Source organism: Fistularia commersonii, chromosome 24, assembly GCF_037954325.1.
Source record: "Fistularia commersonii isolate RoL2024-O1a breed Wild chromosome 24, RoL_Fcom_v1.0, whole genome shotgun sequence".
NCBI classification, from domain to species: Eukaryota; Metazoa; Chordata; class Actinopteri; order Syngnathiformes; family Fistulariidae; genus Fistularia; species Fistularia commersonii.
The window spans coordinates 5,941,307-5,993,169 of record NC_141307.1 but is presented as its reverse complement, the minus strand read 5'-3'; the positions used below and the strand labels follow the sequence as shown (position 1 = coordinate 5,993,169).

Sequence of the window (51,863 nt, the reverse complement as noted above, 5' to 3'; positions counted from 1 at the left end):
AAATCAAGTTTTTGTTGCCTGAATATTTTCAAAAATGTCAGGTTTCCACATCTCAGCAAGTAAAATGTCTGTCTGAATCCAGTGACCCTGAATAAGTTCTCTGCCACTGCCATTTTAAACAAAGCCTCTGTTGCTGCATCAGCCTTCTTCAATAACACTGTTGTTTCTATCACTATATCTGGTCTTTTTCACTGTTTCATTGCAAAATCAAAATATCTCCTCTAACCCTTTGAAGTTTATCCAAACTATACAATGTTTTTTTTTTAATTGAGTGATGAAACGTTTGTTGGGCAGAACTGCGATTAGCTTATTTTGGCCCCTCTTTAAAATGAATTGCCAACCCCCATTGTAGAAGATGCACATCAGCCATATATATTAAATAAAATATAGTTTCAAAAGCTCCTTCACAACCCGTACGTACTGTATCTTCTTGCTTTCACATCAGCTGCTCCCTTGAGGGGTCGCCACAGTGAATCATTATCCCATCTACTCTCCCTTACACCAACTAACTTTATAACCTTTTTCACTACATCCAGACCTCCCCTTGGCAGTTCCAACCTCAGTATCCCTCTACCAGTATATTCACTGTCCCTCCTGCAAACCATCTCATGTAACATGTATAGGATACATACAGTGTGGACATGTCCTGCAAAATAATGCACCCACCTCCTGGGATTTTGGTTTATAGCAATGTCTTTTATTCTAATTTCCAATAAACAGAGAATATATCAGTCCCTTATTTGTACAAAAATACCTGAACAGGATACAATGTAGATCCAGGAGCTGTACAGACGCAAAGCAAAGCACAATGGGGTTAACAAAAAAAAAAGGTTACCGTTCATTTGCTTAAAAAAAAAAAAAAAACTCTCCCTGACATATTTAACTTCAGCTTATGATGACTTCAACCCAAATAACAAGACCGACACTGCGCGTACGCAGCGTTGACCCGATGTTAGTTTAGTTCCACTAGGTGTACGTTTCACAGTCCCCGGCTAACTGTAAATTAACGCTGAGAATGCGGACGGATGGCAACTAAAAAAAGAGAAAAGAATAAAATAATTATCATTGAGTTATTGTTGATAAACAAAAGGCACCTGCTGCAAGTATGGACACATATCTTAAAAAAAAAAAAGTTATGCACCTTAAAAATCAGAGTAAATGGTCATAATGAAAAGCACAACCCTCTTGAGCTACACTGTATAATTGCACTACTTGTAGTGTGTTTAAAGTGTCAAAGCGGCTAAGAATATCCCCAAGCATCGTCGCGTGTGTAACAAAAATTAAATCACCCAACATTTACTGGATTGTTTACTTGAAAACAAAACCGTCGGGACAGACAGACAGATATCAAATAAAACAACTGGGAAGGTGTGGTTTGATAAAGAGTCACCATTGGGACGCCGGCAGAGATGAAGACTCCGACAGCTCGTCAGCTTATACACACAACTGATGTTAAGAAACGTGACGCACGCCAAAAATCCAGTTTGATCTCTTAAAAAAAAGCTTAATTTAATACTGTATATGCTGTGGTATATTCTTGTTTTTTTCATATACATATATATATATATATATATACATATATATATATATATATATATATATGTATAAGGTCATTTTGTGGCAAACAAAAGAAAATACACAAAAATGTCAATATACACACAATCAAATAATGAAAAAAGGACAAAATAAATCATTCTTCATTTTACATGGAGTTATGAGCAAAAGCATAACGCCCCATACATAGTGATCTGTGACCTAGGTACAGTGTTAGATCTACGTCTTCTCCATAGCTTCACATACTTAGAAAACAAATGATATTGTATACTGGTATAATCATTGACTTGGACTTTTTTTTGTATAGAATTGCACTGCAGCACAGTGATTAAAAATGCTGGGAGGAGGAGGGGACGCCAAAACGCCCCCCGCTGGGCCACAGCGATCCCTCGGTGACTGACACTGGGAAACCTCCTGCCAACCCTCCTCCTGTCCACTAATATCGTGAATCCAAGGCATCACTTGACTTTCCCAGCTTTCCTCTGACTGTCTCTAAAAGGCAAGTACGATAACCAGCAGTTAGCGATCCTGAAGAGTGAATATAACAGTCTGGCCATTCACACGCACACACACACACACTCACACACACACACTTATTCACCTCAGGGTCATAGCTTACAGGCTGGACACAGGTGGGATAGGGGGTCAAGGGGGGTCAAGCATTATCCAATCCCTGGAGAGTTTGCCCTGGCTGACTTGAACAGGTGTGATAGTTGGAGCGCGGAGCTGGTAAGTCACGTGATCGGTGGACTGCTGGCGGCAGTAGCAAGCGTGCCAATGACGGTGCTTAGAGAGTCAGCCTGGCAGGTAGTCGAATGGCCCCGTGCTAACCTTGTTAACCGCAAATTTGGCCAAGGATGGATGGGAGAGTTGAAAGCGAGGACAAGGCTAATTTTACTGCTGAACTGAGCTGGTGAATTATGCATGTAGAGCTTTATTCTCTGGTCACCCAAGCAAGAAGAGCAGGAAAGGACTGAACATTTCACCCTATGATATCCTTCCTCCTGTGACTAATTTAGAAAAAAAAAAAAAAAAAAAACACAACAAAAAACAAACAACTCAACGAAAGGTCTTTACACATTTAAGGCGAAAAAAAATGAATGAGCGGGAAAAGTGTGAGGGAAATCTTCGGCAAATATTATACAACGCAGATATTCAACTTGATCGGACGAAAGGGCAAGAACTATGCCTGTGTTCCAAAAAAAATAAGCGTGACAGTTGAGCTTAACAGTATCCGGACATTGAAAACAGTCGTTGTGTGTTTTCCTCCGACCTGTGAATGGCCAAATGCATTCTAGTCCCAGGTAAAATATTCGAGAAACAGGGTCGGGGGTGTGACTGTGATCAAAAATGAGGAGAATGTGAGGTTTCGCATTTATACTTAACCGATCCATTTCTATCCTGTGATCCACTAGCCTGCAGAACAAGGGAAAAATAAAATAAAATTGTATTTTTGTAATTGGAGCACAAGGATTTAGTTTACAATAAAACTGCCAAAAAAGAAAAACAAGCAAAACAAAGACCAAAATTTTCTCACTGTATATTCCTCTCTGCTCTTTCCACGTACAATTGTCCCCCACCAGCCTCTGAATCCAACCGAGTGTATCGTTACGCCCCTTTAACGTTAAGCAACTACAAATTATTTCTAAGTAAAAAAAGAATCAGTTCATCATTTTTTTTTTAGAAGCGCGAGTGTGTGCTGCGACAGTTTTCCTGACTTTACATATGAGGGGCGCGGACGGCGCATTTTTCAAATCCGATAAGTGACTCGTTCCAGGCAGACCTGTTTACGTTTAGTTACTCATTTCCTGCCTTTACCATTATTTCCAACAATTCCCAAAAAAGATGCTTACGTTCAACGACCATAAGAGCTACAGAAATGGCGCCAGCTTGCCAAACAACAGATTTTGGCATTCCAATTCGCTGATCAGTTTTCCACTGGCCGTAAAAGGCCATAAAAGAACATGACCCTAACGTGACCCTGATTTTGTTGTAAATCTGTTGGCATGGAAGCGTTTCCTCAGAGTATGGAAAATGGTGAGTCGAGAAAACGCCCTGATGTTTGAGAGCCAGAGGGCAGCGCCAGACGTATGCCAATTATCACCTTTTTCCAATAATTTATCACCATTTCATTATTTTGTGACACTTAAGCTGAGGTGAACATAACCTGGTAATGTTTTCTCTCTGACATGACAACTTCCATTATCACAATCATTCTTGACACGTTCATTCCCCTTGCAATTGAAAGATGGGGGTAGGCGATATGCTGCACGTTGTCAAACTGCATTTTTGTTTACAAGTGGACAGTTTATTCATCAAGTTTGATTTTGGATCCTTTTCATGCAGGTGACTAAGACTACAATTTTGGGTGGTGTCAAAAAGAGGAGTTAGCCTGAATAATGTTTTCTGTTATGACACAGTCACTTCATGTTGTTCATGCCTCGTACAATTTGGTTCTCCTGCACATAGTGAGCTACATTAATAGCTATTTAGACAGATGTCATCTGGCAATAAAGAGGACGTGCACCACAACCGCTTTCTTGCCACGAGTTAAAAAAAAAAGTTGCAAAAAAAAAAAGGGGTTAACTATTTGTTATTTTTGTTGCTATATAGCAGTTCTAACCATTTTCAGATATTCTTAAACATTTCCAATGGAGTTTTGAGGCGAATGTTCAGCATAAATCAAAAAATGACTCCAGGAGCAACGTGGACATTAAAACAAGTGTTCTAAACGTATCTAACACGTGTTCCCCCAAGTTCAAAAGCTACTCCAAAATAGTTTTTGCAGGGTATGATCGTGCGAAGGGACCACAGAGGATTCTCTTGTTGGCCTCTGGCTGGCGGCAACCAAAATCTTTAAAACAACTTTCATCGCTGTCTGTGTCTGAATGTAAAGTTAGCGCCTGGCTAGCTTGGCCTGCACGCTTCATGCAGCTAACAAACGACTCTTTGTTTTCTCTGTTGGGCCAGCTCGCAGGAGTCCTATTGGCGTCTGTCTGGATCATTTGAACAAGATAAGGTGTTAAAAGTGCTGTTGGGTGAATTTGTTATCTGCTGGGGAAAATAAAATTGACATGTTTTGTCTTTTCTTTTCTTTTAAAACAGGTGAACATGATGTGCTGGGCAGCTAGCTGTTAGCTGTAGCATGAAATTTACCTTACAGGAATGGAAGTTTCATCGATCTTGTCGTCTGACTCTTGGCAAGAAAGTTAAAAAACAAAACAAAACAAGGGTTTGACTCTTCCTTAAACATAAACTTGAACCATCTTGATGTCATTTCATCCTCTAAACCTGTAATATGTCACTGTATGTGCATTTTAATATCGCTTTGAGTTCATACACAAGGCTCGCAAGTTTCACTTAAGGCAGGTGCAGCTCATTTGACTGTGTCCGAGCACAGTCAACTGAGCTCACAGTTCAAGTCATACGTTCATTTAGAAATTTATAAAAGAAAAAAAAAACACCATGGTAGTCTCTTCTGGAGTGAGGGGACAGTGGTCAATAAATCCACCCGGAGCCGGATCCAATCGCGGCTGCTCCGATTCCACGTGTATCAAATAATTTAAATGTGCAAGCAGTGAGCTCAGAACAGACCTGGGACAAGAAAATGACATTCAAAAGCAACGCACCGACTGTGAGACCAGCAGATTTAACCCTTTCCATTAAAAGAAAAAAAAAAAAAAAAGAATAATTGAAATGGTTTAAGCTTGAGGGGGAACACACATTTATGGAGTCTATTTTAAAGTCCTCCCCCTCTTCCTCATAATCTCGAGGCATTCAGCCTCTTCCAGAGCACATTCGTTTTTTACGGTAGTGTGACCATGTTGGTATGAGACACACAGAGGTCCAAGATGTTCCCAAAGCTTTCTAAGAGGCACTGCATTATCAGCCATGACTCTCTTTGCTCCCACGCTACCGTAATCCAATCAGAGCAGGTGGAAATTCACATGCATGCCTCTCAGAAGGTGCGGGGAGCTGGAGGAGGAAGAGGAGGATGACGAACGGAAAGCGGGCAGCTCCATTTAGCTCGACAGAACAGCTGTCGTCTGTCGCCCCCGCGAGTGCAAAACTAATTCTGCATTGAATTAACAGTAATAAAACAGCATTAAAATGACATCAAGTAATCAATTCTACAAGACAGGCTTGTTACGGCCTTCCTGATAAACATTCCTCTGTCCTTTCAGCAAACCCTCGTGACTGCTCTGCTCATCATGCCTTCAGCTCCTTTGCTTTTCTCACCCGACTTTTTCCTCTGAGCTCGTTCGGAGGAGAGATGGTGACCAGGATTGCACCAGAGCTTCGTGGGACGGGACACGGCGGAGAGGCCGCGTCGAGTCCATTTGGTTCGGGGGCGAGGGGCCGTGGGACAGGACGCGGCGAGCGTTGTCGTGGTGTCAGCTTATCCAGACTGGACTGCACAGGTTGAGAAAACTCCCGGATCGAGCTCGATACGACCCAGAGAGGTTCCCGTCCATCCCTGATGATCGATGAGGAAGTCGAGAGGGTGGCGCTCCCTGCCTCCGTGCGACAGTCTCGTGGCAAGAGGGCGAGGGTGTTGTGGGCACCACAGCTTATCAGGCCTGGAGGATGGGAGGAACGGGGGTGGGGGGTTTGAGTGGGTTAAAAGACTTGGTGGGTGGGATCCATCCACTGGACCTGCAGCACTCCCGCCGTCTGCATCATCGTGATGCGCTCTCTCCTCTACAATGACCAGAGTCACAATGGCAAAGACAAACAACCCCGTCTCCATGAGAACAATGCAGGAGTTTAAACGACCACTAGGTCCAAATCTGCAACTTATGAACAAGCCACACAGTTCCTATTCAAACATCCAAAAAGCAATAAGGCGGAGAAAAGCGCAACACGTCGAAGACCTTTTCCGCTCCGACGGCAGCTCCGGCTGAGTTGTTCACTTCCCCCGAAACTCGACTCCACTTATCTCAATCTCCAAAAACTCATTACGTTGGTGAGGGAGGGGCGGATATGACGGAGTGGGATCTCAGGCTGAGAGGTGTGCAAAAGGGGGCAGGGGGTGGAGGAGTGTCACAAGGCCACGGCGGTGCAGGGGTGTTTGAGCTTGCAGGGCAGCACTCCTCTGTTGAGCTGGTAGAACTCCACCAGGTGAATCAGGTCGGTGAACTTGGTGGCGCCGTCGTCGAGGCTGAAGAACACCTGGCCGTCCTCTTCACACTTCACGGCACAGTGAGGAAGGACAGTTAGCATCACCCGACTACTGCGACCGTCGCCGGCTGGACAAAACAAACGGCGAAACCTTTTATTTTCAAAATAAGACACCCTCGGTTCGCCCCGCCGTACGGCTCTCGGGCCAGTAACATTTAGCGTGTTCGCTCTGGTCAGACAACGCAGGCATTCCAAGCAATGAGACTCAAATGCTGCAGGTAAGAAAGTTAGATTGCTGTAATTTCTAGAAAACTAGCAGGGTGATCTTGCTTTTATTTAATTTCATTCTGCTTCACGTCCTCTGGAGTGTTAAGCGACTGACCGGTAGGATTTGGAAGTGCTTGATCTTCTGGTGGTGGCACAAGGTGAGCACGAATGCCTTGGGATTACTCTGACTGTCCCGTAACAGGAATAACCTGACGGCCAAAGCACAAGACAGAGAAGGGAATGAAATGAATGAACAGTTTTTTTCCTCATTTATCTTTTGAGATGCGTCAACATTATTCAATTGTGTGCTCTCTGAGAATCTTATCTTAATCCCCACGGTGGAGGCCAGTGTGAGACCGACAGGCCAAAAAGCTGGCTGTCCCCTTTTAGACACTGACTTTTAAGAGTTATTCTAAACAAAACTATCCTGAATCAAAATTCCTCGAATCAGCCGCGAAGGCTTCAAGATGTAGCTCTTCCTACCCGTCCACTTGGCCTTGCTGAATGATCATTTTGTGGGCTTCCTCTCGCATGATGCGGCCGTGAAACCACACCTGGGTCCTGTGGATAACTGGAAAATAAAAGAAGAAAAAAAAAAACAAAACAAAGCGAGTGAGTGCGTCAAACAAGGAGATAAACATTGAGGTTCACATGTCCTTGCGGTGGTGGTGGTGGTGGTGGTGGGGGTACCTGTGCTCAGAGAGGATGGATGCAGGGGGGAGGGGCTGCCCAGGACATTCATACGCTGGCTCCGCTTCTATGACCAAGAAACAGGGAGGATATGAGCAGAACATCCAGGCATTAGAATCCTCATGTGGACAAAAAGGTCACCTTTTACCGAGACACAAAGATGCCTCTTCATACAAAAAATCCACAACTGCGATCATTCAAGTGACGAATTAAGGTGGATACGAGTTGTAATCTATGACAGATGTTCGCAGACCTTTGGTAAATCAATTTTTTGACTGGTATAAGGGAGTGTTTCCCACATGTACTCCAATTCAGAAGTCATATTCAAACTTCACTTGAATAGAATTGGAATGGCACCTGTAGCAGCTCAAGGTTTACACACGCTCAGTACATATCATACATTTTTGTCAAACTTATTTATTGCGTATTTGTAAAGTGTGTATCCACATGGTATGTGACGCAGCTTTCTGACTTTTGTCTTCTCATAAACCGACTTGATTTTTACCATTCTTTTTCATCATTTTTCCAGTCTTTGCTACTATTTCCTCTGGGAAACGGCAGTCCTCGCTGTCGGCTATTTTATATGTCGTCTCAGGGCTTGTTAGGCTTGGAAACGTGTGCTGTAGAACGCTAGTGTCTGCATTCATCGCATCCAATGAAACCGAGTTGCACCACCTCCTCCTCCTCCTCCTCCTCCTCACCCTCCAGGTCTGTCCCTCCTCCAGGGCGGCGCTCTGGGCCTCGACTGGGTTGTCAATGACGCGGCCGGTCTGGCCGGAGAAGTCCATGGCGACCAGGGAATTCTCAGACACACTCCGCTGTGAGGAGATGTGGAAGGGTGGGAGAGGCGGAGGGTGATGGAAGGGCAAGGGGGGAGCGGGAGGCGAGGGTGGGGGCACAAGGAGTGGGATGGAAGGGTTGGGGGGGGGGGGGGGGGACAAGGGTCAGAGGTCTAACAAGCCAGACGCACTCACTGGGGCATGACAAATCCTGTCTGCACAGAGACCCACTTCACTCACCCCACAAATGCCTTTTAAAGAAAAGCACAGGCTTGAACACCCCGTGCCGTCAAACGCCCCCCCCCCCCCCCCCCCCCCAGTTCAAATTATTCAGTTTTAAATGAATTCTACTAAACTTTCCTTGGAATAAAACAAACAGGAACGGCATTCCTACGATGAAACCGTCTTTGCTGAACTAAAACAAACGCAACACTCACATGATCAACGACTACAGTGAAAGACTTTTAAGTGACATTTAAGTTTCATGGCACGACATTAAAACCGTCCGGGATGAAAATGACATTATGCTGTTAAACAATCATACTGTGCTCTTTAAGAAGCACATTCTTTTTGACTTTTATTTCTTCTATTTCACTTCCATACACATGAATCTGTAGCCCTCTTATTTTCATCCTTATCTGTATTTCCTAATTATTATTTTTACCGAGATCCCCTTTCTTATCATTCTGAATGAACCCCCTTTTAATCTCATTCAGGGATCTTGTGTTTTTTTTTCAGAATTTTTTAAATTTTTCTCAATGTGACTGAAATACGAGTGCATAGGAAATAACCTGTTCTTACTTTCTGATTCAGTAAAAAGACCAATATACTAACATTTTGCGACTGCTGCAATTTTGACATAATACAAATGTGCTGATGTAAATATATTTTTCCATTACGTTGGAAAGATAATGTCATAGACTTTATTCCAATATGAATTTTTAGCATCGTCATCCAATGCGAGTAACAAATACGTAGGTTTATGTTTTCCTATCGACTGTCAAATGCATTTTGCGACTCTTCTTTTTGCCTCTGTTTATAATATGACAACAAAACAGACGGACATATATATTGTAACAGAAACTCCTGATAAACATCTGGAGCGGCCATTCGAGTTAAATACCTTCATTTAAAACGACCCCCGGAAGTAAAAACGCGATCCGCTCGTGCGTTTCCTCACCAGAAGAGGGAGGCACAAGGTGGCCACAGAGGCAACTGGTTTCCAATTCGCCATCAGCTAATTAATGGATCAATCTGGATTGTTCTTGGCTGAGTGGGGGCATTAGAGTGTGGCTGTAAGGGGATGATGTCAGGGAGCAGAGACTCACCACAGGCGCCGAGAAATGTGAGAGGTTAGACTTCGTCTGCTGCGGGATGTTGTAGTTTTTATACAGTACGATCCCGTACTGCAAAGACGACAGAGAGGAAAAACATCAGCGTGTAAGAGCTGAAATGATGCGAAAACATAAAGAAGCTTCCGCGGGGAGGGGTTTTTAAGTAACTGCGCTGCGGTGAGAGTTAGATGGAGCAAAAGTAAAGCGTTTACCTTGAGTAATCTGAAGGCTGTCATCCAGCAAGTCCTGCTCTGCTCGTCTTCCGCACAAAGCATCTTCAGCTCCTTACAGTCACTCCTGACTTTACTGGGCTGCAAACAAAACAAACATAAACAAGGAAGGTTAAAATGTGCACGATTCTGGAATATATCTCAATGGCACAATGTCAGTGCGAGATAAAGAGCAACAGTTCACCCAAAATCTTAAATAACTTTATCTTCTCTAGTCTGTCTAACACACAGGAACAGTGACCTGAACCGTAAAGAAGATCCAGGCTTAAGTTCACAAAGTTGTGGAGCCGATGTTTGCCTCGCAGACATTCTGTCTCCCTCTTGTGTGGGCAGTCATGATAAGCACTTTAAGCATAATATTATTAGTAGGAAATTCATTCTTCAGCAGGAAAGAAAAAAAACAGCACAGCAAAGTGAAAAAAAGAAACTGACAAAGGACCCGGTGTTCATAGCGATCCCGCGCCAAACTCACCATGCAGGCTTTCTGTTCACCTCGTTAGATCACTTGATCACATGAGAGCCCATCCTGCCTGGCCTCCAGTGATTTTTGTTCCCGGGTCAACTGTTGCTCGGCCGATCGCTTTCGTTTTATTTAGGCGCGACGACATGTAAAATCGACAACCGCGGTGCCTCCCACAGAGGCAAGTGCGCAGGGATGTCATAACCGGAGGATTCATTCCCCCCCCGACATACGATCGTACAAAGGGCTTGTCAAGGGAAAAGATTTTTTCCCCTCTCCTCTTGACAAGCGTTGTCTTCGGTGGAGACGGACAGCTGACGCATCCAATGCAGAGCATGCATTGTTTTGAAAATCCCTGCGCGTCTTCGGGTATCCCGAGCACGCCAGGCTGCATCACGTTGGTGTGAAACAGCTCGTAGATTTTTCTGCTAATATTAGCAGACCTCGCCTGCGATAAACAAAAGAAGAGCTTTGCATTTTACGACTCGGTAATTCTGCAAAGCAGACGGTAGCGTAACTAATACCGGTTTGTTATTATTACATCCCATCGACCTCTTTATACCGCTGTTAGATACGGGGATTCGCTCCAAAGTGCTGTCAGTTTTTTCCTCATTAAGCACAAAACACGAGGTCTGCAAAACCCATTCACTCACCACCCATACCTCCCGCCAAGGTGCTTGTATTTTTTCCCACATCTGTCTACTGGCTGTCGGCGGACTTGAACAAAAACTCCTGCGCCGGTTTTCATGAAGGAGGAGGAGGAGGAGGAGGCTGTTTGACATGTCTTAAAACCCATTTTTGTACATTAGCTCTTTTGGGTCAGTGCTCTCCAGTTAAAGTTGAACCATACTCTGATACTGTGCTTCTACTTTACGTGTTTTACACCGAATGAAATACGTTTTTAAACTTGTTGTTTTCCAGTATAAGAAGTGCTGAGTTCTTGCCAGATGAAAATCTAACAATGGCTGAAGCTGATTTAATTAACATTCTACAAATACCTCACTTTGTCACACTATTCAGTTTAGACATTTTTAGCACAAAGTCATCCCCCCTCTGAGGAACGGCAAATATTTTTCTCAAAGACTGCGAGCTTGTCATCTTTCTCAGTCAGCAGTCAACCTTTGGCAAGGTTAATGGATGAGATTTAGTTACACCCTCAAGCATTTGTTGTGCGCAAACAACCTACTGCAGCACAGACTTTGTCCTTTTTCCTCCCATGAGATGTCAGACGGCTTCTTAGATGCAACGCCTAAATTAATTCATGTAGCCATAGCAACAATCCAGCCACCACCCGTCAAGTAAAATCCCTAACCCAATTCTGCACTGTCACCCCCGCTGACAGCATCTGACATGCCGCTCTTCTAAGCGTGTGTGTGTGTGTGTGTGTGTGTGTGTGTGTGTGTGTGTGTGTGTGTGAGTACAAGAGAGAGGCGAGGTGGAGGGGCAGGGGGCAGATTCCCTGTACCATCCTGGCTTATCCCACTGGGCTTATCCCAGATCAGCAGGTGACCCACCACAGATAACTCCTGGAGTGGGACATACAGTGCTGAGTTTGGTCGAACCCCCCGCTGGGCGGTTTTAACCCTTGTGTCCTCTGACACACACACACACACACACTGTGAGGGGAAGCAGGCGCATCTGCTACAAAGCGGTTTTACAGAAGATTGCACCCACTCGTCATATGATACAGTTTGCGGTTTCATCTCACCGACAACGGGAGCAGAGTCACTTCACACTGAAATGAGGAAACGCGTTTCATCCTCATCAGATCCTCACCTCCAGATTAAGTGTCTGGTGATGTGTGAGTTTATAATGTGCATGTTACCTTGATGAAGAACTGGTAGTCTGTGGGGGCGTTGTGAAGTTTTCTGCCGGTGATGATTGTGAAGATATTACTGTCCTCCAGATCTGACAGCAGCTGCAGGTGTCGGGGCTCCTGCACAGAGGGGGTAAAGGTCAGCCGCAAGAGGAAAGTGTGACAGTGACTGGGACACTCGTGAGATATGAGACACAAGGCTTGAAGTTTGACTTACTCACACATTACAAACAGCATAGATCTCGAGATCTGACCTGCCTTGCAACAAATTCTTCCACAGTTGGAATTCTCATAGACATCTTTCAATAATTTTTTTTTTTCCCCATGTGAGACCTCCTGCAGCCTTCTATGGCTTTTGAATTGGTTAATTTTTCAACGTCTTGATGCATGTTGTCAGATTTCTTCACTGTGACATACAGGACTGTGTCAGAAAATTAGAATATTGTGATAAAGTTCTTTATTTTCTGTAATGCAATTAAAAAAACAAAAATTACTTGTTCATGATATTCTAATATTTTGAGATAGGATTTTTGAGTTTTCGCAAGATGTAAGCCATGATCAGCAATATTAAAATAATAAAAGGCTTGCAATATTTCAGTTGATTTGTAATGAATCCAGAAGGTATGACATTTTTGTTTTTTTTAAATTGCATCACAGAAGATAAAGAACTTTATATATTGGTTGGGTTTTACCAACACTACTGCTCGGTCAGGTTTGGGAAACATCATGCTAATTTTTTGGGAAATCATGGTGTGCCACAGCACAACCTGTCTGCAATCTAAGCCGAAGGGAAAAGATTCTTTAAAGAAAATCTTTTACGTAGTTGTCTCCAAAAAAATAAAACATTAGAAGTTAGAACAGAAAGAATCTATGCATGCCTTAACAAACTAATTCACAGTCATTGTGTGGCATGTTTCCCTTCTGATTATGAAAAATGCATTTACCATAATTTCTAATAATAGTAATAATAATATGAATAATAATCATAATAATAGCCTGATGTTTTCAATCAAACCATCTGTGTGACACATCGCCAAATAAGCTGAAGTGGATCTGGCAGTTTGGACTCATATTTTTTACAAAATGTCCTTCTTGAAAATAGCCCAGTTCCACTCCCCAAACTCTGACTAATGCACTGACTAATCACCTTGGATGTTCCTTTAGTGGAGCAGTAGAGCCCGGAGCGTCGCAGGAACATGTAGAGCTTCTTCCAGGACTTGCGTCCGGGCTCCTTCATGTACAGATATCCCTGGATTTCTGGACAGCTGCTCGAGTTCAGAAAGTTCTGCAAAACACACGCGCACACAGAATGAGACTGCCGAGAACAGCGCGTAACATAAATATGGTCTGCGATTTCATCTGGGAACTACAGTGTTCCTAGATGTTGTAAAATCCATTTAAAAATCAGGGCTAAGACTCTCGGGAGGTTTGGTTTTCAGTATTCCTAAAAGTCTGGCAGCGACTCGGCAGTGTGAATGTAATTAGCAGATTGCAAGAGCAGCATGAGTGCGCGTGTGTGCGTGTGTGTATTTTTGACGACCAGATGTCCTGAAATCATCCGCAATGAGAGATTTTTTTTTCTCATTTCACAAGGTCCTTTGCAGGTTAGCAGTAGGTTCCTGATTAAATGAGGATCTAATGACGGGTCGGACGTTTTAAAGATGCGCCCCTTCGCTGAGACATCCACCCCCTCACCTGTAAGAGCTGCGACTGAGGGATTGAGCCATCAGTCTCCTGACACCAAGCCACCATCTGCTCTGGAAAAAAGTTCTGGATGGAAAAACACACAGGGACATCGACAATGAGCTATAGAGATAGAGAGAGAGGGGAATTGGAAACCACTTAGTGTATAGACAAGCTGAAAGTGGGGTAGTGTTTCTCGATGAAGAATGCCTCTCTCTTGTGTGTGTGTGTGTGTGTGTGTGTGTGATGAGCACAAGGACTCGGAGACAAGGGGTTGAGGTGAGAGAGGCAGATACAGAGCAGGAGAGAGAGAGAGAGAGAGAGAGAGAGGGAGAGGGAGAGGGTACTCCAGGCTGGGAGTAGATGCAGTATGATCTCACCCGCTGATGTAATCCCCTTTAGCCAGCAGCGCTACTCTTAGCGTGATTGACAGGCTGCGGCCAGCACTCTGGTGTTTTAGTGCGCTCATTACCACAGAGCTGAGGTCACCTGCTGGCTCTGACACACACCTAAATCAGCACGGCAATAATGTCACTGTAAACCTGGCACGTAACAGCCAAGCCCCATGCTGACTCCCACATCAGCAAAAGATGCCACGCAAACCGGCTCCGGTCGACTTATCGTCGGCGCCGGTTTGTTGGGGTGTTTGCGTTTGACATATTTTGGGCCAAAGCGCAGAGCGATTCACAGTCGGCGCCCTCGGCGGAGAGACGGGGTAAAAATACGTGACACAGGGAGCGTGAGAAAATGAAGCGACAACAAAAGACGCCGTTGTGTATCAAGTCAGGCTGACTTTTATGTAAGTATGAACAGGCCTATCATGCCATCAGCATGATACTAATTCTATCCTGACCCCTAACCGCTCAAACGAGTACAATCCAGAGCTGCTCCGCGGGAAATCATGTCGGTTTGGAAGTAACATTGTAACATTCAGCGATTTTTAAGTGAGTTACCTGATGGAGTGCTACTGAAAACCATCCGTTCTTTGGTCCTGCTTATCCTGCTAGCTGGGCTCAAAAGTGTGTCGAACCGATCGCCGTTGATATTTGGCACGAGAATTAGCATGCCGAATCCCCGGCTCGGTCAAAACAGTGAGTGACGGGGCTGACATGTACAGTAGAGACATACACACTCCGAGCGGCAGCGAGAACCTGCAAACTATTCTCTAACAAGTAGGTATTTATTTTTACTGGAATCCATTTTTGACTCCTAGATCCTCGCAGCCGACCGGACAATAAGCGGGCCGACAAGATGACATTTCATCAGACTGAGCTTTTTCAGATTTCGTCCCGCAAGATCCAACGGAGCAGCCAAATGACCGCATTCACTGGTGCATCGACTCCCAATTTGAAACCTTGAATTTAGGATTTTTTTAGGACGGCAAGTGCAAATTTGACTGATCGTAAAGTTCAGACAGATATTTTCAGTCCATCCGGCATCTCACACATGTAAATGACCTCTATATTGGATTTGGTGGATGCAACTTGTCTACACTAAGTTAGTGACACCCAGAAAAGATTTGATTTTCATCATTTATTTGACAACCAAGAACCAAATTTACAACGATGCATTTGAATTGAAATATCTTTTTTCTCTGTCATTCATGTTCGACTCAGCCGAAAAGGAGGCTTTACATCAAAGATCATAGAAAATTATAAACGGATGTTAGTTTTATTCAAATAAATATTTGATACATGCACCAGCCCAGAGAACCCGAGGATATTGGGGTCAAAAGTCATGGCTAAATTTCACTCATGTTTTAATGAGAAGTATATTGGGATTTCACTCATAAAAATTGAAATTCTAATATTCCTATTTTAGAGAATCATCTGGGTTCTCTGTTCTTCTTTGTATATTTTTTCCATCTCTTTCTGGTGCAATTCGAGCCAAGGAGAAGCAGAACAGCCATCTTTCTTGAATCTGTGCCGAATCTCCATCGAATCCATGTGATTTGTGAGTTTATTCTCTCTACTTTGGCACGCTTAGTCATAATAAATATCCAGAGAAGTCATTTGCATAATTCAGAATGGGCTAACAGCTATCCCACGGTGTTTCTTCGGAATCAAATGAAGTGGGAAATGAAAATCATCACACTTTTCTCTCCGTTTGTCACAATTCACCGACAGATACGACAATGACTGAAAATTGCATCTCTGACGTCTCGCTGTCCCAAGACACACGGGTTCTGCGCACGGACCAAATAATAACAGAGATATTAGCGACTTAGCTTGCGATGGGCTGACAGGCCCGCTTCCCTCCACAAGCAGTCTCACAGTCTAAAGTCAAAGTTCGAGGAACAGGCATTTCCTCGTGGATTTCTATACAATTATATTAATTTTTGCACCTCCTTGAGGTGCCCCCTTCTGGTCATTGGGAGAAAGGTATAGGTTTCATTGTTGAAATCTCTGGGCCATATCAACATCTTTCACAGTCCATGGAAGAGCGGCTGGCATTTCGGTCTTGAGACGCTGAATGCTTGAAATTGTTTCCGTATAAAAAAAAAATATCTGCATGCAAATGTTCTGAATGTCGGCATGAAATCAGAAGCTCCAGTCAAGAAATGTCAGACTGGAAAATCCTCCTAGCCCCAGTTGTGCGAGTGTGTGTGTGTGTGTGTGTGTATATATGTGTGTGTGTGTGTTGGGAGGGCACTGTGTGCTAAAGCAAGCAGTCATAGAAATGTCATCTCAGGGATGCAAGCGACTCACCAGGGGGTTCCTGAAGAATTCATATTTGGCATAGTTCTTCCTGAAGAGGAATTTACTGTCGTTGCTCATGGAGGCTTGAACCTGAACCACCAGCTCATGGTCCTCCAGGCATCTCTCTGTATGGACACACACACACACACACACACACACACACACACACGCGCGCACACGCGCGCACACACGCGCACACACACACACACACACACACACACACAGGGTTGTCTTTGTGTTATCCTCAGGGCATTTGAGGCTGTGGCAAACACAGATTCAGATGATAAAATCTGAATGATTCAGATTTACATAATGATTGAATTGTGGACAAAAGAACAGTGAAAGGACAATCAGCATGTCAATGCTTTACTTGTTGTTGTTTTTGTTTTGCACTTTTTATCCCCCAGCTGAAGAATCTTTGCCTGTTTGTCCCTTCTTTGTGGATCTTTATTGAAAATTAAAAAACAAATTCTTTGTCATCACAGGACCTTGGTCTCCAAATTAAAGAGGAGTGTCCCCTGGCAACATGAAACAATACAATTTGGACACACTGCCATGAGAATTCCAGCTTCAAATCCATTTGTTACAGTAAATGTGTCTGCATTTAGACTGAAACTGGCCTGCCCTGAAAAACACTGAGTCTATTCACAGAATCAGTTTAGCACCATTTTGGAACAACCTTCATAATCTGAAGCGCAACGCGCTGCATAAAAATGTAGCTGACAGGTTTTAAATGCGAAAGGCCCAGGAATGTGTATCTGTACCAAAATGAAAATACCGGATAGATAAGAAGGGGAAAATCAATACCTTAAAATAAGCACGTTTTTCTTTCCTGTCGTAATATAGATTTGAATTTGAATCAGAAATCCAGATATTAAAATTAGTCACATAGAGATGGGAAAACTCTTAATTTCTGTGTTGAAGTGTCTTCCATTTTATTTTGTCGAGGGCAAAATACACCAACAATTATTTGCACGCGATACGACCGTAACAAACAAGTCATGAAAGCAAAAATTATGCACGCCACGTCTGCTTTTACTTCCAGGCACACAACGCTATAGAGCTCATTTCCCAACCTATTTTTCTGCTATTGTACCCCGACCATGATACGGTTTAACTATTGCGCTTTGCAGAAAGGCATTTATCATTTATTAGGTGGATACAAAGAGCCACTTGTACCTACCTGCAATTAGAAGCGACTATCTGCCTACTGTTCTAACCACTGGTGATTAATGTTAGTCACAGTAATAACTATCACGCCCCTTGTCAGATCATAGATAAATGAGAGCCGGAAACGCAGTGAGCACAACACGGTTCGCAAGCGACTGCCTTGTCACAGCAAATAATGCCGATGACCTACTCGATAATCCTTTCTTTGTATCGGCCGATGTTAGTCGGGGTATCGTTATCGCCAATTTGAGATGCGAGGGAGAGCTGAAATGAGGAGCCGCGGGGAGGAGAGGTGCCGCCAGGCAGGGACGGAGCAAAGGTGGGAAAGAGAAGTTGTCTGAGCTGGTGTGGGGGTGGGGGGGCATTGCAGGAAGATGATGTCATATATTTAGGCTGATTGCTGAGAGCAGAGGAGCCATAAGCAAAGTACAAGCCACAGACAAACACACAACCACACATTAAGGGCTCACACAGGCCTAACTTGCTCACTGTGCATCACATGGTCTCATTTGTGCGCGCGCGCGCGTGAGTGTGTTTGTTGGTGTCTGCGTCTGAGTGCGCGTCTTTTTCTTAAAGTTATAGTGTAACGATTGCACATTTGGACGGATTGGAAAACTGATAATGACAGGATGTTACGCGCTATGAATACGCACGCACGCATAAACACACAATATGATAGCGCCAAGGATTTAGTGCTAATTCTCGTGTCCAGATGAACTACCGCACTCGGGAATTATCGAGACAAAACACACAAAGTCATGGACACATGCAAGAGAAGTAATCTGGCGGTGATTCAGGGGTAGAAATGTCTGCGCTTTGAGAGTCTGTGCACGCGTGCATGTGAATGTGCCCGCACACATTTGTGTGTATGCTGGCTGTAAGGAGGGGAATTTCCTGTAGAGGGTTAAGTAAAGATGGGATTGGCTGGGAGGGCGAGGGGCTCGTCCAACCGAGACCTGGGATTGGTCGATCGCGACTCTGGTATGACGCTTTAGTCCAGGCCTCTCTTCCCTCCCCCTCCTCCCTTTGCTCTCTCTTTCCCTCTCTGTCTTTCTTTTCCTCTCCTTCCACTCTCTTTCTCTCTGTTTTTTCCCTCCCTCCCTCTCCTCACCTCACATTCCATCTCTCCAGTGCACTTTTTTTTTTTTTTTTTTTTTTTTTTTCCAGAAACGCAGATCAAGCAGCAAAGCACAAAGCGATCCTTTGACTCTAAAAATACAACTCTAGGAGTAGGAAAGCCTCATCAAGGACAAAGACAACCCCGGGAAATAAATGCATAAAAAAATAAATAAATTCTTCAAAGAGACACAGAGCAACATTATGGAAGCAAAGCATCTTGTGCTGTTCTTTTCTTTCCCCCTCTCTCTCTCTCTCTCTCTCTCTCTCTCTCTCTCTCTCTTTAACCCTGAGCATAGCACTGAGAGGAAGCAGGCATGTGTGCGGAACATGGAAAATTCTTAATCCCAGGACCACTTCTACCTCTCCGGGTTGTATAGAAGCCATACAAGCACTCATGCCATGCTCAAGTGAACATACACACTGAGGGTACACACATGAGAGTATCCCCACCCTTACAGAAACTCACAAAAGCAGCACAGACACTGAAGGCTGACACACACCTGCCTGTAGGACACATATTAAAAAAAAGGCAACTACGTAGACTAGTCTTTTCAGCTTCGGAATGGTATTCATGCGGCGTTCCGGGGCTGATGTCAACGTTTATGTTAAATTCTGCGCCGTGTGAATCTCGAAAAAAAAAAAAAACACAGCCACATGCGAACGATAGAAAATCGAAAAAAAAAAAAAAAGGAAAAGAGAGAGCACGAACGTGAGCGCGAGAAAGCTCAGATTTGAATTCTGGCTGCATATTTGCGTAGAAACACATCCTTACCGAGGCCGAGGACGGGGTGGTGCTCCACCAGTGTCCAGGCATTGTCATCCAGGCAGTGGCTCTTGTAGACCAGGAGCTGACATACGTCTCTTGCCGTCATGTCTGCCGGGATCTCCACCACCTTACCGGCCCCATCCTCACTCCACACCTTCACTATCTGGAAGCAAACACGGATAACGATGGGAAGGTCTACTCCAGAGCAATCCTGTCGACATCCTGCGTCGCATCCTGAACTGCGACTCAAATCCAGAAAAAAAAGGGAGGTTACATTTACCTCCATCACCTGGAGTTTTGTCAAGTCCGGCCTTAAGTCCCGCTCACATTAGTATGTGAGCTCAAAAAAAAAAAAAAAAATGGAAGAAGTCCAGGCAAGGTCGGCCAGCCCCTGCACTCTGGGTTCAGCCCTTTTGTCCACAGCTCAACCAAGCTCTTCTCGCTCACACACACACACACACACACACACACACACACACACGCACACACACACGCACACACACAGCTACAAGCGTAAACCTGCTCGCTCACTCAACAGCATGGCACGGCTGCGGTCATGTGGACCAAAAAAAGTCAAAAAACACATCCTCACACTAAAGAGACATTTGTCTATATTTCATTTAGTCTTTGAATATGTCACCAGTGGGAAGAGCTCGCGGTCACAGTTCTGATGCCAAAGTACTTCCCATTGTCGCGCCATTTTGAACCATTTCAGCGAGGCAAGCGCCCAAAATGACATTGAAAATGGACGTAATTTTGCCTCCAAGTGAATGATGCTGCAGATAACCACGGACCGGCTGCCTCACACCACCGTATGTGCAGAATTACACGAGCAAAGTAAAGAGGGCTCCAAACTACAAAACCACAGGTACTACATTCAAGTGAGTGAACATTGGAGTTTACACAAAAAAAAAAAAACGTAAAACACTCACATTATCTGCCATTTACCCGAGTGGACATATGTGTTTTTATGTTTGTGCGCATGTTGTCACACACCTACATACTTCTGTCCGCAACAGAGATTCTGCTGCTCTGCCTTTTTACATAAATCCAGCGAGAACAACTGTTGAAAATGACATGAAACAGGACACAAAGCTGGGGATGACTGAGGGCTGGGTCGGGAGAGGCACGGAAAATTAAGTCAAACAATGGCACCCTGATTTGGAAAGATACAAAACACATGAAAAAGAATCGGCAACGGTGGCCCAGGAATGACACAAAATGCCGGGAGCGCCGCGACGGCGATGCTGAAGGAGCCTCTGCGAGCAACCAGAGCCAAACGCCATCCTGTCCTCCCACACACCCCCCATAAAAATAAGTGATTTTGTGACGTGTGCGTTTTGTTCCAGAAAACTTTTTTTTTTGAGCTGCAAAAAAAAAAAAAAAAGAAGAGAGAAAAAAAATCCTCCTCACTGCAAACTGGCACACACACACGATGCACACGCACTCACACACAGACACACACACCCGCACAGAAAGCTTGCCACAGACACCCAAAAAAGAAAAGAACACATGCAAGTCTCTTACCTCCACAGCCTGAAAGAGGCAACAGTCTGGAGAGCAGGATGGCATTTTCACACTGAGACGCTCTCCAGTGACACAGAGAGAGAGAGAGAGAGAGGGAGGGAGAGAGAAAGAGAGAGAGAGAGGGAGGGGGAGGAGAGGGAGGAAAGGAAGTCAGGAAGCAAGAGAGAGAGAGAGAGAGAGAGAGAGAGAGAGCGAGGGAGGGGCAGACTGGCAAGGAGAACACACAAGCGAGGTAAGAGGGGGAGGAAGTGACAGAGGAAGGACAAGAAAAGACAGACAAAGTGGAGGACAGACGGCTTCTTCTCGTGCTGGGCAGCATAAAGGCTGGGCTGCGAGAAGCTGTATGAGCCGCTGCTCCCCCCACACCCCGCTCTTCCCCCCGCCTCCCTCTGGATTAACCCAGTATGGGATTTTTAAACGGTGAGCTGCTACCTGTCACGTACTCCACACTCTTATCTTCAAGGCTGCGTTCAATCCCTTCATCCCCACCTCCAACCCCCAACCCAGAAAAAAAAAAAAGAAAGATCACGTCAGCCCCTTTTACTGATGTATCAAAAGTAACCAACTCTTTCTTCGCCAAACACCCCGCACCCCAAACCCAAGTGCACGTACACACACACACACACACACACACACACACACACACAGAACAAGCTCTATGTACTAAACTACTAAGCCAATCACTGAACACACGCATCCCTTTTTTTCCTCCTGCATCCACTAACAATTCCTCTTTGCGCTGGTTTCAATTTCTATCCCCTCCCTCCCTCCTTCTCTCCTTCCCTCCCTCGCCTGCTTGCTCGCTTTCCCTCTCTTATCCTCCTCTTCCTCCTCCTCAGCTGTATGCGAAATACTATGCGAAAGTGTTGGGACCAGGGCAACATGTGTAATGTACACCGATGGCTTGGAGGTCGCAAAGAAGGCAAACGAAAGTTTTTTTTTAAACGGGGAGGGAGTGAGAAAGAGAGAGAGGAACAAAACCAGAGAAGGAGAGAGAGAGCAAGAGAGAGAGAGAAGGGAGGGAATAAAACAGCAGGGGTGATTCGATCCGAAGCCGCATGGATCAAGTGTCGTTTTGGGCTTCGCTGAGGGGGTCAAGGGAGGGGTAGAGACGGTGGGTTAGAGGAGGGGGAGGTGGTTGCTCAGCAAATCTGGAGAGAGGTAGACAGTGAGAGAGGGAGGTAGAGAGAGAAAAAATGAAAGGAGAAAGAGGAGGAGGGGGCAGAGAAAGAGAAAAGGAGAGCTATGGAGGAATGTCAGTAATGCAATACTGAGTCATAATCAGGCTCATGTGTAGGGTGCAGGCCAACACAGCTGGCCTCTAATACAGCGTGCATGAGAACTATGAGCCCCAAACACACACACATACACACACACACACACACACACACACACACACACACACACACACACACACACACACACAAGATCTTTCTTTCCCCCTCTCATTGGCTCAAAAAAAGGAAGGCAAAATGTAAACTGAAGACAACCAGCTCCAGCAGTTTTCAAACTCTTACACTCAACTTTTCCTCGGGTCTCACACAGCAGGTTTGCAGCCATCTGGACGGCACTACATTTACCTGATTGGGTATATGTGTGTGTGTATGCGTGCGTGCACGCCAGCGTACGTGTGTGCTGCTGAAATAACGCAAGTTCATGTGTGTCGTGAAAGAAAGAATGCGTACAGGAAATTCACTTCATGCGTCGTAAGGACTCTTTCACTTGACTAAACCGAACGTTTCTTTCTTATGTTATTTTCCCATTTAAACCAGAAGGTCCTCGAATAATTCCCTATCTTTTTCATCGTTTTATCTGCACAAGATGAAATTGAACTCACCTTGGTTTATTCATACACTCCTTCTGTCCCCCTCCCCCACTGTCCTTTCCTTCTACAGCAGTGAAGGGTGAGGGGTGGAATTGTGCAGGGTTATTGGTCTCCAATGCTGCTTATAGCAACAACTGCCAACACACACACACACACATACACACACACAGTCATGTAAAGAGGGCTTGGAGTCACCGCATATTGGATTGAAGGGTCACGGACAGACACCTGCATACATATAAACAAAGACACACATAAGCACAGTATGTACAGGGTCAGAGGTCACACAGAATAATCTGCACCAGGGTCAGACCCACTTGACCAAGAGGTTTACGGGCCCCTAAACCTATCAGGCTGTCCGCAACCTCACAGATACACTCAGACACATACACACATTTATGTAGGCAAAATATACACACAATCTAACACAGCTCCATCTGATCTGGTTGTTTTAAGCCAGTGTATATCTCATCCACACTGCAGATTGTAAAAGCAATCTTCATTCCTTCTGGTGGGAAAGGGGGCAGGGGGCTTTATGTCAAGATCATTTCAATAAGAAGTAGCGAGTAAATATAATCTAACAGAGCCTCATGGGTTTTTTATTAAGTCTCAAGTTTAAGTACATGCTGTGACTTCAATGGCTTGGTTAGCCGCTGAAAAACCCAACTTTAAGGTAACACTTATTTAAATGCTGTATCGTGCTGGCATCATTTCTCTGCTGTCACTTTAGATCCCATGGGTCTAAAACCACAGTTGGTTGATATAATAAAAGATTAGTTCATGATCAAAGAATGTACAAATGCATGATGAAGGATTCATTAATATTGAGAATTGTTTGAGCAAAGACACCAATACGGTGTTAAATTGGGACTAGCATAATGATGATGCAAAAATCTTGATGTTGTTGTTAATCCTGTTGAGGGATTAACCCCAATAATCAATTTGCGTTTTGCACACCGATCACCGCATGTTGCTCCGGTACAACGGAATAAACCAGTGGGTTTCCCCCCCCCCCAAAAAAAAAATAAAAATTAACTTTACACCCCTTGTTATCTATCGAAATAGCTAAAGCGCTTGTTTCTCAGTTCTCTAATCACACCCTCGGTAATAGCGGGCTTGTTACATAGCTGCTAAATGAACCACTGTGTTCATTAATTCTGTTCATCTGCTTTATGGTGCTGGACAGGTGGCTCGCAGCTGTTATCACAACTTTTGCTAAAAATAGTTGCCTGTGCAGTTGGAATTGATCAGGGCGAGAGTGAGTCCCAGCACGAATCAACCGCGAGGCCGATGGGCTCTCAAAGACCCCCCCCTACTGCGGCCTTGTAACGACTATTCTCAATGAACACAAGCGAAAACACCCCAAAACAAAACACGTACTCAGCAAAATGAAGTTTCGTTTCCATTCGGTTCCTGGGACATCGGTTGCTGACTTGTAGCAGATCCTTTGCAAGTTTTTACAGCTTTACGATCTTTCTTTCTTTTTTTAACAATACCATGCTTTCTTATAATAATTTGGCTTGTATGTACAAAGATCCTCTTTTTCAAACGACATTTCAGGATTTCAATGGATTTACTTTTTTGATCCTCAAAGTATTTTAAGCTTGGTTTTAATTCATTTACTTGTTCATTTTATTTTTGAAATGTCTCTCTTCTTTCAGGTCATTTTTTACTCATTCACAGATACATTTCTTGCAGGTTTTTTCAAACAGTTATTAAATGTTATGCATAGAACAAGCACATGGAGACTATAACCCCAACCCCCTTTTTCCTCACAATGTGCCTTGGGAGGTTATTCATGTGTTGATTGATAGGTAGGTGATGTCATGGATTGTTTGTGTGATACTGCATTAATTAACCATTTGTATACTTAATTATTTATCGTAATTTCAAGTTCTTCCAAGTAAGCTGGGAAGGCTTTTTCAAATCAGATTTTTTGCAGATTTTAAGGGGATCGCTTACTGTGCTTACTTCGAGTTAGTTCGTTTCCCCTTTTGGTCCTTCGTGTTTTATATATGATCTTATTTGGAATATTGAAGTGATCCGCAGAGAACCAAAGAGATTTGACTATGCATAGAATTTAAGGGAAAGATCCAACACGAGCTGCTCCTACAGTGGCCTCACGCGCACTTTCCCGTTACCTAGAATGACATGAAACAGTGCTTTGAAGCAGAAGGCCGTAAAACCCGAATATACCTCGGGGTGCGGTAAAACACGCTACAGCTGAGGGGAACTGCGGAGCGTTCCGTGCCATCAATGCGGTAATATCGACCATTTTGAATTTAATATCATCGCAATCCCGGGTGCATTAGTACAATCTGTAAATACTTTTCGGGGGGTGGGTAAATCCCTCAATCGGCCCACAAACAGCTGTTAGTTATCACCTTGAAATGATAACTTGTCAGGCGGAGGCTACCAGAGCAGACCAACACACCCATCCTTAATATCAGCATTTGAATGCCGGTTGGCGGCGACTTCCCCTCCCTCGTCTGCGACGGCATCCGTCCCCTTTCATGTCCGTGAGTGGTCGGGCTTCAAGCCAGACAGAGCTGATTAGCTCTGCAGACAGGCCAAACTCAATTTCACCTCACTAGAGAGCCACCACAAAGCCTCACTGAGTGGCTCACCTCCCCGCCTCCCCGTGACCCAACACTGACACGACACTGTCTCTCACACATACGCTCACATACATGTGCACATGATCAAACCAGCTGATGCAAACGTCCCTTCATCAGCAGCCACTCTAATGTGGTTAAGTTCAATACGAAAGCACGGAAGAGTGAAATTTCGACCTGCCCGGTTGCGTTAAAATGACAAATAAAGAAAAAAAGTTGGTCTTTTTCTTCGTGATTCATCTTTCATGCGAAGATTCCGCCGACGGATTAAAGTTCATTTATTAGTCTCAACAGGAAACATAGAGATTCTCATCCTCAATTCTAAACAGATGAAGCCCACAAGATTAAAGGGCTTACAGTTCTATCTAATGTCAAGTCAAGCACGGATCAAGAATGCATGAAGCCCCGAGGCTCATAGACATGGACACCCCTCCCCCCCGCAGGCGCAAATCTTCCTTTTTGCATCCCCTCACTTTTTTTTCGCAGTATTCGTATCGCGGCCAATTCACTCGTTTCAGAATGACGGAAAAGTAAACCGAAAAACTGCAAACGGTTTCACGAGAATGTGCGAGCGACTTGTAAACTATCAAAATATGTGGGAAGATACCACAACAGGATACTGGGGAAAAAAAAAGACAAAAAACAAATATGAAAACCTGAAAAACAACCATAACATTGGTTAGAAGTAACTGTCTGCAAAAAAAAAAAAAAAAAGCCCAAGCCAAACAACATTATGGTGAGCAGTAAAAAAGAATGAAACAGGACAAACGCATCAACAAAAAGTTTTAGAAAATGAGAAACATTTCATTTTAGATTAGATTTGATTAAATTATTTCAAATGAAATTACATATTTAAAGGTCAGACCAGTGATGCAGTAAAAAGAAAGAAAGATGCAAATAAAGCTGAAACCGAGCCAGGCTTCATTCTGCTAAGAACACCCTTGTTTCATTTGTGCAGATTGAATAAGGCCAGAGTTGGAGAAGGTCTGAGGATCTCTGACACACGGAGTCTGCTGTGCTCTTCTGCCGCGCTGCACAAGTGCCGTTTCGATTGAAACGCAGCATCTCGGCTTTGACACGTGCGACATACTGAACGCAGTTTTTGAGGGAGGTTGTGGTTAAAAAGTTTGACAGTCTGACCTTAAATAATCCCTCCAAGAACAATAATGTTCCCGGAGAAATTACAAAAGTTACATCATCGCATGGCTGAAAGAACAAAACCGTTTACTCCTCCCAGAAAATTCAATCTCTCACAAAATACACACAAAAGCCCAATAAATCATAGATTCCTGGACTTTGTTAAATCCCATCCAGGTAAGTGATTAAATTTTAATTTACAGTAAAGCACCTTGATCCGCATTAGAAACTACAGTGACGTCGTAACCGGCTAACAATAGAGTTTATATATCCATGTCATTATGAGCTTACTCTGTTCAACAAGCTTTCTCTGCCATCATCGCATGCACACACAAACACACAAAGACACGCACATTAATGCACCTGATCTGATTGCAGTGGGTCAGCAGACCATTGCGTGCAGAGGTACATCAGCTGACCAGAGACAAAAGCGGGGGCAGGAGTCCTGGATGGAGAGAGAGTGTGTGACTCACAGATTTAATTAGTTGTCATGACATTGCTGCATTATTTATAGCCGTGGTGTTGTTTTTTTCTCACAAGGGATCACAGAATATACACACTTGTTTTGAAGAAATGTCAGTTCTGATATATAGCGGTGTGTCATGTGAGCGTCACACTGTAAATACTTTTGTTTGGATTCTGCTACATTGTCATTTACGGAGTACTCCGAGTACTCTTCTTCCAGCGGCCGGCCTCGGGCGGACTCTCTCGGCCAAATTTATTATGTTTTGCAGACCGAGAAATCCCGTGTTCACGAGAACCGCTGTATGACATTTACTTTACTGGTCGCATGGACATAAAATAACGCATCCTCTCTGTGAAAGATGATTTAGTATAAAGACAGTTTTGCATCATGAGTTAGCCAACATCAACTGATACACTTAAAAATTAGCAAGTCTTTTTTCTTATTTTGGTGGGGGGATTGACAAATGATGATGGATATTACAAATGAAATCAGCAGAATAACAGACAAATTTGCAAGAAATAATCAACCCATAAAGGTTTTTAAATTTGTAATTTGGTCTCCAAAAAACTGGACAAATTCGACAGACTGCGTTAAAACTTAAACGATGAACGTAGCAAAACAGAAATGGTAAAAACAAGAGCCGAAATGAGAGCAAAACCCGACCCTTAAACATGACCCTTAAAAGACAACATTGCACAAAATCGCACGCGTTTATCAAGAAAGAACAAAAAGTAGCATCTCTCAACAGCGGTCCATTATCTGACAAACAGAAATAACAGATTGAGATAGATTAGATGCCGCAAGACACAACAACAAACCCTAACTTTATCCACACGTCATAGCAATTCTAAACACGATGAGGAGTTTGGCTGGAAAAAGCGACCGGGGACGCGCAGAAGAAGGGGAGTGCTTACATTTTCATGGTATGAACAGAACTCGCAGCAGAACACTGTTGTTATAAAACCTACGAACAAACACAACCGGAGAGAGTTACTTCAAAACATTCAGGATGATCTGAGCAAAACATGTTAATGTTCCAAAAATAAAATACCCAACGAGCAAGCGATGTGAAGAGACCATTAAAACGGCATAATTTTTCCAAACCGATGTGAAACAATTGAAGGCTGTCGAACGTATTTATCTATTGACATTTTCAGCCAGAGTGGCAGCTCAGCTCTCCGCTAATCCTGGCATGCTAACGGTGACAACAGCAACACCGTCACTGTTGCACATATTGCTATTTGTATCTGTTTGGTGGGTTAGCATGCTAACGCTTCGGAACCCAGTCTAAACACAAGTACAGTGGAAGCTAGCTTACCTGTGTTTTTAATGGTCTAACTTTACTTTTCAAAAACATTTCAGCAAAAATTCCAAGTTAGATAGCTAACTTAGTCTAGAACACGGGTGGGCAAACTTTTTGTCACGTGGATTGACTTTTAAAATTTGACAGACGGGCCGGGTCAGCACAAGATATGATACATATTAAAAAAACGCATTTGATAACAGTACATATCAGACTGTCTGACATTTGCTTTGAAAATAAAACCAGCTTGGTTTTGAAGGCTCTGACGTTTGCTTGCATTTCATGCACAGACCGATTTTTCCCTTGTAGCTTCACGTCCGGGTCCTTCATGTATGTCAGTATGTCCACAGTAAAGGCGAAATCACAAAGCCAATCTATGTCATTCAGCTCAGGAAAATTCTCAAGTGTTCCCAAGTAGCTCCAAAAATGAAATAATCTCCTGTTTGAGTTCCCACAATCATTGCTCCAATCATTCAGTCATTCACATCAAGTATGAATTCTGTGCCAATCTTTGGCGGGCCGGATTAAAAAGACCAACGGGCTAGATGTGGCCCGCGGGCCGTAGTTTGCCCACCCCTGGCCTAGAATAACACAAATGAAAAAAAACAAAACAAAAACACCTGTATTTTTCCCCATAAACACCACCAGCAGAACCAACCAGAACATGCGAAATGACTAAAAATTGAAAAAAAGGAGGAATTAAAGTCATGAAGCGTCTTTATGCCAAGAGGAAAACGTATATGTATTTTTCATGAAATGCAAAGGTATGGCTTTTTTTTCCTCAATGGGAAAAAGAAAACATTATAGAAAGAGTATTAATCATGAATGCCACCTCACCTCAGGGCAGAGAAGTTTGAAAAAACAAGGCTGCCTTACGTCTGCAGCCATGAAAGTGCAACTGACTTTTTCCAGGCAAGAACTGGAAATACGTCGCTTTAGGAAAAGCAGTAAATATGACACGAATGACGGCTGAATTCCATTTGGTTGCCTTGGTTGTCGGTCTCTGGTTTTGCTCATGCTGACTTCTTGTCACACTGTCATGGATTACTGGGACACTCAAGCATAAGAGATTGTTAATATTATTACTTTTCCTACTATGTCAAATGTCAGCGGTGAAATAATAATCTTCTTTTCGCTTGTTCTTTTTCCAACTGCCCCCCCTACGCCCACCCCCACACACATACAGCATGACCTTGTATCCTGCCATTTCGGTTTTCGCCAACCGACCCAACGGCTGACATCACCTTCCCCCGAGTCACAAAGCCGGGCCTGAATCATCAGGCTGCAGAGCGCAAAGCCCGATACTTCTTTGTCCATAATCTGGAAATGAGCACCCAATATTTCAATCAAAAAAAAAAAATCTGAAAAACAAACTGACTCTTGTAGATGCCTCTGTTTTTTTTTTTTTCCCCTTCAAAATGTTCTCTCACCTCCCGCCACAGAGAGGTCAGGGTCAGCGGCAGAGCAGCATCCTTGATGCTCATCAAACTGCCTTCCTGGCCACAAATTAAAGAAAGAATTGCATTACGGCCGCCACACCGATGCCAAAACAAACCCACTCGGCCAGTGATGACAGACAGAACCTGACTAAATCCTTGTGAAAACCGCCACAACTTGCGTGGGAAACGGAACACGGGGTATGAGATTCTGCTCTAGTGAATTAGCTGTGACTTCTGCAGCTACCACACTTATTTGAAGGGTTAGATAAACTTTGCAGGCAGTTATTCCTCCGGACCTATTTATAAAATCTAATAGAGCTACAGCGTCATGTTAGGCGTTCATGTAGCTTGTTCATAATACCCGGAGGACAAATCCATTTATGTTATCGATGGCAACGCCGGCCATGTCACGCACATACTAAGTTTTTCTAATAATATAAGTACATGATATAAGCTGTGTATCCCACTAAGAAAGACTCAAGCTTAGTGGGGAATGTTCAGATTCCAACTCAACAGCTGGAGGGAGAGACTGTGAGAGAGATCCTCTGATAAAATCATGCCAATGCAAATACTATGTCTGCAGACCAACGCACAGCACGTCTGAGAGTCTGCATTGTTGTGCGAGCCAGCCAGCGTCGCACCCCCACCCCAACCCACCCCCACAATGCACATCCATGCATACGTACATACTGCACATGTATGTGCCTCACTGCAGAGAGCCTTACACAACATAGCGTGCCACCGGGAGCGCCGGCGTCTGGAGCTGAAAGCTACAACGTGGCCAGGGCGACACTGGTCTTGTCGAACCTAAGTGATTTGATCAGTTAAGGCCTTATTCAATCATGTTGGACGAGCCACGGCTGATTTCAAGCATTAACGCGGATTAAAAAGCACGGCGGTTCCACACGCATTAATCAAAGGAGGCTGGTAAATTTACGCAGGGAATTTATCAGGCCGAAGCATTTCCTCATCTATTTCTCGGTTGATTTATTTATTTATTTTTTTAACAGCTGTTGATAAAGCACTCTGCAACATCACAGGTGATTTTTACTTCCTCGAGCTGAAGCGTCATCCGGGCTGGTCATCTGGAGACGGGATGAAATTGCTCTCCTTGCAAAATGCTGCTCACAAACGCCAGATGTTCTATCTAAAACTGGGGGTGTGCCACAAGGCGTCATGAAAGTCTCACAACATGCTAACCGAAAATAAAATTAATGAGAATTTATTTCATTCATTATTCTTTTTTGGCCATCCCCCTTGTGACTACTGACACTTATGGATCTTTAACAGTCATGTCAGTCACTGAGAAATATACTGTTTCCTTACGGCTTCTGCTCACAGTTATATAAACTCACCACTGTAGTCCTACTTCATACAGACTATGAGTACACATACACACACATACAAAAGTCCCTTTGTGCAAACACTGCAGATACTATCCAACTCCAGAACTTATGAGACGAAGCCTTGAAAATACAAAAATATGTTTTTTCTTATCAAATATGCATGACCTCATGTTAAGTGAATAACGATACCTGTGTTTGGGTGTGTGTGCAAGTTCATCTCTGTGTGTTTTAAGGCAGGAAAAACTGGGCATCTAATGTAATTCTTATTGTTCAGAGTTGGCATCCTGAAAACGTCTTTAAGAAAGACGGAACATTCCTGGAACAGGACGCTCTGCCGCGGGAAGGAAGGGCACGGCTACGACACATAAGCAGACACACATATAGCAACGCACGCATTGTGACGCCAAGAGCGAACATGGAAGCGTGTGAACGGGAAACGGGCGCCTGTCTTGTCAGAGTCGCCAGATTGATTCACAAGGTTCAGCGATATCCAACTCACAGACATTCCCAGCTCCGGAAGTCTGCATTCTGTCTACAGCATCCTGGAGAACCTGCTCACCTCTCCTCGCAGCAAAACAAGTCCACCACTTTCTACGAGAGCATGTATGTGTGTGTGTGTGTGTGTGTGTGTGTGTGTGTGTGTGTGTGTGTGTGTGTGTGTGTACGTGAGTGTTTGACAGAGAAAGATTGATAATGACACTTCTGCAATCAAACACACACACACACATACAAGGTCAGATAACCCTGGGATAACCTATTGTGCAATAAAAGGAAGGCAACCCCAGTCAACATGCAGTTCAGAACTGAGCACAACAGGCCAGTCAGCTGATTTGAAAACACACGTCGACACAGACACACACGGCCGCTCTTGTGACTGTGGTGAAATGAAGGACAACAAACACATTCAAACTTTTTAAGGGGATCATGTCAATGTGACAAATTCATGTCATATCGGACATTCGCTCAAAAACAATATTGAAATAATTATGCAACCGTGCCGCAACCCGAAGTGTTATTTCTGGTTAAATAACTAACCAACGAGGTTTATGAAAGATGACTGAAGGTCGTTCCGAACGGTTTACACGCACTTACATGGTTGTCTCCGGTCTGGATGGGGCTGAGGACGGGAGAGCCCGCCGGGCTGCAGAGCTCAGGGAAAGGGTTGGGGATGGCCGGCAGCGAGGCAGGCCGCAACTGATGCTCTTCCTGCAGACACCTGCAGAGGGAGACAAACGTACTCGTGACCTCGTCGAGTCGATGCATACATACACATGGGAATCGTATGGCAATGAAAAGGACTGGCACACACTATAAATTAAGACTAAAAGGTTAATTACACAGTCTGGGATAAAACAGGCAACACAAGGCTTCAGGGAGTTCACTAAAACCCACTGAATCTAAATAAAGTACGGCTCCATCGATGTACCCTACAGTTCGGCGTCACATCTGAAAGGACATTTTATACTTAATGTTACCAAGTTAGGCCTTAACATCTAGATAAATCTGTGCAATCGTGTACATCTCCTGTTCGACACAGGAGCAGCAGTTCCGTATGTGCATGACTAATATAATGATGATCCGGGGAAACCTGAGTTCGATATTGTATGTTTTTTTTCAACATTTCTCTCTCAGTCTGTATCCTGTAAACTAAACTCCAGTTTTCTTTTCCTTTAATATAGGCCGATGAACCGTAGAGTCAAGGACCTACCAGTTCGGTCACAGCTTGTCAATGTTTGTTTATGTATTTCAGGGTGCATGCTGTCATATTGTGTCACGCTGCACTGTTTCCCCACTGCGCAACTTCATGTCCTACACTGGCGTGTTTGAAATAAAACTTACAGTTGGGAAGAGGAGCTGCCAGCTGGAAGCGGATCGGTTGCAAGAATTGGATATAAAGCTTTTGATACACACAAATCAAGAGAAAGCACACACGGACCGAAGACAAACAGTGAAAGAGGCTCTCCCTCAGGCGCTGCTGTCAATTTCCTTTCTGCAAGCGCACTGTTTCGCTTTATGTCGAGCATAAAACATTGATATGAATGGGGGGGCTACTGTGCGCGCCTACCTGACAGCCTGGATGTGCATAGGCTGAGATTGCCGCAGCTTGTCCCTGGAGGGGATGGACGGGGGCAGGGATGGTGTGTGACGCCGTTGGGCCTGACCGTGTCCCGAGTACGGCGCGTGCATGTGGTGGTGCGGAGCGTGCAGGTGGCCGTTGTTCAGGAGGAGCTCCGTGTCTGCCTGTGTGGAATACACACTCTCCATAGAGGAGTTCATTTCGTTGACCAGCTGTTCCAGGTCCACATCATCATCTGCGGAGGCAAGGGGGGGGCAGGAGTGGGAAGGGGTTTGAGAAATCGAAGAGAGAAAGTCGGTGAAAGACGGGCGAGTCTCGGGACAGCGGGCGCCCCGCTCGGTTAAAAGCGGGGAATTGAATCGCGGGCCATCGGATCGGTTCTGCTGCATCCATGTTTACTGATCAACTGTGAAAATAACAAGTGCGACTTCATAAAGGTTGAGCTGCCTGACGTATTAACACGCATATCATCATTTCAAATTCTGAACAAAACATGTTCAAATTGCACAGGAAACTGTGCAATTGAACTGACAGCTTCCTGTAATATGAGCAGCGCCGCTTTTTGACAATCTGGCAATACAGTTTGGCCCCATTTATCCATTTAAGCCGTTATTTACTATGATTATCGATCCAAATATTGCCGGGGAACATTGCGGCCCTGAACCAACTGACTCGAGACACTCAGCTTTGTTTTGAGGTTTCACTCCTTTTGCTGCTGGATTTCACCGCGGCATTTAGACTGATATTTTATTTTCTTTGGTGTAACTGTGATGTCTGTCATTCAGCTGGAACCGGCAGTAACCCGCAGACTAACCAGTGTGAGAAGGGTCTCCGGAGCGAATGTTGCAAAAGAGTCTGTAAGGGAATCATCGGTGTTTGTCTTGGTGGCGTGAACCTGAAGGACCGCCAAGACCGGGAGGCCTCACGTATGCAAGCATTACGGGCAGATGCGGTGAAACGTTAGCGCTGGTTTCTGCCTTATTCTCGCCAAAATGTGCATCTAACAACATCGCATGATTTGCAAAAGCAGGCGACTTGACGCGGGCGCACTGATTTACTTTTCCCGAATGATAGTAATGGGACAGGGGGTCGACGAGTAAAAAATACAGGAGACGCTCAACAACACAAATGATGTCCCTGAAAATTGATACTGCAATCATTCGGATTCAACAAAAGGTGCGGGAATGTAGGTGACGAAAGGTTGGGGGACTGCTTGCGAGTCAAAAAGAATGGTGAAATGCACGGTGAAAGTTGGCTGAAGGGTTTAAAACTTTCAACATCATGAAAATGTACAAAGTGCACTTCCTGCAGCCTGGAGGAGTCATCCCAGTCACTGATGTTTTGCAAAAAACATTTTTTCCCACCATATTAAGTGGAAAAAGTGGATACATTGCAGTCTAATGAGAGGAAGTACAATATCTCCAACACAGCCATTTTAGGGTCAAGTGCAAAGTAAGAGCGAGACAAGACCCTTAAATTTCCTCAAAGGGCGAATACGTCTGCAGAAGCGTGTCCAAGAACTTTAGCACTCTGTCTCACCCCAACACCACACACAGAATTCCTGACATTCCTTCAAGGAAAAATTACAGCAATCCAGGAAGGTTCACCAGCCCGTTCATGGCACACGGTGACCAACGACCGGGGTAATATGGAGCGCGGAAACACGTGCGCGCAAAAAGAGCCGAGGACGCGATGTTCGCCAAGCAGCGCTGATGAGCATGTGCACGTAATTATACAGGACAATCAAAACTGTACTGCACGTCCACTCACATGCCCGCAGTGGATATATGCACCGAGCCTACAGAGCGGAAAAGAAGCCGCTGGGAGTTAGCTTGTCTGATCTCGGCTAGAATCACAAAGAAATATGCATTACGCACAGAAAAGTCTGGGAAACAGGATCATGTGATGTCTGTCCGGTGCGGGGCCGGCGGACGGGAAGGGTCAGAGAAGTACGAGGCCGTACGAGGGCCGGAAGAGACCGGTATGGCATAAAGATCAAAATGAATGTTATCTTTTCCGTCCACCGTCTAACCCGGCTCGAAACGCTGGATGACATCTCACTGAACCTGTGCAGCAGCGTGTGTTTTGAACGAGCGATATATCAAGATCACGTCCGTGTCGCAGGATGACATACGTTCATTTCAAAACTACTTCAAGCCACAGTCGGAGCGAAGGTGGCAATTCCAAAACCATACGTACTTATTTGGGAGGTGCCATTGTGACGTTTGTTGTGATATTATCACAATGCCAGCATGTGAAGACTTTGCCAACGTTGGTTAAAAAAATTACTTTGTTGTTATAACGCTATGCAGGATATCCAAATGCACAAGGCTCCACGTACTTTTCTATTTGTTTTAAAAGGGTTTGATGAAAACGGGATAGCTTGGGGTGTGAAAACATGCCCATTATTCTAATTAGCTGCCGTGGTAAATGTTGTGACAGGCCCGATTAACAGGGTAAGCGCACACTGCATCGTTCTTTCTCCACACCATCTATTTTGCTTGATCGGTGGGTGTAGAGGCTATCCCAGTTGGAACTGGAGGGAGAAATAATTATGAGATAATATTACCAGGACGCCTGAATTAATTTCGCATAATACCGTTTGGCTCAGTACTCGGTCCGGACAAAAAGGTTTTGCCACTCCTCTTGTTCCTACGGTTTTCCCGTTGAACAATCACGAGCCGAAGTGTATGAAAAGAAGCATCGGTCGTACTCTTGACACGCGTATGACTTAAAACACTGAAAAGTACTGTGAGCCATCTTGCGCAAGATGTTCGTGAAGTTGGATATTATATGTTCTAGTTTCATCGATTCTTTTTTTTTGTGTAAAGAAGATATTGATGGTAATCTCATCCCCATAAAGGATTAAAAAAAAAAAAAAATCCACGTTTTGAGTGGCGTATGTAAAGATTCAGGTCATAGCTATTCATGAGAAGTTGAGTCAAGGGTGACTGGACACGGATTGGAATTCTCGGCAATGTTTCACCACGAAGTCGGTGCGCAGGCAAAGACATTTAACCTTCTCGGGTCGTTACCATGGCGAGGATGTCACCTGGTTCATTAGTGCGCCTGTAACTGCCCAAAAAGCTGTAGTTAAGAGTTTATGGAGTCATCCCGGGCCAACTCTGAATGTTAAAGTTGCTGGGAAGGGATAAAATGACTCAGTTTGTCCGGTTTTTAACTGAGGGACGTTAGTTTGGGAGCCTTTCTTCTTCTTCTTCCTCTTCTTCTTCTTCTTCTTCTTCTTCTTCTTCTTCTTCTTCTTCTTCTTCTTCTTCTTCTTCTTCTTCTTCTTCTTCAAAAAAGCATTTTTTTTCTCTGTGCAAAGGAAGTCCTGGCATTTTTCATTGCAAACCTTTGAGCGGTTACAATATACAACGGGCATTTCATCGAGGCAACTGATATCTCAATTTGGAGGAATTGGTCTTCTTTCTTACAGCTCTCCTGTGTTGCTTTTGATAAAGCAGCTGCTTTTTACATAAAATTGAGCCCGGTTCAGCTTTAAGAGGATAATGATATATCATCGGCGTTCCTCTCCCTCCTCCCATTACTGGCTTGGCTCGCATACTGCACTGCTGGCTTTAGACGGGCAAGGACGTATAGCATGAAAATGCCTCGTCCCTCTCCTCCACCCGAGACATTCATGGATTCATTCCTGTAAGATCCAAGCATACGCTGACTCTGGATCTGTTTTCTGCAACACAGCCTGCAATAAGGAACTTTCAGTGACAGCGGGACAAAAGGAAAAGCTGGGGTTTGCTCTAAAAATCAGAAATGTGAAGAAATACTGAAGAGTCGTTGTCACACACTTTCAAAGCAAAGATATGAAAACCAATGATTTTTACTGTATTCGGTGACTTTCCAACACCAAGACAGCCATCTAACTAGATGGACTGAGCAGAAGCACGCGGAAACGTAAAGATTTATGAGACTAGACACCAGCAAAGGCGACTCCAATGCAGAGTCCAAATTCGATAACGTCCACGGGTGTCAAATCCAAACCAGGAAAAAAAACACACGGATAAGAGCGGGATTGTACGAGATAACAAAAATCAAGTTTTGTGACTAAACTTTCCAGTCATGCGGCGTATTGAGTAATTTCATAATCAGTGATATACCTTTAGGTTAGCTTTTCCAGAGACAGTTGGAAAAAATGTCAATTGTTTCAGTTATATATTGTGTCCTTTTCATCATGTCATTTTTCTTTTAAAGTTAAAAAAAAAGGTTTTATTCATCCTGTTACCTTTTTCTACAATAGCATACGCACCGCTATGTTTGTCATCGCTCTCAAACATACTGCATACTACATTTTCTTGGACACATCTTCCTAAATACTGATACTTTGTTTTTTTGTGGCCCTTTATCGTAAGGTTTTGTACTTTAGAAGTTGACACCTAAACAGTATTAACTGAATCAACTGATTCAGTTGAGCGACATTTCGTTTGTTAGATTTTTGGAACGGAATCATAACAGCGGTGGACGTTGTCTCAGCAAACTAAAGACAACTAAACTAGAAAAAAGACAAAGCATTAGTTCAATCCACTGGCCTGGAACGTCAAAGAAAGTACATAAAACCAAAGCATCAGAGCATCAAACCACAGGAACTACATCATTAACTCCACTAATGACAGAGAAGGAAGTGGGACAAAGTCTGATAGAAGTCACAGGTGAGTTAACAAGAAATCCTGCCAGACAATCCAAATAGCGGGAAACCCAGTAAAGACAGAAAGGTTATAAAACACACACAGAAGGGCAGCATCTGAAGTGAATGAGGGCAAAAGTTACAAAAACCCTTTAACCCTTAAACACTAGACATGCAAAGTTGTCAAGACGTTCTATGGATTAAAAACAAAGCATGAATCATGACGGCCTTTCGCTCCGCCAGTGGGACAGTAATTGCATGTCATCACGTGCTCAAGGAGAAAAGCCCTGGTGTACATGAGGGTCAGTAAACTGAGCCAGGCGTGGTCTAAATATACAGTGACTCTGTCAGTCTATATGATAGATGTTTTTCAGACGGGAGAAGTCAGACTGAAACAGTAGCTGAGTGACTTTGAGTAAGCCTCTTTGGTTACAACTGGAGTCATTAATCTTTTTATTTTATTTTTTTTTCACAGAAACTCATTGAATCTGTAGCGGCCCTTGGATGGGGAAAGTAGACTCCTATGAAGATCAGCTATGCCATTATCATAATGTAGACATTTTATTTGGGGGGTGGAGGGGGGGGGATCTGCAGATCTCATGATACTATTATGGTAACAATAATTATTATAGTGATTGAGAAAAGCAGTTCTACATGGAGACCTGCCATAGTGGTTCCCACAAATGGGGAGGCCAGTCGAGAGTCGAATATCTTTTTTAACAGGGTAACAGCCTCCGGGTCATGGCTCGTAGCAGGCCGTGCACTATCCAGTACGGAGGCGGCCGATTGGCTGCCCGTCGATGGTGTCCGTCAGATTTCTGAAATTAAGAGCCGGTACAGAACCGGTCATACAGAAACCTCTCTGCCCATCTCAGGTTTATGTATATCAAGACCGGTGCTGGTTCTGAGCTGAATGATTTGTTCAATTAACATTTTGCACAGCGAGGAGATGAATCCCGATTGGCTGAAACCGCTTGGGCCTGCAGCACGACATCATGCTTCTGATATTACACATTAGCTTCTTAAATGAGCAAACCTCATCAACTTGGCAACTTTGATTATTGCTTATATTAGGATGCTAGTGCACAAACTGCTCATAAAACGATATTTCCTCAACTGAAAAAAAAGAGGTCTCTCCAATCACCGGCACAAAACATTGACAGCGAAATGCAAATATCGGCACACCTTGCCCTTTACCTTGCTCCCCACCCCTACACCACAATCTATGGCCTAATTACTGCAAGCTCCCCTCTGACCGACACTTTCTGCCCTACAGGCCTACATAAACACCCCATCTAGTCGCTCCATTCACATGGAGCCATGTTTACAATTACTCTCACACGAGCACGCCCACCACACATAAGCCGAGCTGACAATCCAGTCAACCGCCGGCCCAGGGGAGGAAAAAACCAGGTCTGGGGGAGAAAGTAGAACCTCCTCGGGTTGGATGCTTTCCAAACGGATTCCCGAGAACGTCCTCGATGGCTGAAAGGATTTCTGGGAATACATAAGGAGCAGGTTTTAACTTCTGTCTGTGTTCGGGAGGTGAGGGTAAAAACTGCTACTAAGTGTTTAAAGAGACGTGGGCTGGTGGTGTGTGTGTGTGTGTGTGTGTGGGGGGGGGGGACTTGAGCTCCATCTGGACAGCAGAGCCTGCAGTGATGTCCTGGATGGAGATGAAGATAGACAAGGGAGGGGAGGATTTCTAGGAAGAAAACTGAGTGCGCCAGCGAGTAAGTTTGGCGGTGGACAGATCCCATAAAGTATAGAGAAGAAATGGAAAAAGGGGAAGTGTGAAATTTAAAAAAAAAAAGAGGCTTCATCCATCGTCGACAGCATAAATAACAGTTAGCAGTGGATAATTATCAGTCATATTTTAGATCTAAATTCTTGAATAGAGAGGTGAGAAGGGTTACCATGGTGATGTGGCAAGTTTGGATGTGCTGAGCGCTGAAAGCCTGGAACGATCAGCTCCTCGGGCCTGCGAGAGGAAGTGCGGTCCATGCCTTCCTGCCAAAAAAAGCGGGGGAAAAATAAAAAAAAAAAAAAGAAAGATGTTTTTGATTAGACCATGTCATAAAAAGCCATGCAGCGGGGTTTACGATATCAGATAGTTAAGCGAAGCAAAACATCATGTGGTTTTTTTCCACGGAGTTCAAAAGAGCAGACAAAAGATGGGTTCACGTCTCTGCTCTCGAGGAACGTCGAGTCTCGCGCTGCAGACCAGACAAGACACTTTGACCCCATAGCTGCATGACTCTGCGTGACCTCCTGACTTTTCTCTCGCCGTCCATCTGTCCGTCTGTCATAGCTGACCCCCCCCCCCCCCCACACACACACACACACATAAAGATTCACACTAGCGCTCAGGCAGTTAAACAGTAAAAACAGATCAATCATTTTCAGAGCAAAAACATACCAGCTCACTTATACAATCTCTTACGTGTGGAGATAGACACACACACGGCCAAGTTCCTCATACATTTTATAATTCGAAAGAACCTTGAGGCAAGAAAGCTGCAGAGGCGAAGGGAGGGAAAAGGGCCAAACAAAAATTTTGATCTTCCCTTTTCCAGGAAAATAAAGAACGCGGAAGCATGGCTTCCAGGAACTGCTCTTCGCCAGAGGTCCTGGTGTGTGTGTGTGTGTGTGTGTGTACATGCATGTACAGACAAATACACGAGCGTGCACGCACACACACACACACACACACACGTTTGCTGCACCCTTGTGTGCTTCGAAAACATCCATAAATGCCCAGAGTAAAATTTATAGCTCTGAGAAGCAGCAGCCAAGAGCTTTCCAAGGAAGGCGGCTTGGCTGCAAGGCCTATGGGATGACACACAAAGTCTGCAGACTTCAGCTGATATATGGCGAGGAGATACAGCCACCAGGCCACTAATCGCCATCTAATTAACACAATATCCAGCTCAACAAGTGAAAGAGACGTGCAGGCCGTCATGTACAAAACCGTGATGACCGCTTTCGGGAAGACACGGAAAAAAAAAAAAAAAAAATCAACATTAAGCTATGTCGAATCTACTGGTGCATCCGTCAAGGTTACGGAGGTTTATTTCGGGAGCTCGCGGCTCTCGCTAAACAAGGAGCTGTACAAAGAGCTTTAAAATAGAAGTCAAGACACGCTCAAAGAACGCGGAAATGGCGTAATAAAATGCAAAGCATTATGATGGGATCGAATCACAAGTAATGGAAATACGCAGAGTGTACACACATACTTGCCATGACAATTAAAAAACAGCAATAGACAAAGAGCAGAGCTCTTGGCGACAACAACCAAAAGCACTCTGTGCCAAAAGTAGTCAGAGAATATTCATCATTTATCGAGTTGTTGCTTTTAATTCCCAGCACGGTTTCACCACCACCTGACATTCGGGACTAGGTTATTGAAAAATGTTGCTTACCTTCGAGTTCTTTATGACAGCGTGTGCAGCGTTTAAGCACTTATGAAGTTCTCATTTTCAAAATAACAAGGTCTTTTATAAAAATAGCTTGCTAGCTTCGCAAAAGCTATACTGCTTAAAAAGACCTACACGTCACTTGCGTGCTAACTGTTACCTTGATTCCTCTCTTTGTTGCTAGGCTAGCTCTTTTATTGTAAAAAACAAAAAAAATACACAGCGAGGAGTTGTGTCTGGTCTTTAACCTGATGCTAAAGGGTGAAATGAAGACGTCAAGATACCTGATTTTTGTTGTGAATGAACTTTTCTGAGAATAAGTGTGCCATTGTGTAAACCTTGATGAGGTGGAAGCAGGACAAGGCCCTTGTTCATGTAGCGGCCGTCAGTAGCAGCAGTGTTAATGCACAGCTACAAGTAAAACCGGGGCAAAGCCTTTGCTAAGCGCTCTGCTGAATTGGACCACTGAGCACTTTACGTTGCTCATAAAAGCTTCATTGTGAACTTCACATAATGCACTTCCTCTGCCGTCTGACGAGAAAGAATACGCACATGCGACCCCGACCAACGGAGAAAGTGAAATTTCAAAAAGTCACTAAGATAGGCGAACTGTTGGTCTCTGACTAAAAGCATTCTCCAGATGCAGATTGTTTTGCACAATATCCCGGTAGTTATAAACAACATTCTTGCTATTACTAGTCTCCAGGGTGTAGTACAGTACAGGAGGGGAGGCTTGTAGTTTTATGGCTCATGAGTCACTGCTCCACTGGATTTCTTCATCATCCTCAACTTGTTTTCATGCAGTTCATTAAGGTCACAGAACACTGTCAGAACTGTTTGCATGTGGGAGCAAGAGAAGTGGTAAGAAACCATCAATCCAATGAACCCCGTCTGTCAGTAAATGCCGGTCAATGTAAATCTTTGTTCCCACAAAGTGGTGGATCTGGAAAGAATTGGCCACAAGAATAGCCATATGTTTCCAAAGAGAGAAGGACTTCTCTAACAGTTCGAGCCGGACGTCAACATTACGAATAACTGTAACGTTCAAGCCACTGCCGTTCGCAACTTCACACGGTTCTGTTTAAACCAAACACCTCCGGATGAAGGTCAGGTAACATGAAACTGCCTCCAAATTTTCTGGACGGTAAGACGCTCCCGTGTCAACGGAGAGGATCGGCAAAAGAGCTTCCCACATCCGCCTCCCTTTGCCCGATCGTTCTCCCTCGAAGTCGTGGGTTCGTGCAGGTGTGAACGCAACGCTCCAGCTCTGGAACACACCGAAAACCAAGTAACCTCGACCTCGCGCGAGAAGGGTTACTGGGTCTGCGGCCAATAAACTCAGTTCAGTTTATGCAGGGATGCTGCTGCCATATCCGCCATCTCAACGGACACGGCAGATCCTAAACCAGCTGCGGGTTCCAGACAGCGGGATCTATTCCTCTGCAGCTGATCGATTTTTTTCCCCTTTTCCAAAAAAAACAACAACATTGCAGCTCCTGGTGCACACAACTGAGAACATTAACAGAGCTGTTTAAAAGAGATCCAAGAGTGTTTAAAATGCGCACTCCTTTGCATTCATATTTAACAACGTGGGTCTTTTTTTCATGATTATTGTTAGGGAGTCAATCGCCAATAATATCAGATTTTTGTGTCATTAAGAAATCAGTTTACGACAACAACAACAAAAAAAAAAGCTAAAAATGCACAATGCTAAAAGCGTCACAGATGAGCCTGGATTCTGCAGGTTAGCAGAGTAAAAGGGACGAATACAAGAGAGTTCAGACCCTGCTGATGGTCCAGTTTTTTTGGACAGAAAGAAAAACAAAGCACACATAAAATGCTGTTCAAAATGTAACCTGGCCGGACGGTGTTTTCTGCTCTACGTGCTGCGAGGGACCATCTTAGCGTCCCGAGCATTTTGCTGCAAACCAAAATGAACTGAGGGCTGACCTGAAACGGCGACAAACTGTGTTGCCTTCCTGATATTTTGACAGCTAAACCAGAAGAAAAACAAAATCTCCTTTCTCTGCTCACCAAACCCACAAGATTTCTAAACCAGTGTCGGGAGTGATAGCTCCCACATGGCTTTTGTTGATGGATTTTGGTTGGACTTAAAATTTTGTCGGTGAGAAACCTCGCCAAAGAAAGGGAGCAAAACCAAAAGTAGGAACTTTAGGGAGCCCAAAGTGCCAGGGGAAGGTCAGAATGGATGCTTCGGAGTGAAAAAGCATTTCATTGTTCGGATGAAGGACTATCATTAAGGAAAACACAGGCACAAACAAAAAGGTCAAGCTGAACCGGGGAAACTACAAGGGCCTACATGAATTCTGGTATCACGCCGTATTGCGCAGTCGTTGCATCCATTGATAAAATCATCTTAATAAATATCGGTGCAAAGCGGTTGACAGCAGGAGTGTAATAAGCTCAGCCTTATCTCCTCCCGCCTTGACCCACCATCCTGCTGAAAGCATTGTGATTACATTAAAAATGTATTCGCTTCAAGAGTAACTGGATTTCCTTGGACTGGAGTTATCGCGCTACTTAGATCTTGTGAAATGGGTCTTGACATATTTGGGTTGCCCGGTAAATCGTGTAGAAGTTGCTTCCGGCGCCGGAAACTGAAACGAATGCTGAAGTACCTGATGGATCAGGAACCGAACGAACAGCAGGCAGGCGATGGATTCAACGGTTGCAAAAAAAAGGGTCCGATCGCATGAGAATATACCCGACCCCTCACCGTCGGTGGCGATCGGCGTCTTGATTAATTCGGTCAAAATCAGAGTCACGAGGGCGATATCAGCCCGGAGCCCCGAAGACTATCCCGGAGGGCCCGCATTGGAGGTTATCCGGTGACGGATCAGCGAGGCCGGACTCTTCCGATGTCATATTTTTCTTAATCAAACAAAACCCGCAAAGAAAAGCTGGTTTGAAGCCGCTCTCAAATATAAGCGGACTCGGATACGTGACTTTCTTGGCAGGGACGATGGATTATATGGAGCCACGGCCAGACACAGGGGAGAGGGCTATTTTGTTACATAATGTGAGACACACGTTCTTGTTTTTACAACTCGCAAATTAATGTTAACATGTTGTGAAATCTCTGCTAATCAGATCTGTGATTCCTGGCTGAACTCCGGTCAATTATTTCTCAGTTCTGCGCGGTTCTACGCCCCGGCTTTAGATCTGGTTCGGTTCCAGGTCATTCATTTTTAGACCCCGCGCACCCTTGTAGACCTTTAGTCAGTTGAACTCAGTCAGCTGCACCTTCTTGTCTAAATGTGGTAACTACATGGCAACTGCCAAACATGGAGGCTTGAGAAGAATCAGCGGTGGTCGCCGCGTCCACTCCTTTTGTCCGGTTCACGGGTCGCTCTCGAGCACGGACGGACACCGCAACACTTGACATTTCTTTCTCGGGGGGGGGTAAGCCTCTCCCCTTTCACTCTGCAGCCCGCGACCCCAAAACCCCGGCGTTTCGAGTTTCTCTCAAAGCACTCAAAGCGATACTTCCTCGAAAGCGCTGAACATTCCCATTTCCTGGGTGACCACTGCAAAAAAGCTTCAGACTTTTGAAGTCAGGGAACATAAAGAAAGAGGGAACTGCAGTGCATGTTCACAGACAGAACATGTCGGGACTGTTGCTGCTGGCACCGGCGCTGACTTTTGAGGGAAAAGATTTGTTCCACTTTGTTCTTTCCACTCCTCTGACTGGTTGAAGTCATAATTCAGAGCGAGGACTGCGGTTTGTTAGTGCTGTGCAGTCATAGCATGTGTATCCACATTGACAAAAGCACTCCTACACAGGGACATTGAAGGGGCGGGGGGCACGACAGAAAGAAAGCGGCTGTTGATTGCTGCTTCCACAGCAACATCTTTTTGCATGGTACTCACCAAGATAGACAGACACACACACACACACACACACATACACAATTATCTTTTTTGAAGACAGGCCTGGAATGCTGCCCAGAGTCCCAAACATGCCCGCTGTTATGTATAGCGTTATGTAAGTATGCAGAAAAGAGCTCATTTGCTTCTTATCTATACTAAACCTACAGCCAGTGCCGCGAGACTCCATGGTAAGTGAATGTGTGTGTGTGTGTGTGTGTGTCTTGCTGTGTCATGTCAACTGGCAAGCTTTACATAACAAACACACACACACACAGCAATGTTGTAACCCACTTCTCCCCCTCAAACTATCAAACTTTGTTTTTTTTCTCCACTAGATGCAGGGTGGAGGAATGTTGTTTTCTATGGGGATTCAATTCACTATTCACTGCAGTCTTACTGGTGCAAACCCCTTTCCTGGAAGCTAACACGAACCAGTCCAACTTAATGTCAGCTCAACAGGGGCTCAGCTGTCCCACGGTTGGAGGTAGCAGGGAGCTGCATTTTTGTACTGCCACTAAAAGGAATAAAGAAGCGGAGGCGACGTCACCTCCACCAACCCCAATGAAACTTCAGCGCACCAATCCCGAGCTCTCAGGCTCGTCACACAACAAAGCTCTCAGCTTGTTATTGTTATTTGTTTAGCACTCTATTTATAGACCTCCATCATGCTCTTTAGCCAAATTCTTTAGGTTACCGGTGGGTTGGAGAGGAGAAAATCTGAGCCGGGAGACAAAGGGCTCTTTCTGCCGGAGTTGGAAAGTGGAAGTGGGTCTGTTGTATTGCAGAGACACCATATTTCACCCAACTAGCCTGGGAGTTGTTGACTATGGAAGCCGGTGGACTCACACAGCCACGGCGCACATGTGGAAACACACGTGGCCATACATGCTACGACAGCCTTGACAACACATTACGTACTTCTAAATTTAGAGATTCAACAATCAATAACCAAAACAGCTCCGATGCGCTTCCAGACTACGATGACTTTGGCAGTGGTCACTCCGACTGCTACTACAACGCGTTGCGGATCTTGATATCTGCACGGCTTAGACAGAGCACGTCCTGTGGCGGCCGTGGAAAGTAAATAGATCAATAAAAATCAACATTTAAACTATTAACATTCTATAGGATTATGCGTCCGATGTTTGTCACCCTGCCGAGCGCTCTTCTCCACCTCAAAACTCCAGATGCTTCGGCCGCTATGTTGCAGAACAACAACGGATGGCGAACGAATGGACACGCATTATTTTTCATTTAAGAACAATCAAAGAGGTCAGTTGTGTTGGCCGTCGTAATCGGGCTCGCCTGAAGCTTCGCCGCTTCCGGCAGCGCGGACAGACATGTCGAAAATAACCCTTTTTCAACTCCCGATGTCAGCCTGACAGTCGCTCGTGGCGACGACGACGACGCTAAGACCAATCATGGCCGGCGCATCGGCAGCTGATCCGTCTGGACCGCAGACAAGCACAGGAAGACGGGATTTGATTCCTACTCCCGGCTCTACTCAGCCATTATCGATAAGCTAGGCGCTAAATGGAGAGCGAAAGCTTCTCCGATGCCACGCTTCAAGAGTAACGCGGAAGATTTGGATACACCGACCCAAACCCGCGGTATCAAGCAGGAAGTGCATTGCGGTACCGCCGCAGCAGCAGCGCTCAGCATGTCGACGCATCTCAATAAGAAGTGCATAGTTTCTCTTTATTTTACATCAAAAAATGCTGCTCTTTCAACTTTCTCTCCCTCTGCACCACCGGCTTCCTCGGTTAAACTAAGCAAGCACTCCCCCTGCGCTCTCCTCTTCATTTCCTCAAAAGCTGGCAGACAGTGAAGAAATGCGAGTCTGGAAGAAGTTGGGGTTTTTAAAAGGAGAGAAAGAAGAGACTGCTTCAAAATGTTCATAAAGAACTCGGTGAATACTTAAGTTCTTCACAGAAATTCATCTACCGGCCCAGAAGCACTGTGGGGGAAGAAGAAACAACACTTGGAAGTTCACACATGAAAGGTAGAATCCCAGATGTCCCTCCGTGCAACACTTCCTCTCACCATCAATCTCTCTGAAGACGGCGGTGTTCATTTGCGACGGTGTATCCTATCGTATTGAAAAGCAAAGGCTTCGTATTTCCTTATTTAAACGGTCTACTTTGGTTACAATTACACATGTAAGAACAGTAAAAGTTAATCCTATGTATCTCTGCTCCTACTGTGACACGCACCTGTGTGGCCGGGGTTTCGGATGTCTGGGAGGAACCGCTAAAATTCTTGAAAAGATCAGCTCGGTTTCTGTTTCAAAAAGCTCCAAGTCAAACAGTTTCGACCCGAGGCTAGAAACAACTGGAACCCGGTCTGGTTCAACGTGGACGGACGGGGTTTATACTGAGGTGTAAAGTTTCCATTGGCGGTTTTAGTGTTGAAATTGGTTTGTAGAATCTAGCAGATTCACTGATATCTCCTGGGTTTAAGCCACTCGGATGTTTCAACAATTAAAAATGAGGACGGCTAAAATCCATCGAGACATTTCGCTCCGGCGGCCGGGGGAAGCGTCATTTCGGAACAGGCGTTAAATCAAGGTTCGACACACAAAAGCACCATTGTGAAGGCCGGATATTTGGGATCAATTGAAATTAAAACACAATAAAACATATGTGAGCGGACAGAACCGAGGGATCCACGGTAGACAAAAGGCTTCGGACAAATGAAGGGCCGCGACACGTCCGCAACTCCGAACTGGCCGATCCGGTTGGATCGAGGAGTTCAATTTACAGCCGCGCTTTTATTGGGACGGTAAAAGGTTTATCACGGCCGGGGCGTCTGCGCCCAGCGAGCATTTAGCTCGCATCAGGTGTTCGGGTTGCGATTTCGCAAAATCGACAGGCGGTCTTAACACACTTTGGCACAAACGGGATATTTACCTGGTAGTTCGAGTGTCGTAGGAAGTAGTCAGGGCATCCCGCTAAGGCCATGTTGTGTTCTTCAGTTCTCCCTCAGAAGAGGACGACGCCCGTTGGCCTCCTGCACACAACACGGGACGGGGGGAGAAAGCAAGAATCACTAAATGACGACGCGAAGGGTGGAAAGGTCGCTGGTGAAAAGATACGGGACAGGAGAGATTTAAAATAAACATCCCAGGTAAGGGATTTCGACCGATCTTTTACACGGCAACTCGGTGAAAGCTGTGCGTTTGGCGGGCTGATGGACAAAAACAGAGAGAAAGAAGGAAACGACCGTACATCCCACTCTCCCTTAAAGAGGAAACAAAGCCTGCATGTGCGAATAGACGTGCGCGCATGGATGAACACGAGCACGCCGAATCCAAAGTAAACACCGCCATTGTGTGTGTGTGTGACCCACGCACACACACACACACACACACACATATAAGTCAGTTCCCAAACAAAGCCTGGGGCTTAAGACTAAATAAGAAACCCTCTCCAAGCTAGCAACACATGACCACTCACCACCTGCAGACGGATGGGGAACGCGGGGGGGCGCTTTCTAAGGGAACTTGAAATCGGAGTCGGCTATTTTCACCGCGCCGCGCAGCATTATCCACGGCGAGTAAGCAAAGGGGGGGAAGTTGCGCGTATGTTTGTGTTTGGAAAGAGGATACGCACGGTCATACGTCCGACAAGGTTCGGCCTGGCCTGCTCCAGGGGGAAGAAGAAAAACTATCTTTGCGGCACGGCTGCGGTTTAAGAATATCCAAACAGATCAGTCAAATGTCGCCCAAAAGGTAGGGTGATTCCCGCTTCATAGTTTCGTCTGATCCCGGCCCCGCTGGTAGGGATCCCGGAGCGCCGTCAAAATAGGATCGCGGGACTCCTATCTGCCGCCAAACGCAACGGAAAACTGGAATAACATTTGAGCTATGCACCTCATAAACTGGATTTTCGGTCTCGAAAAAGGAGGAAACAAAAGAACGGGAAAGAACAGGCGCAGTGGAAGCGTTAGGATGTATATCCCTGCAGCCCACATATACACTGCTTTAAACAAAGGCTCGGCAAAATGACCACACACACATACACACACACACACACACACACACACACACACTTCTCTCACAATACGCCGTGGCTCTTTGACCCCGCTGGCTTTCCCTCACTTTCCCCTTCTTCATTATATAACAGATATCAGATGCTTCAGACAATATCTCCACCTCCTATTCCTCTTTTCACCCCACTAATTACTGTTTCCACTGGGCCTCTGCTATCTTTAGCTGACTCTGCTGACTGAGACTGTGTGTTTAAACACACACACACACACACACACACACACAGAAAACACTGCCTCTCCTCTGCTGATAATTACACCGTTTTTTTTTTCTTTTTTCCCTGGTTTCATATCTCACAAGTTCTGGCAAAGGCTTGTGCGCGTGCACGTACGTATGTGCGCGGTCGCTCCAATCGCCCCGCCGGCCGAAAGGGCAAGGACTGGCTGCGTGTGCGGCTAATAGGCCTGAAAGCAAAGCCAAAGCTCCAAGTGCTTGACATTTTCTGACATTTGTGGCGCCTCGCGCATAGAAAGCGTGAAATACGGCGAGATCCGGGGTTTTACAATGGCTGGGACGTGACTTAATAATGCCACGCGTGCCAGAGGGGATCTAACACGCCGTCATCCAGAACAAACACACGCAGATCCGTCTCAGGTGCAAGTCTTTAGCGGTTACCTCAAGCCGGAGGGAGGTTGTTTTCACCCACGGGTGTTGTTTCGCTTGTTTGCCGGCAGGATTCATCTTAATACCACCGAAATTCAATTGCGCGGAAAAAATCGTGACGGTGCGACGTCGGGCGGGTAAAGTTCTGCGATGTTCGTCGTTGTCGTTGAAATACGACTTTCCGTACGCACTGCAGGGGGAATATTAATCATGTTAACATTCGGGGTGTCAGGCAAAAACCGATTTGGCACGGGTTGTCGGGAGGATTACACGAAAACCAGCGAGCCAATTCTAACAACTCCTGGAATATTATCATCATCTGTCCGGGCGGCTTACGGGGAAGTCGGACGGAAAACCGACTCAAATACAGAGAAGCGGCGACCGATGGGGGAAAGTTCAGACGTCGGCAGAGGACGGGAGACGTCCCGCGGGAGCGTCTCGACGGGTTTTCTCCGCCGAAGCGTCGGGCAAAAGACAGGCCCCCCGAAGACACCGACTGTTTCTGGTTCCGCCGACCTCCCGGCATCTGCTTCCGGTCCGCCCTACCTGCGGTGGAGCCTCAGGGAGCGGCGGCGGCGGCGGCGGCGGCGGCGGCGGGACGCCCTCCTTCTGCACCTGCACCATCTGACCTCCAGCACGGGCAGGAAGTCCAGCAGATTAGTCTTACATTAAGTCAAGGCTAAAGGGAGCTTTATGACAGGCCCGTCAGGAAACACACGCACACGCGCACACGCACACAGGCAGCTGCTCTTCATGATGGAGAAATGACAGGAGGGTCTGAATCCGAGGAGCGGGGTTCACCTTCCCGGAGAATGCCGCCTCCGCCCGGGTGTGCAGGCACCGCTGCGGCGCGGTTCGCTGCGGCGGGTCCTCGGAGCGCTCCCGGCCGCGGGGACGCACGGCGGAGAACCCGGCGCGTCTCCGGCGTCCACGAGTGGATCTCCGCGCGGACTGCACCCCGCCCTCCCTCCAACCCCGGAAAGAGACGGGGAAAGAAAAACAGTCAACTGTCCGCCGCCGTGCCGTCCTCACCTTGTGCCCCCCGCCCCCTCCGCCCCGGGCCGCTTTCCACGGACGCGCACATAGACGCGCAGACGACATCCAGACGCACGGCGGCTCACGCACTGCACGCTTTGCGGCCAGCTGACTCTCCCCTCTCTCTCTCTCTCTCTTTCGCTCTCTCTCTCTCTCTCTCTTTCTCTCTCTTTCCGACCGCCCCCCCCATGCACACACACACACACACACACACACACACACACACACACACACACACACGTCGACGCACGCGCACGCGCACGGCCGAGAGGCAACCTCCCCCTCCCTGCAGGCCCCGCCCCGTCCGCGCACGCTGGAAAAGAAACAACGCAATGGTAGGTTTGCACAAATTTGTGTGTGTGTGTGTGTGTGTGTGTGTGTGTGTGACCACAGGTGGTGTCACCTCGGAAACACATCATGCACTCAAGCTCATTTATTTGGATTTGATTTGGGAAACATCTCACAACCATGGTTTTTAAATTATGTCTTATTATCTTCCAGGGACCTCATGCGAGTTCCATACAAGACTTGGCGTTATCTCCAGCGTGGTGAAGAGACACACACACACGTACACACATACACACACACTCTTTCCTAGTGGGCGGAAGTGTCACACTCATTAGTGTCTGAACACCCACGTGGCGTCAGTGGCAGCAGGTATGCAGTTTGGAGGCCCTGCAGATCCTGCAGCTAAAGTCTCCACGTCAGATGTAATCTCACATTGTGCGGCAACAACTTATACAAACAGAAAACCTCCTCCGGCCCCGGGGCAAAACATAATCGCAGGTAAATACAGCCGAGGATG

General features: G+C 45.3%; 1 protein-coding gene across 5 annotated transcripts; it reads right to left on the bottom strand.

Annotated features, from left to right (window-relative positions):
* Window positions 1–2,882: 2,882 nt before the first annotated feature.
* LOC147219756 (growth factor receptor-bound protein 10-like) lies at window positions 2,883–51,151 on the bottom strand. 5 transcript variants are annotated; one of them, XM_086171157.1, is made up of 17 exons: window positions 51,056–51,151; window positions 48,282–48,381; window positions 39,982–40,075; window positions 33,412–33,658; window positions 32,439–32,562; window positions 19,695–19,851; window positions 16,643–16,758; window positions 13,947–14,021; window positions 13,399–13,536; window positions 12,261–12,371; window positions 9,958–10,056; window positions 9,740–9,817; window positions 8,334–8,450; window positions 7,633–7,699; window positions 7,426–7,513; window positions 7,058–7,151; window positions 2,883–6,744 (listed from the first exon to the last, which is right to left on the bottom strand). In XM_086171157.1, the coding sequence occupies exons 2-17, from the start codon at window positions 48,330–48,332 to the stop codon at window positions 6,598–6,600; spliced, it is 1,803 nt and encodes a 600-aa protein (XP_086027283.1). In that variant the 5' UTR covers window positions 48,333–48,381; window positions 51,056–51,151; the 3' UTR covers window positions 2,883–6,597. The 5 variants fall into 5 exon arrangements, with proteins under 5 accessions (XP_086027283.1, XP_086027282.1, XP_086027284.1 ...); XM_086171156.1 differs by lacking the exon at window positions 51,056–51,151 and adding an exon at window positions 50,825–51,000; XM_086171158.1 differs by lacking the exon at window positions 51,056–51,151 and adding an exon at window positions 50,570–50,591.
* Between the last annotated feature and the right edge of the window lie 712 nt (window positions 51,152–51,863).

Excerpts from the sequence above, each read along its gene's own strand:
- LOC147219756 (XM_086171157.1), bottom strand. The coding sequence starts at position 48,332 with ATGGCCTTAGCGGGATGCCCTGACTACTTCCTACGACACTCGAACTAC. Across the intron at positions 33,659-39,981 it reads AAACTTGCCACATCACCATG|ATGATGATGTGGACCTGGAA; the intron begins GTAACCCTTCTC and ends TTGCCTCCGCAG. Across the intron at positions 9,818-9,957 it reads CAGCCTTCAGATTACTCAAG|TACGGGATCGTACTGTATAA; the intron begins GTAAACGCTTTA and ends TCGTCTTTGCAG.